This window comes from Gymnodraco acuticeps, unplaced genomic scaffold (genome assembly GCF_902827175.1).
Source record: "Gymnodraco acuticeps unplaced genomic scaffold, fGymAcu1.1, whole genome shotgun sequence".
NCBI lineage: Eukaryota > Metazoa > Chordata > Actinopteri > Perciformes > Bathydraconidae > Gymnodraco > Gymnodraco acuticeps.
Window position 1 is genome coordinate 833612 of NW_022989835.1, and position 72089 is coordinate 905700.

General features: G+C 41.1%; 2 protein-coding genes across 2 annotated transcripts in view; one reads left to right on the forward strand and one right to left on the reverse strand.

Moving 5' to 3' along the window:
• The first annotated feature begins 4605 nt into the window (after positions 1 to 4605).
• Positions 4606 to 27623, forward strand: LOC117558904. The gene is made up of 14 exons (XM_034235435.1): positions 4606 to 4711; positions 10983 to 11108; positions 12527 to 12682; positions 13509 to 13647; positions 14750 to 14919; positions 16012 to 16146; positions 19140 to 19325; positions 19475 to 20043; positions 20762 to 20904; positions 21001 to 21222; positions 21412 to 21651; positions 22537 to 22664; positions 22957 to 23289; positions 23405 to 27623. The coding sequence occupies exons 1-14, from the start codon at positions 4655 to 4657 to the stop codon at positions 27521 to 27523; spliced, it is 6723 nt and encodes a 2240-aa protein (XP_034091326.1). The 5' UTR covers positions 4606 to 4654; the 3' UTR covers positions 27524 to 27623.
• A 33696-nt stretch (positions 27624 to 61319) lies between these two features.
• Positions 61320 to 72089, reverse strand: part of LOC117558651 (desmoglein-2-like) — a 22280-nt gene continuing 11510 nt past the window's right edge. Inside the window, 10 exon segments of the mRNA XM_034234974.1 lie at positions 61320 to 63409; positions 63551 to 63910; positions 63912 to 63973; positions 64067 to 64309; positions 64546 to 64767; positions 65238 to 65380; positions 65488 to 65987; positions 66722 to 66907; positions 66998 to 67132; positions 72022 to 72089. The exon segment at positions 72022 to 72089 is cut by the window's right edge and continues 93 nt beyond it. Of these exon segments, the coding sequence (XP_034090865.1) occupies positions 62264 to 63409; positions 63551 to 63910; positions 63912 to 63973; positions 64067 to 64309; positions 64546 to 64767; positions 65238 to 65380; positions 65488 to 65987; positions 66722 to 66907; positions 66998 to 67132; positions 72022 to 72089 (3065 nt within the window). The 3' untranslated portion in view covers positions 61320 to 62263.

The following is a 72089-nucleotide window of genomic DNA, read 5'->3' on the forward strand; positions in this document are numbered from 1 at the left end:
CTCACTCCGTCCTTTCCTTTAAAATACGGGTCCAGCCCACACATATGCTCCATGGTGCTACAGGCATTGCCCTTACAACTACAATAAGCATGTAAATGTTAATCTACAGCTCCGGTGATCCACTAGCACCCGGAGTCTCCACCTGCAGACGCAGCCATCCTCATCAAGTACTGTAGCGTCACCTTGGATATGAGTCCAAAACAACTCACAGACACACAGGGCGCTGAAATGGGCGCCCTATGACCATCAGATCTAACGACGCTGGTGGCTGAAATTATATTTCGGCTGCATAGTTTACAGATAGCAACAGTCAGCTTGTTATATATATATATATATATGGCGCGTGTTGCATTGTGGGTAGCTCGTGACGTCACTGTGTGTGAAAGAATAGCCTGCATGTGTTCTACAACATACCGTGCAATGGCTTTATCGACTTTTCCCTGGCTAGCAGTCCCTTGGTTACAATCCAGCCGCTGTTGCTTACGTAGGTGGAGGTGGAGTGGCGTTGGATGAGTCTGGGTCTGTGCCGGTCTTAGCTACTAGCTTCGTCCCAGCATGTTGTTTTTGCAGATGTTTTAAGAGATTTGAAATACTGGTTTGGGAAGTAGATAGGATCTTTGACCCGCCAGGACACAACTTACATTTAACAGAAACTTTCTTTTCTTTGTGCTCGACAAAAGTGAAATAGTGAGAATATCTCCAAGTGGAGAAACTAGACTTGAGCTCCGCCGCCGCCATGATAGTCTTGTTAGTAAACAACACAAACACGCCCACAGCCCGTCTCCGCATGTGACACAGGAAGTATCTAAGTACATTTACTCAAGTACTGTACTTAAGTACAGTTCTCATCTCTGTTCGCCTGGCTGTTGACTATATAAAAAAACGAACGCAGTAACGGAGTAACGCACCATGTAGTAACGGTAACTGAGTTACTGAATTTAAAAAGTAATGCGTTACTACTAGTTACTGCCAAAAAAAAGATCGGTTTACATTTTAACAGTGTTACACTGTTAAAATGTAAACCGATCTTTTTCATATGGGTGTTTAGAGTTGTACCCCCTAGATCTAGTGTCTAGTCATTCTGCTTAAAGTGCACCAGATTGAAGCATTTTACTTTAAAATGTTCAAACATTTCTTCCCGGTATGCCTGAGAAGGCAGATATGCTTGTTTTTCTCAACAAGAACTGTTTTTAAATGGGGGGGGGGGGGAGAATGTTGCACTGTTGTAGCTTCAGCGGTTCTCAGGTTACAGTTACATAGCAGTGAATATAAACAGATTAATGAGAATATTACTGTAAACTAACCTGTGTAAAAGTTTCTCGAATAAATGTAATTTTTTTTGATGGAAGAAGCAATTTATAATTGTTTTATCCTGCCCCTCAAAGAATCGGAATTGAGAACCGTTAAGAACCGGAATCGAAAAGTAGAATCGGAATCAGAATCGTGGAAATTCAAACGATACCCAACCCTAGTAATGATACACTCTGCGGCCCGGCAGGAAACATGTGACTTATCAGTAACTTTAGACTTCGTAACACGTAAACGGGATTTTATTGTAGATTATAAATTTTACTGGTACCAACTATATAATATTTACCTTAAAATTATCTTTAAAACATTTTTTTTAAATTTGTAATGACAATCAAACATGTGGGAAGAGGGGGGGCGGCACCCCTAGCGCCACTATGGGCCGGCCGCCACTGCCTATTAGGCACAATCCACTTTTTCATGTATTTTATACATAAACATGTGTCCCCACTGTGTAAAGAAATTCTGAAGGTTTAAGGAAGAAAGATTCGCTCACTTTTTGTCCTGATCCATTTATATAAAAACATGTCTGAAAATAAGCTGATCAGATATTGGCCACTTATATCATAACGATTTTTTGGCTTGTGTAACCATTAGCCAATCACCAACCATCCTAGAGCACCATTGTGTTCTTTTTAACGAAATATCTCTCAGAGGGGAGTGGGGAGTGGGGAGTGGCTCCTTATTTTCATCTAAAGTAACAGACAGAGAATCAGCACTTTTGAAACAGGGCTGAAACAGAGGGGTTTATGGGTAATGCTGCAATGCATGATCTGTTTGGTATTACGAGCCAAACACTTCAGAGACATGTTTTGTATATATCTGAGACCTATAATATATTGATGAAAAACTATATAATAGGGGACCTTTAAGCTTTTCTGCCTCACCGCCTTTTATAATGCAATAGAGTCTTTTATTTGTTTTCAAAGCCCTAAATGGGCTGGCTCCTGCCTATATAGCCAAACTCCTCCATCGCTACACCCCAGGCAGAGCCTTAAGGTCGGCTGATCAGCTGCTGTTGATAGTGCCTACAGTACGACCAGACTTAAAACCCGAGGGCATCGAGCTTTTGCAGCGGCTGGCCCTAGGCTCTGGAATACTTTGCCCCTCCATGTGAGGTCGGCCCAGACCCTGGGGGTTTTTAAATCAACACTTAAAACTCACTTTTTCTCTCTGGCTTTTGTTTAATTATTTATTTATTCATTTAGTTCTTTATTTTAATATTTATAACATAACATAGGATTTCATAAAGTATTTAAAAAATAGTTTATACATTATTCGAATATAGGAATAGTAGATAGGATTACTTAAAATATAGTACCTTATATTTAATCTTTTTTCCCTTTAGACCCTTGCGGTTTATTCTTAAAAACCCTTACCCTTACCCACCCCCCATTTTCCCTCTGCTGGTCTATGGCCTTGTAGAGGGTAACGGGGTACAGAGTCGCTTAGATAAGCGGGGGAGTGCATCTGACGAAGAGATAGGTTGTTGTGCTCCCTATCTCTGTTTCTTATCCTATATCCAATAGAACTGCTCGGGTCTTGATAGATTGAGTGGGGAAGTTCATGAGATCTTTCTAGAGGGTTATCAAGAATAACTTGTATCCAATGACCTTTTCCCTCTCTGTCTATTCTCTTGTTCCGATTAACCCAGCCAAATCATTTTTCTTGTTTTGTATCTATATCTACGCCGGGATCCGGAGTCGAGGCTGATCCTCTTGCTGTAGTCCTGTGTCTTGGATCCTCTATCCTGAGTTCTGGAGTAAGTCGTGGACGTTCGGGTCGTGGCTGAAGCTGTCTCTGCGGTCCTGCCTTGGGTCTCGTCATGCTGCTTCCCTGATGGCTTCCACAGGATTGTAGCTGACATCCTCGTGGATTCATCTTCTTATTACAGACACATGCATTTCCTAACATTCGGTCTATATGCTGTAAAATGTATTATCTCTTCGATTTACACACGGCATCTATTGCACGTCTGTCCGTCCTGGGAGAGGGATCCCTCCTCTGTTGCTCTCCCTGAGGTTTCTCCCATTTTTCCCCCTTAAACTGTGGGTTTTCTCTGGAAGTTGTTCCTTGTACGATGTGAGGGTCTAAGGATAGAGGGTGTCGTTTTTCTCATACTGATATTCTGAACAATCTGTGCTGTTGTATTTGCTGTAAAGTGTCTCTACTGTAGGCTATTTTTTATTATATGTACAGCACTTTGGCTCGACCAAAAATCGTCTATAAATGTGCTATATAAATAAAACTTGATTTGATTTTGATTTGATTTCTTCACCTTTATGATAAAGTCTCACTACATATACAGGCATTGCTCGAAGTGGGCCTTACTCACCGGTAAGCCAGGGGAGCGGCAAGTTACTCTGGGGCCCCCAGGCAGAAGATACCTATCCCCTCCCCCCCCCCCTGATGTAGCCTAATGCTTAGTGTACTCTGGTTAATACTACTTACTCTACTCAGGAATGCATATTTTGATAATTTGTGAACAGTTGTAGGCCCCAGGCCTTCTCGAAATGAACAGATCTAAATCAAATATATGCACATGGTTCTATTGCCAGTTCTCAGAACCTCATCACAACCCTGGTTGTGCATTAAAATGTAAGGATTGTATATATATAAGTACTTTTACTTTCGCTTGTAGATGCTACACTCTTTGATTTAAGTTGTGAAGGGTTTCATCTCCACTTTTAGATATTTGTTTTACTATTTCAAATAAAGGGCACTACAATTAAACCTGGAGCAGACTGAGAAGGCTTGGCTTGTTATTTTATGTAATAATGGTTTACTGATACACATGCTAATATGTAAATAAATGAGTACTGGTCCTTTCCCCCCCCCCCCACCTTTATACAGGTTCCTTTAGTAGTGACCATATAGAAGGAAAACAGCACTGAAGTAATGTATGCATTTAACATTAACATTACAAAAAGGCAATTCAATTGGTAATGAATAGTAAGTTGCTCAAAACATGAAATAACATCGACATGGTGTTGGCTTTTGTGAAAAGAACATATCGTATTCTGAGGCCGTTATAACCTTACGGGGAGAACTTCTTCCTTCACTTCTGTAAAAACCTGGTCATGTAGAAAACAAGCTGACATTGCCTTGTGTCAAATGTTTTACCCTGAGGCTTAACTGTACATTTGCAAACTGTACATCAGTGAGCAGACACGCCTTAAAGAAAAATGCAATCATGTGACAGGTGCAGTTGTGATAGTCAACAGGGGGTGGGGGCTTGACAAAGGTGTGTCTCTGATAGAAGAGATGTAAGGCTCGTGGGTTCGTCTTCAGTGGGATTCCCGTGCACAAAAAGGGAAGCTGCTGTCGGCTCAACTTGGCTGCAGTCATGGCTCGTCTCTCCTTCTCAGAAGTGGGCCTGCTGCTCCTGTTAGTGCTGGCTTTGGTGAGTATTCAATCTACTCTGACTTTAACATAGACATACTGGGGCATGCTGCAGGGCATAATGCAACCTGTCATTATTTAAAATGCAATTACTAATGATTCCAAAGCCCACTTAGAAAAATATGATTCATGCTTACACTGTTATTGTTATTACTATATTAAGCAGCATGCTCGTGTACAATATGCCAGGTTTTGACAGACAAGCATTGATCATGATTTGACAGACAATAGTAAACGTAAAAAAGAATGATTTGTTTACCCTATTTTGGCATTTCATATGTGTGACGTCCTGAAGATGTTAAGTACATGGTGTTCCCAGCCCTCCATATAGTTGTGTCTAACACAATGTACACAAATGAATCAAAGAAAGCAAACCAAAAAAATATTTTTGTGTAGATAGAAATAAGAAAATATGTTGGCTTCAGTTCATGGGTGGTTTTAGGGGTAACACTGACCTTGGACCCCTCCTGAACCCCCCCGCAGCAAGAAAAATATATTACCATTTCGTGTTGTAGCAAAGACTGTGCTTTCAATTACTTACTTAGCAGAATTTTTAGTTTTTACTCATGTAATTTAATAAGGTATTACAAAATCCTGCAACTGAAACAAATACCTATCATGGCAGAGGGGTGGGGTTTGCGCTATGACGCTATACCAAGGGTGTCCAAACTTTATTCACTGAGGGCCACATATAGAAAAACATACGAAGGGCTGGGCCCCTCACTAGAGGTATATTGCCTGATAATTAAAGGTAGGGTAGGTAAGAATGGAGAAACCAGCTTGAGCGCGCTAGAATGTTAAAGTACACAACCGGAAAAAATCTGCCCCTTCCTTCAGACTTCCTTACAGAGCCCCTCCTCCAACACACACGAACACGCACATGACCAATGGCCCTCAGTTACTTTAGCCGGGCCGGCTCAGATGATTGGTCGTGCTTTTTACAGTGCCACGGCTTCCACAGATGAATATGTATTTATTGTCAAAGCATTTAATGTATTCATTGCTATTGGGATGTAAGAGCATTCCATGAAATATAACAAAAAGTGTTTCTGAAGTGAATTACCTAGCCTACCTTTAAGTTATAAGTTAGCAAAATCAACCACATGTAGGGGGGGGGGTAAGGGGAAATAGAAAGAGGATATTTCAAACGTGTTATACAAATAAGTTATTGGGCTTTTTTATCAACTAAGATTTGTGGTCAACTTTCATTTACTGAATTTATTTGAAAATTGGGCGTATTAACACTGACATAACAACAACAATGAATAATGTGTAATATATTTTTAAATATAAATATTTAAGAAGTACAATATAAGAGAAGCAGAATTTGCAGGTGTGGGCCATAATTCATTATACTTTTAGAATTTGCTGGACCATAGTTTGGACATCCCTACCTTATAATGTTGAAATCTTGAACACTGTCTTCTTCTCTATTTACCCGCATTTAATGTGCCACTGTCATAAATAAATGACCCCACCACTGTCCCCCCTCCCCAGTAAAATTGGTCCACTGCTTCAGTTGTGTTACGTATGCTTTGAATACCATTTGAATGAAAGCACTGTTCGTCAGTGCAAGTATCATCAGTATTACCTTAATGTCTATGTTTTGTTAAAGTTGAATTCATTCTAACTTTGATGGATGTCTTTGTCACTTTGTCTTGTAACATTCATTTCATTTCATTTCAAACCTTTATTTAACCAGATTGGTCCCATTGAGATCATAGATCTCTTTTTCAAGGGAGACCTGCAAACATGATGTCACTTGTTCGTTACTGCTTGGTTGCTAGGGACGCTGCTATCAATATTATTTCTGTTATGTTGTGTAACTGTTTAATGGTGTTATCTTTATTGCTACCCCCTTCCCCGTCAATTTATAGTGTTGGTCCACAGCGCAAACATATTAGTTTAACAAAATCAGCATCTAAAATTGTGGCATAGATACGTTATTTTCCCCTGTGCAATTCTCCAAACCAGTCTCACATCTCACAGCACATCGTCATAAACAAATACCGGAAACAGACCGAAAACCTTTTTTAAAAATAAAATACTTTATTCCGAGTGTGCTTGCTTTTCTCTTTAAAAGTAATCACATAACGGCATTGTAATACACGGTTCGGCTGCATTAAATATTACATATCTGCCGTAGTTCTCTATTTATAGAGCCCTGATGAGAAGACTTCTAGACAAACAGAAAGAACTGCCGCCAAAACTGAATGTGACGTGGATCATAAATATATCAGCAATTAAACAACATCTTACATTTATTTTCACACAATACGTCTCCTTGCAGTATCAACACTAATTCGGCTGACTTTTATATTTGATCCAATTGGTAGATAGGCTGTATTTACACCATAAAGGTGCACACCTGATATAAAGGGACACCTAGTGGTTAAAGCATGTTATTGAATTTCATTATTTTTATTATTAGATATTAATAGGATCCCTATAAAGTATATTCATTACTCGTTATTCTCTACTAATAGTTAATTAAAGACTGTATATAATGACTATTTGGCACATCCCTTTCAAGATTTCAAGATTTTCTAAGGTTTATTGACATATCATATTATACACAACTACGGTGTAGTTATGCAATGAATGAAAAACTTGGGTCGCAGGTTCCTCAACAGTGCATTACAAGACATCTATCAATATTTGTGTATACCTCCAGCAATGTTTACTATGTTGAAGCACTTATTTTAACTGATATTATATATATGTATTATACTCTTATAAGATGTATAGTATAAGAAATGTGCAGAATATGACAGTTTAATGGTGGAGGTACACACATATTGATAGATGTCTTGTAATGCACTGTTGAGGAACCTGCAACCCAAGTTTTTCATCTCCGACCTTGTCCAGTATTGAACAATCAATAAATAAAGAACACAGAATTATTAAATATAAAACACAGAATTTGTGTGATTATACTAAATGATTTACAAATAAACACCACTGCATATTTACAACTGTTACACATGCTGATGTAACGCAAATGTTTCCAACTTGGGATTAATAAAGTATATCTTATTTTAAGACGACCCGTTCAAATCCAGTTTTGGACAGTCTGGCTGCGTTTCACTTCGGTTAAATGGATTCCTTGCGTCCCTCACTTGCGTCGTTTCCCTGCGACTAGTCCCTCCCACCAGGGAAGCATGGAGAGACGCAAGGAAACCACGAGAAGCAGGGAAATGAGTTTTAAGAGCAATGGGACGTCCTTTCCTCCGGAGCGTGACGTGATGACGCCGCACAGCTGATCGTCTGACAGTATAGGCTTGTTTGAGACGTGTTGCGGCTCGCCTCGAAAGTAGACGAGAATAGCCGATCGCAGCTGGGGGAGGTCTCAAAAAGCTCGCCTGAAGTCGGACAGCTCGGAGTCGGCTTCTTCATCTTCTTCTTCTTCTTCTCTCGGTTTTCTGGGGGATTGCAAACAACTTTAAGGTGCATACTGCCGCCTCCGGAGTCAGCTTGACTCGGTTTGCATTTATAAAGAATGTGTTTAATCGTTAATGTCAGATATGTAATAAGTAAATACATTTGTTCCTGCTCAAGATTAGATTCAACTTTATGTTATTGCACAGATTACAGGTACTGAGACAACGAAATGCAGTTTAGCTTCTAACCAGGAGTGCAAGAAGCAGTAAAGTGAAAAGTAATGTACACAATCTACAGAATAAAATATAGAATGAATTGAATGATGAATAAACAGTGAAGGGTATGAATACACTACACAGCAGCCTGTGAGCAGTATGAACAGTATTAACAGTGTGTATGAATATGCTAAGATATATAAAGTATGAAAACGGTAAGCAGTGCAAGTATAGTATAAAATATATACACTGAACAAAAATATAAATGCAACACTTTTGTTTTTGCTCCCATTTTTCATGAGATGAACTCAAAGATCTAAAACATTTTCTATATACACAAAATAACCATTTCTCTCAAATATTGTTCACAAATCTGAAAAAATCTGTGATAGTGAACTCCTTTGCCGAGATAATCCATCCCACCTCACAGGTGTGGCATATCAAGATGCTGATTAGACAGCATGATTATTGCACAGGTGTGCCTTAGGCTGGCCACAATAAAAGGCCACTCTGAAATGTTCAGTTTTATCACACAGCACAATGCCACAGATGTCGCAAGTTTTGAGGGAGCGTGCAATTGGCATGCTGACAGCAGGAATGTCCACCAGAGCTGTTGCCCGTGAATTGAATGTTCATTTCTCTACCATAAGCCGTCTCCAAAGGCGTTTCAGAGAATTTGGCAGTACATCCAACCGGCCTCACAACCGCAGACCACGTGTAACCACACCAGCCCAGGACCTCCACATCCAGCATGTTCACCTCCAAGATCGTCTGAGACCAGCCACTCGGACAGCTGCTGCAACAATCGGTTTGCATAACCAAAGAATTTCTGCACAAACTGTCAGAAACCGTCTCAGGGAAGCTCATCTGCATGCTCGTCGTCCTCATCGGGGTCTCGACCTGACTCCGGTTCGTCGTCGTAACCGACTTGAGTGGGCAAATGCTCACATTCGATGGCGTCTGGCACGTTGGAGAGGTGTTCTCTTCACGGATGAATCCCGGTTTTCACTGTTCAGGGCAGATAGCAGACAGCGTGTGTGGCGTCGTGTGGGTGAGCGGTTTTCTGATGTCAATGTTGTGAATCGAGTGGCCCATGGTGGTGGTGGGGTTATGGTATGGGCAGGCGTATGGTATGGACGACGAACACAGGTGCATTTTATTGATGGCATTGTGAATGCACAGAGATACCGTGAGGAGATCCTGAGGCCCATTGTTGTGCCATTCATCCACGACCATCACCTCATGTTGCAGCATGATAATGCACGGCCCCATGTTGCAAGGATCTGTACACAATTCCTGGAGGCTGAAAACATCCCAGTTCTTGCATGGCCAGCATACTCACCGGACATGTCACCCATTGAGCATGTTTGGGATGCTCTGGATCGGCGTATACGACAGCGTGTTCCAGTTCCTGCCAATATCCAGCAACTTCGCACAGCCATTGAAGAGGAGTGGACCAACATTCCACAGGCCACAATCAACAACCCGATCAACTCTATGCGAAGGAGATGTGTTGCACTGCGTCAGGCAAATGGTGGTCACACCAGATACTGACTGGTTTTCGGACCCCCCCCAGACCCCCCCATGTCACCCATTGAGCATGTTTGGGATGCTCTGGATTGGCGTATACAGCAAGAATTATATATATTCGATTAAGAATAAGAGGATGCTTAGGTAAAGGGAGTCCATGGGAGCTTTGAACACAACTTAAAGCAACTTGAAATCTGGTGCTTTCTTTGTGGTATTGGTCTGTACACATACACAATCTCTAAATGATTTATAGCTTTTTTCTTGAGTAAAACAAATGTTTATGAACATTGCACTAAATGTTATGAACATTGCGCTAAATCAGCCTGCTAGTAACAAAGACAGGTATAGTTCTCTCAGTATCTCTTTCAGAGAGAATTGGTTGGACTGTAGCAAATACAATTTCTAAGCTGGTATAAATGTGGCATTCATTTTGTGTTGATTCAAAATTCTGATCTGCATCTATGCATGCTTAGACATTTTGTTTGGGGCTTGGCCACGGACTTTTGGTTATTCAACTCGTCTCTGTTTCTCTCTCATTTTTTTAACCTTTCTCTGAATTACAGCATATTATTTGCTTAATGTGCATTGAACCAGTTTATCGATAGGGTTGATGTCATTTGGTCTTAGGGAGGTGAACAGTTGTGTATTTTCAGCATAGCTATATCAATAATTGTGTGTTCTGATATTTTCCAGTGCGACATATAGAAAGTGAACTGAACACAGGTGCCACTGCCTCAAAACCATAATCATAGCTTATGCTTTTCCTGATTTCCTTTTCCCCACACATTCATGCTGTGGCTGATCAACTATATTTATCTGTGCTGTCACCACCTTTATTCTTAATAATTAGCTCCCAATAGTGGTTCATGTTTAAATTCAAGCTTCTTAAATGTAGTTGGTGCTATAGCGTTGAAATATATATATGTATTATCAGCTTTTTATTGGAGCTCTTGTCTTAATTCTAAAGAGGAAGGAAAGATCACTCATAAGACTAAAGTCTTTGGAAAAATGAAGGGATTGAAAACATATTGCCGTTGTTTCACACCTTGTTTTTGCTGTGTGAAGAGTTTGACAATGTTATTTCATATTTGCAGAAAATGAAACATTCAAAAGTAAATTCAATTGTTATGTGTGGTTTCCTTTCAGGTGCTCAGTGCCGAGTCAGGACCGAGAAGGCAAAAGACCCTGAGGAGGAAGAAGAGGGAGTGGATCCTTCCTCCTGCCAAGCTCATGGAAAACACTGACTACCGACACAAGAAATTCATTGCCAAGGTTTGATCCAAATATTATTTCCCACAATTTGCAGACACAGTCATTATAATTTGTCACTGGCAAAGTGCCCAGTTGGATGAGCTTCAATGTTCCAAAAAAAAATTAAAAAACTGGTTTTTGTCACGCCTTTGCCTGCAGTGAGCCAACCTGTTTCAACTGGTTTGAGTCCTCAGCTGTGCTGCTGGGTGATTTGGCCCTGGGCTGCAGTACAGGCTAAAGAGGTGACGTTTTAACAGAACGTTCCCAAGAAAATGCTGAGATAAGAAATAGGGAACATAGTGTACCAGTAACATCTGAGTGTATGTATTATTAGAGAAGCCACGCCTGCATTAGTAATTTATGAGTACAAATATGAGTGTACCCCAAGCAAACCTGTTATTAACGTTTATTTGTGCAGAGTGATACATATTTATTGCTATAAATTAGCGCTTGGCAACGATTACCATTTTTAATCGTGACTAATCGCATGATTTTCTTCAATTAATGCGCAAAATTCAATAATGAATTCAAAACCAGTGTATTGCGCACTTTTATTTTAAAAGCACTGCTACAGTATAACAAAAGTGCAATAACACTGTAAACAAATAATATGCTTTTTAACAGCAGTATTCCCTTTACACAGTAGCAGTTGAAATATTTCTTGTAAATCTCAACTTCAACATTAATTAATGTAATCAAATATAAATATAAAACCAAAGCTATGTGCCACTCATAGACTGGTGCCACTGCAAGGGCATTAACATTGTATCTAGTTAAAGAAAAACAAGTTACCCTCAGAGACCAGTGAGAAGAAAATTCAACTTTGCAGTGGTTACAAATAACTCTGGTTCTATCAACTCCGCTGTCTGGAAGAGATTTAAAATGTCCATGTTTCTGTCCTGCCACTTCTCTTCTGTTTCGGTTCATGTGAGCGCTGCAGCAGTCTTAGGCCCACCCCAAATGCTCTCATTGGTTGAGACGTGTAAAGACGCCCATCCTAAGCCAATACTGATCAACATCCCACCCTTCCTGTGACCCATGGTTTGTCTGTATGTGTATTCAGAGCCAGTGAGCAACATACTTTTAAAATAGTAATATTAATTAAAAAAATGTAATGATCAGCCCTAAGTAATTAATTTGTTAACTGTCAAAAACCAAAGTGGCTTAGGTTGAACGTCCTGCAACACTAATAGTGGACTGAACTTCAAGGTTTTGTTACAGTTTCAATCAACTCACTTTGTATTTTAGATTACATTACACTGGATATGGATGTTATCGTCCTGAATTAAATATTGCAAGATTCTTAATGGAACTCTGGTTTTAAAGCTTGGGTAGCCTTTGCAGACCATTTACATTCACAAAAACCTATACAACACACTACAGGAGAGGGAAACCTGAATAGCAAGTCCATGATTCCTCTGTCTGTGTTTTGTTGTCAGATTCACTCTGATAAAGACTTGGGAAAGCTGGTGGATTATTATCTCACTGGAGAAGGAGCTGACAAGGAACCCTTCAATCTCTTTGTAGTGGACCGAAATACAGGGTTTGTACGCATCACTGAATTACTGGACCGGGAGAAACGCCAATTCTACAATGTAAGTCTTTCTTTAAAGTTGTACTGTCCTGAAACCTGATGAAGACTGGTGGGAGAATAAAGCTCACGTTCCTTCAGTCACAGAGCTTTACTGAATGCCACTAGCCTACCCTTGTGCATACAGTATATTGTTTTGAACTTTTGTTTCAGATCAGATCAAAAGAGGTTTATTGTCATTATACTTGATATACTATAGATGAGATTTGGTAGGCTTCTCTCTATGCATTTAAAAATAAAAACTAATAAATGTAAGTAGGGATTATAACAGTGATTAAAAACCGTTATAGCAGCAAAGAGAATACAAATAAAGAAGGCACTAGTAACGCCCAAATATTTCAGATGATTGTCAACGTTTTGTGCAAGCAGATTTGTAATATTAACGAAGCTTCAAATAAATGTAGTAATTAACCTGTATGTAAAGTTTAAACAAGGAGGTTACCTGGCATACATTCCCAGAGACCTTAAGAAACGCATTTGTGACAACCAAGCGTCATAGGGACGAAATATGCTTCCACATAAAAGTTTAGTTTAATAGGTATGTATATTAAGAGACCAGGCTTGGCACATGCACAAAACAGCAGCGATAAGAAAGTGCAGATGTGACAGCTGTGACATCCACAGTCAGGCAATTTACTTTTTTAAACTTTTTTAATTTTACAATTTAAGTCAATTTACTTTCTTCTAAACAAACCTGCTAAAACATGCTGCGAGAAGACACAGGATGCTCCGAAAAAAATCTAGTGAAGCAACATTGAATTGAGGTTTAGATGTCTGTATTCTATCTTCAAAGATCAATAGTAAAGTGTTTCTTCATGTAACTCATGCAGCTAACAGGGATCGCAAGGTTCAAAGACGGGAAGAAAGCAGAGGATGATGTCCCACTGACAGTCACGGTTCTGGACCAGAATGACAACACTCCTTATTTTGAGCTGCAAATGGGCAACATCACAGAGGAAAGCAAACCAGGTAGTGTCACATTTTTGAACACATATCAGCTTGCTGCTGTAAGAGAATGATGGAAACAGTCAGAACTCAGAAATATGTTAAATCAGTAAAGCAACATTAAAAATAATAAAAGTCCTTTATTTAAAACGTATTTAAAATAATAAAGGATGACAAAATGCACTAAAAGTGTAGTACTTATTTTTCACAATAGCCCATACCTATAGTAACAAAACTCAACGGAAACGGGGAAACTAAAAAGTGATGCTGGGATCGAAAGCACTTGTTGATGATCGGGGATTATAAATTCTGCCGTAAATTGTATCGGCATATTTTAACATGTGATGTAATGGCATGATTCCTTCCGATAATATTGCAGATCTGCTGTAAACTAGCTAACGTAGCTAACCTAGCCATATATTATGAATATACTGACAAAGCACACAATTATGAAACAGGCTTACTCTGCCAACAGTGACAGTTGGACAACTTTATAATCCCCGAATGCCAACAAGCGCTCCGGTCCTAGCTGTGTGCATCACTTTTTAGGTTCCCCGTTTTCATTGTGTTTTGAGCGTCTTGCAGCATTTTTTTTTTCTTAAAGGTGGGGTAGGTAAATTTGAGAAACCGGCTCGAGATACACTTTTTGTTATATTCCATGGAATGCTCTTAACATCCCGATAGCAATGAATATTTTAAGTGCTTTGACAAAAAATCCATTAAAAAATATCATCTGTGGAAGCCGTAGTACTGTAAAAAGCACGACCAATCATCTGAGCCGGCCCGGCTTAAAATAACTGGATGGCCTACCTGCCTGTCAGCCTTCCATCTGTGCACAAATTTATCTCGTGCCCTCATTGGTCATGTGCGCGTTCATGTGTGTTGGAGGAGGGGCTCGGTAAGGAAGTGGCAGATTTTTTCCGGTTGTGTTTTTTCAAATTCTAGCGCACTAGAGCTGGTTTCTCCAAAATTACCTACCCCGCCTTTAAGCGTTTTTGTTTAAATGATATCATATTATAATATTTAATCTTTGATTAACTCAAAAGTTAAACAAAGGCAAACACTGTATGTGAATACTAGCTGTGAACAGATTATCTGAAATGTTATGGTTTGTGATGTGCTGCAGGAAGCGTTGTTATGCAGATCAAGGGGAATGATAATGATGAAGCTGGAACAATTAACAGTGAGATCAGCTACAGGATCGTGAGTCAGGAGCCCGCAGGCACCGGTCACATGTTCACTCTGGACAGAAAGACGGGCCAACTGTACGTCAAAGAGGAAAACCTGGACAGAGAGGTGAGGCTTCTGGTCATTGTATATCAAACACATCTCACATATGTTGCAGAACCTTTCAAAAGAATAATACTTAATACAGAGTGGCTGCAAGGTGGTGCAGCCTTCTTTCAATTGGAAGGTTGTGGGTTTGATCCCAGCCCTTGCACTCAACATGTCAATGTATCCTTGTATCCTATCCCAAGATATTTTACCCAAGTTGCTCCCAACGGCAAGGCCAATGTTGTGTGAATGTGTGAATGTTTGCTTACTACTCTGTATGAAAGATGACTTGAAGAATTCAAAGCGCTTAGAGGGGTCGTGAATAAAGTGAAACATAAATACAGTACATTTACCATTTACCATAAAAGAGTTTGCAGCCTTAATCTCCTCAGGCAGGTTGTTCCAAAGCCAGGAGCCCTTACAGCTAAGGCTCTATATGCTTTGCGTTTCAATCTGTACCTTGGAACAACCAGCAACGACGCATCTCAGGATCTCAGGTTGTGGGAGTGGACATAGGGCAATAAGAGGTCTGATAAATACCTCCGGCAGCTATGCCTCTCAGGGCTTCTGAAAGGAAGCCAGGATTCGTGTGATGTGGTAATTTGTTCTAACCTGAGTAAATTCAAAAGCAGAGTTTTGATTAAGCTGAAAACGGGAGAAGGATTTTTAAAATGTATGCCAGGGAGGAGAGAGCAATCAAATGTACTGCTAATTTGGCTGGAACAACTGTTTCAAACTTTTATGGAGTAAGAAATAGTCTAGGTTGAGGTTTTGGTCGAATATCAAGACTTTTGCAGTGCTGAGTGATGGACTGGGACAGAGAACCTATGTGATGACTATTAATCTTTTAGCTGCAGGAAATCCACTTGCAGATGTCTAGAAGGCATTTTAGCAAGTAGACTGTGTTTTGATAGTTTCAGGGCCCCAGGGTTTTTACATAATTTGAATTAAGGCGGGATGAAAATACTTTAGTTGGAACAAGATGTTCTTTGAAATTCAATCGAGGAACAATATACAGCAGCACTGTTTTGCCCTGAAGGTCTGACTCACCCTGCACAATATGATCACATGTCATCAGATAACAGAAGAATGTACCTGTTTTCCCTCCAACAGACTATTGACTTCTACAAACTGGTCGTAGAGGGGACTGATATGGGAGGGGGATCCAGTGGCCTAGTAGGGACAGGAACAGTGGAGGTCAAAGTCCTGGACATCAATGACAACATCCCCACCCTGGAAAAATCTGAGGTACACACACACACACACACACACACACACACACACACACACACACACACACACACACACATACACATACACATACACATACACACACACAGCAACCTATTCCATTACATCCTTACATTCTCAGGCACCTAGCTGCATTTTTTCAATGACCTTTTAAGGGTACATCCACAAACCAGGATACGGATGTAGTGTTGAACACATGGTTAACGCTGTACACGTATACAAAAAAAATTCAACAAAACGACTTCTGGATGTTTTGATTTATTTTGCTCAAAGTGTATTTACTCAAATACTGTACTTAAGTACAATTTGGAGATACTTGAGTATTTACATTGTATGCAACCTTGTACTTCTACTCCACTACTTTTATTTAATACCTTTAGTTACTTTGCAGATTTGGATTAATGATTTGAAACATAATCAACTCTTAAATAAGACCTTGGAATGTGCCCAGAGTAAATCCACAAGCTACCATTCAGTATACAAAGTCATTCAAACTAGCTGCACCTTTACCAGCTTTGAGAACACTTGAATGCATCAATAATTATAATCAAAACATATTGAATATATTATTCTGAAATGGACCAATCTGCAGAATGACTACTTTTACTTTTGGTACTTTAAGTATATTTTGATGCCAATACTTTTGTACTTTTCCTTGAGTAACATTTTGATTACAGGACTTTTACTTGTAACAAAGTATTCCTACACTCTGGTAGTTCTACTTTTACTCAAGTACAATATCTATACTTCTTCCACCTCTGCTCAAAATAAGTATATATGTTCAGTTTTGGATGCAAGGTAAAAAGCAGACTTTAATGGACTTTGGTTGGAAAGCAATTGGTTGGAAAGTGAGGAATGCAAACCTGCAGTCTTTCTGCAAGAGGTGATGCTACTTGTTGCAAAAATAAGTTTGATTTAGGAGTCTATACAACAGTGAGCCTACTTGATGTATTACCTCCTTTAAAAAATAAGTCTAAAATGTGGGCTCTGTATTAGTAGAAAGAGAACATTAATAAAGCACGGGACAGAGGATATGGGTACTAGTTTCTTTACTGTTACTCATGCTTAACCACAACAGCATCAACTCCCGGGCATACACTTATTCTCTTAACATTGTGCGGCAGGAGTTTATATATCAGAACACAACAACCAGCAAATGTTAGAGAGGCCCTGACTTTTATTTTGACTATATTGTTGGTCAGCTTGGGGAGGGTGTCTCTCTTGACTGTTTACAGCAGCTGCACTGGATTTTGAAAACCACAAGCTCTGAAGGTGTGTGCTTTAAGCTTTTGGGCAATGACTATCAGTCATAGACACCAAATGTTTACGGAACAAAATGGTCTTAAGCTAACCACTTAATGTTTGTCTCAAAGTGCATCATATCTTTAAAATGAAAACTTTTCTTTAATTATTCCTGTCATTTTTAAAACTGCGACACAAAGCCTATTGCAGAAAAATGTATATAGCAAGTGAGGTGTGAGAGGCAGAGAATAAAGAGGGAGAGAGAACAAAGGGAAGAGGATATAGAGATGAATGAAAAGAGAGATGGTGTCTGTCGTGTGAGATGTTACCTTTACTTTAACGATTTAACTAAGCATTGACAACGTTTATTTTCAGACAATTTGGGATCATTGTATCCTTTTTTGCATGTCCAGATTGTGATTGATAATTATTGTTGATTTTTAAATTGATAATTTAACTGAGTTGAATCTGAAGACTTAGGCGCATGGTGAAGCTCTTGGTGCAATCCTTGTTGGTCCAAACAGTCCGGAAGCCATCAATGGAAAAGTTATTATTAGTTTTAAATTCTAAATTATTAGTGCTGAGCAACAATTCAACTATTTAATCGCGTTTAATCGCATGATTACAAAAGTAGTGTATTGCAAACTTTTATTTTAAAAGTACTGCTATATTAAAAGTGCAATAACATTTGGTCTGCAAACACTTCAAACAAATAAGGTACTTTTTAACAGTAGTATTCCCTTTACACAGTAGCAGTTAAAACATTTCTTATAAATCTCAACTTCAACATTAATTAGTGTAAACAAATCAAATATAAAACCAAAGCTATTTGCCACTGCAAGGGCATTAACATGTTATCTAGTTTGTTATGAAAGTTACCCTCAGTGATCAGAAAATCCTACTTTGCAGTGGTTACAAATAATTCTGGTTCTATCAACTCCGCCGTCTGGAAGAGATGTAAAATGTCCATGTAAAAGTTCAGTACCTTTCTCCATGTTTCTGTCCCGCCAGCCCTAGTAAATATACAACTGAATGTGTAATACGCACATTTCCTCAAGGCTCCATGGGCTTTTATTCTTTAACATCTACAAGCTAATGTAGCTTGTAGATGCTAATGTAGCTTGTAGATGCTAATGTAGCTTGCAGATACTACATTAGCATCTACACGCTAATGTGACATTTTAACTGAAAAGTAACATCAAGAAGGCTAGTATCCCAGGGGTCAAGTCAAGGGTTAAATTACTTTTCTTATCTCAGCACTGAATCTTAACATCTGCCACATTATGAGAAGCAGCGTCAGTTTTTACGCAACAGATATCTGATACTTCATCCTCGGTGCTGTTTAATACAAAGTCTAGTCTAGTGCTGTCAAGTCCACTGCACTTAATTCAGTCCCCACACCTCCTTTTTTTATGTGGATGAATGTATCTCTTTCATTGTTAATTCGTGCTCCTCAAATGAAGACAAAAAAACAAAAGTATAGCGATGTAAAACATAGCTACTGGCCTCTGCAACTATGATGAGACACATGGTAACATGTAGTCATATGTGGAGAGCGATCATGAACTGGCCTCTTTCCCCAAACCCTATCGGTGGCCTTTTACTTCTGAAGAGTAGATGCTTTGATAATAACTGGAAACATCAAGCAAAAAACACCAGTTTTGTAAACAGAATAGACACATAGCTGACAGTAAGACTTTGACACATATTGTTGATCTAATGTTTCGAATCATATTTCCTGTTTGCAGTACGATGGGGAAGTGGAGGAAAATGTTGCCGATGTAGTTGTGATGAGAATCAAAGCTCTGGATAAAGACCTTCGACACTCAGACAACTGGCTGACTGTCTTCAAAATCACCAAAGGGAATGAAGATAACATGTTTTCAATTGAGACGGACAAGGAAACCAATGAGGGCGTCTTGAAGCTGATTAAGGTATTTATGTGACTTTAACACCATTGTACTTTATTTATCACACTAACTGTAACAAGTGTTGAGTGGTGCCCTAACATTTGCTTGCTGCTTCGTATCTGTTCTTGTCCTTTCACTAAATTGCTTTTTACTCTACAATCCGGACCAAACAGGCTGTGGATTATGAAGATGTCCAGAATCTTGAGCTTGGCCTGATCGTTACGAATGTAGCTCCTTTTGTGAAGGGTGGTCCTATATCAATGGATGTGGACGTCCAGATTGGAGAGGGTAATCCTATGGCTACTGGAGCGGGTGCTGGAGGTGGAGGTGGAGGCGGCGGTGGCGGAGGCGGAGCTGGAGGCGGCGGTGGCGGAGGCGGAGCTGGAGGCGGAGCTGGAGGCGGAGCTGGAGGCGGAGCTGGAGGCGGAGCTGGTCCTGGAGGTGGACCAGGACCAGGACCAGGACCAGGACCAGGACCTGGACCTGGACTTAAGCCAGATGTTGGGGTTGGACTGGGTGGCGGTATTAAGCCAGGTGTCAAACCAGGAACTAAGCCAAATGCACCGGCAAAGAGCTATCCCATTAAGATAGCAGTGAAAAACATTCCAGAGGATCCAGCATTCATTCCAACCATCAAGAATGTTCCTGTATCAGAAGATCCAAATGAAGCACCTAAAGATGGAGTGATCACAGTTTTTGCTGCTGTCGATCCAGACACAGGGCTACCAGCTGAAGATGTCAAGTAAGTCATCCTGCAGGAAACATTACTTTTACCACTCATTTACCATGTTCACCATCTTAGTTTAGCAATTTAGCATGCTAAAATGTGAGAATTAGCAGTATCCCAAAGTACAGATAGAGTTGATGGGAATTTGATTTGTTTTACAGTTATTTGCTTTAAAATCACCCAATTAACATTTTGACTTGGTGATGATGACCCAATAGTTTTCAAACCATACCACTCAAAACGAAGTCTATCAAACTAATGGTGGCGTTATATGATAAGTAAGGGGATGACCACATTAATGCTTAGTTCGGAACAAAGACTTGTATAAAAACGTGTTAAAATTAGCAGCAGCTTGCAATTCTTATGTTCTGCAGATTTCTGAAACATTAAACACGTGACAAGACAAGAAACTTCAGTTTTTCTGTAGCTGGATATAATTTATTCCATCAAGACAAATTGTTGAAGTGAATATCCTTTTCCTCTGCCATTTCTACCGTCTCATGAGGTTCTATTTGACTTGACCAGTTGACTTCCCTTTGTCCTTAGTTTAGCTAGTTGTCTCCTCGCTTTAGCTTCATACTTACACACATAATTCTCATCAATAAAGTGATTACGTGTTTTTCCCCAAATGTTGAAAGTATTACTTTAACCAAATTCTTCTTCTCCTTCTTTGGTTTACTGTATATTACTTATATTAATATTTTTGTTTATTTTCCTACTTATTTTTTCCTAGTTATGCCAAAGCCTTAGATCCAGAAAACTGGTTTACCATCGATGAAAAAACAGCTGAGATTAAACTCAACAGGGTACCAGACAGAGAGTCACCTTTTGTGGTGAATGGTACCTACATTGCCAAGATTCTGGCGATCACAGATGGTAATCCACTATTTACTACTCTACTTATATTAGAATATGCTGTTATGCACTCCAGTCTTTGTACTGTTGGATTTACTAAACTGTTGTCATCCTCAGACATGCCACCAAAGACCGCCACAGGAACAATAGCCATTCAAGTCCTTGACTCCAACGACCACTGTCCCACTCTGACCACCACCCACAGCACCCAATGCACTGATGAAACAACTGTCTATGTTACTGCATTTGATGAGGATGCTAATCCCAACGGAGCTCCATTCACATTCAGAGTCATACCTGATGGGACACGAGGCAGCTGGGACGTAGAAGTCATCAATAGTAAGAAAAAGTGGTTGGAGGCAGAAGAAAAAAACTGATAAATGATTTTCTTTCTTTTAGCATTATTTGTGATTTTTGTGGTTATATTCTTTTAGTATCACTAAACTGTAATATTACTTAGGTTACAAGCAAAAGTAATAAGGATTATACTGCGTTATTTGACAGTGCTTTTTCCTTTGTTGTCAACAGAGACGAGTGCCGCGCTTCACTCTCATGATCCGCTCTGGCCTGGCTTATATGAGGTTCAGGTGGAGGTGTTGGATGCACAAGGTCTGTCTTGCCCATCCAATGACATTTTTACCGTGGACGTTTGTACCTGTGTGGAGACAAAAGACTGCAAGATAAAGGCAGCCAAATTAGAAACTACTTCAACTGAGCTCTCTGCCCCAGCTATCAGCCTCCTGCTATCGGCAATGTGCTTATTGCTGTGTAAGTTGATCTTTAACAAATGCCTACAGTACACCTTATTAGGGATTGTTACGGATGGGTCGATGTTACGTTCCCTCCAAATCTAGGGGTACGAAGGGGAGTAACAAAACATAGAAATGACCAGGCACGAGAAAAAAGAGAGGAAACTTATCTCTGAAGCCACAAGCAGGTCTTTTAATGGACAAAAAGAACACAGGCTCACCAGCCAATTTGCGAAGTAAACTAATGTACCAATGTATACAGGAACACAACTCCTAATAATTGATAAAACACAGGCCTCACACAGACACAGACACAGACACAGACACAGAGACAGAGACAGAGACAGAGACAGAGACAGAGACATGCTGCACACATGCAGCCAGAGGAGAAGGAGAGAGGCCACTGCAGCCTTCCTCAGGTCCTTTTATGGAGGCCCTGATTGGGGATTGGGAGCACCTGGGGGAGAGGCTGCACCTGGAGACAATCAGGGGGAGAGAGAGACACACACACAAAAGCACACACACAAGCACCAACTGCGGCATGTAACAGTCAATAACACTATTTCATGTCTGATACCTGTACCATCAGTGCCTTCTTAATCAAAAAACAATCCAATATTTATATATAAGGGGGCATAAATTCATCAGTGGTGGTGTGATGTATTGGACTGAATAACATAATTTAATAAGTGCCCCAAATAAGTACGGCTTAAAAAATGATATTAGAGTTACTCCCCATTCACAACTCTCTGTTTTTAGATGTATTCTTAACACTCTTATATGAATGATATTGCTAATACTAAATACTCTGTGTCTCTTGAAATATTAAGATCTTGAAATAATTGTAAAAAAAAAAACTGAACTTGGCTTGACATTGAACTGAATGTTGTGCTTCTCTCTGCAGTTATTCCTCTTCTCATGCTGTTCTGTCAGTGTGGAGCAGAACTTTTTCCTGACAGTTTTCGTGACATGCCATGGGAGACCAAAGAACAACTCATATCTTACCACACTGAAGGCAGAGGCGAGGATAAGGTTGGCTTGCAATGTTGTTGTTTTTTATTGGGAAGAAAAGTATACATTAACTTCTTATTTTTAGTTTATCAATACAGAGTATCAGACAATATCCTAATATTATTGAAAATGATCGTCTATAGAGATCAAGAGGCAATGTTGGTGAAAGAAAGCAGTGTAGTGGGTCAATGGGATATAAGATCAGTAACTCCTGTTATCACAGGGACAAACAGGAAGGTTTAACCCTGTCTAATATTGCTAAACCTATATGCTTTTCTGAGATAACATTGTCATTCTCCTGTTCTTTTTTTAGGAAGTGCCACTCCATAGTATATCTGTATCTTTGGGTCCCCAAAAGACATTTGGGACAGCACAAGGATCAAATTCCAAAGGCACTATTACAAATACTATAGAAAATAACCAGACAACTACAATCCATGAGGGATTTTTGGAAAGGTTTCGGGACACCAGGCAAAGTTGGATGGAGGTCGACAACAACGCTCACAGATTAACAAGGGATTTTGGCTATGGTTATGGCAGTGCAACAATCAGCAGAAACACACTACAACACACAACAGCTCACACAACAGCTCTCTATGAGGATATAGCCTTACCTGACGCTTTCCTGAATGATTACTACTCACAGGTATGTTGTTAGCCTTGCATTCTGCTGTTTTTTTTCTTTTACAAGATTTCACCTTTAAAGAAATGTTCCGAAATGATTGACACCAGTGTCTGTGCTATTCCTTTACCTTAAACAGAAAGCGATGTGTGCTTTGCCTGCGAAGGACTGTTCTTTGGAGTATCATTTTGAGGGCCAGGGATCCTCTGCTGGATCTGTGGGCTGCTGCAGCCTCCTGGAAAATAACAACGACCTGCAATTCCTCGATGACCTTGGGCCAAAGTTCAAGACTCTGTCTGATATCTGCTCCCCTCCTAAACCAACACCCAAACCTTCCCTGACACACAAAATAGTAGGTGCTGTCCAAACCACAGTAAATAAGGTTGAACCTGTTATTATGCCCAAAGTTGAGCGAAGCGTTGAAACAGAGCATACTGATGTCAAGAAAGAGACAGTCATGTCATCTACTAACATCTCCAAATCATCCGTCAATACTGTAAGCACTGCCCATCAATCCATGACACTTCCTAACTCTAAGGTTACTAACATTAGTCATTCCACCACTCTGCCCCCTCAAGCTCATTATTCTGCCACTCTGTCCCCTCAAGCTCGTACAGTTTTCATACAGCCACAGCCAGTTTATTACGCCACCAACCCTGTACTACAGCCCATGCACTATGTAGTTCAACCACAGCTACAGAACACGGTTATGCTAACAGACGGGTCACATGGAGCTAATTTGCCAGGCTTGTATGTAGTCAGTGGGCCCCAAGGCTTTCCTCCTGGGCTAGTGATTCAGGGCATTGAGGGCCCAAAAAGCCCTGCCAGTCCAGTTAGCTCCACCTTCTTTTTACCTGGTAGTCCAGGTGTGTCTCCGGGCTCAGGCCCTGCAAAGGGTTGGAAAATGATAGGGCCAAATCCCGATGGTAAATACATGTTAGTTAAAGATAAGAGACCAGATGATGCAGGTGAGGTTGACCGAGGCTCGTCTCAGGGCAATTTGCCCAGAGGTGGAATCCTGGTAAAAGAGGCTGCTCCCCCTCAGGGGGTGTTAGACCTAGCAGCCCAGGGGAGTGTGTATGGCATTCTGCCAGGACACACTGTTGCAAAGAGGGGGGGTGCTGTTGCAGTAAATAGCAATTTGGGGCAAACATGGGTTGGGCAGCCAGGAATGGGAATGGCACATGTGTTGACAGTGAAACCAGAAGTCAGACAGGTTGGAATGTGGCAACCTGGAATGATTCAAGTTGGCATTCGGCAGGTCAGTACAAACCAGTACCAAGAAACTACGCAGTTGCAGCAAACAGCAGATACCAGTGGTATTCTAAAAGCATCAGGAATTAGTTCACCAAATGAAGACAAGACTACAACAGTTGTAAATACCATCATTTCAGCTGAAACCCATCCATCAAACGAAGAGGTGTTGATAGAAAATCAGTTGAAGGATTCAGTTCAGAACATGAATTATGAAATGGTTGAGGAAAAGCATGATGTCCCCTACATATCAATGCCTCTCGAGACATCACTTGATGATGAGGATCCTGGTAGGATGGTCCAAACTGCATTTGAAGACAAATTGGGTATCCAAGAATGTCCTACACAAACATCAGAAACAGCTCCAACAAACAAATGTACAGATATGGTAAGTCAAACCACAGAATCCAATGTCCCACAACAAAACTCAGTGGAATTAGAACAGCAGGAAAATCATGTTCCTGCTAAATGTTTTTCAGAGGAAAATATATCTCTGGTCAATCAAATGTCAACCACAGCAGTGTGCCAACCTGGATCAGATGTCATTGATTTAGTTAATACAGGCAGAGAGAGTATAGAGACATCAACAATTCCCCAAGGAGAGGGATCCACATCTACTTTAGAACACATCGACATTGTAGACGATCAAATACAAGATATCACAGAAGTAAATGTGGACAGTCAAGAGTCATTGAAAGGAGTCGTAAAAGAAGGAAAAGCTGTTCATCTCACCATAGTTGAAGGTCTAGAGGACAAAAGTCAGGAAGTTGGGTCAGAACCTCAATTCGGTGATGTGACAGAGGACCAAATGGACAGGGATTTGGAGGAAGATGTCAGTCCAGCAGAGAACGTAGTGTCAGACATAGAAACAAATCAGGTAATTGCCACCTCTAATAGTATCCAGGGAAAAGTGAATATGGAGGAAATGACTGCAGAAAGTGTAATCACAGTCAGTGATTCACATGAAGACGTAAAGGCTCAGGAAGAGCAACTGCTAGATTCTGATGTAGGACTCGATAGTATGCATGACAAATTGTCAGCAACTCTTCCAAACATGTTTTCAAAAGTGACTTTGAATGCATCTGAAGTTAAGTTGAACCTCGACCCAGAGTCAATGCCAGAACCACAGTTTGGTCAAAGTGAATGGATTATGATAGACAAAGGTAATGAAAAGACAGATAGCGCTGATGAAGCAATAACATCATCGCAAACTGTCAGCACTATTATCCTTGGTGATTCAAATCTGACATCAGCCACAGAAGAAATAACAAATCAAGTGCAAGAAGAGGTGTCTAATGTGTCAACCATGTCAACATTAGAGCAACACATGCATACAGCAAAAGACAATTGCTGTGGCCACCAAGAAGAAGAAAGTGATACAGATCAAGTTGATGCAGATGCAGACAGTATGGAGAGAAGTGATGGAGAGAAAGAGAGTATTATGGAGGAAGGAGTGCCAGAGCAGAGTTTTAGCACCTCTGATAACATAGATGAAGACACTGAAAGACAAGATGCTTTCAGTTCTCAAATGGAAGATAATTTAATCTCAGATGACTACATTATTGATGAAGAGAAAGGTGAAGATTCTGTTGAAGCAATGGTGTCACCGGTACAGCAAAATGTAAAATTCTCAGATGACCAAGGTGAAGGGAATGCAGAAGGAAATGCAACATGCATGAGTTCTCGAGTTGATCATAACTTAATCTCAGATATCATAAATGTTTCAGAGGAAGAGGAGGAGAGTTTTGAAGAAGGGGTGTTATCCATACACGAAAATGTTAGCATCACAGAACCCCAAGCTGAATTTATTGAAGGAGAAGCTGTATCAGGAAGAAGATCTTTGGAGGATCCTTTTATCTCAGAATACAACAATGTTGTGGAGGAAGAGCTTTCAATTGTACATCAAATGTCTTCCATCTCAGATGAAGACAGTGTAAAAGAAGATGCATCTAACACTGTTCAAGTAGAGGATATGCTAATCTCAGGTGACAGTGATGGAGAGGAAGAAGAGGAACCGGCCCCCTTCATACAACGAGACAGTAGTTTTTCTGATGACCAAGAAGAAGAGAATGGAAGAGAAGACGCACCAGACACAAGTATTTACGTAGAGGAGGAGAGCAGTAAGTTGAACCAGCAATTAGAAGACAACTCTCTGTCTTGTCACACTGAATGCTTATCTGAGGATAATTTTGATTTAGCAAGTCAAAATGTAGAGATTAATCCGTTGCCAGCATCGTCAAAGGTGGGTAAAACTCTAGAAATACCCTGTGAAGTTACTACACATCAAGTCAGGCAAGGCGTGGACTCTTCTCAGGTAGGAGACATAGCTTTGGATATTCCTGATAGAGAAGATACTGTTGGTCAGGCGTTAGAGAAGGATACTAATATGGAGAATTTGGATTCTCCTGTTATATCTTCTGAGGGAATGAGATCTTCCAGGGTTGCAACAGGACAGGTTTCTATGTCCAGTGAAGATAAAGGGGCCACAGTTAAAATGTTTGAATCTGGAGATATCGCTTTTGAAAAAGGCATGGCAGAGGTCACTTTTGATTTCGCGATTAAGGAGGGATTTGATGACAGTGCAACTGGTGCATCTGCTCAGGTAGCACCAACATCTTATTCAGAAATTAAAGTGGTAGAGAAGACCCTATCTTCAGTGTCAGAATCAGACCCAGACTCAGGAGAGACAGGAACTTTAAGTTCCATTGCAAAAAGTAAGGTAGATGAGGAGGCTGGTAACCTCGTTCAGAATGAAACTTTGCAAGTAACTGGAGAAGCAACAGGGGGAGGCCCATACACTGTGGGGAAAACTCTGATAGACGATGTGTCAAGAGCTTCTGATGACACGCATGGGGCTGAAGCAATTGGTGTTGAAGTGAGTCCTGTACAGTTTCAAACAGTCATGAGCCCAATTCCTCGTAACAAATCAAGAAAGAGCAAAGAGGATTCTAAGAAGAATCCTAAAAGTCCAAAAAGCCCCTCTGGAAAGTGTAAACAACAGTGAGTACTCTGAATTCAATGTTGCATTATCAACTATACAGAAACCCATACCGTTATATGTAGAGGTCTGTTTAAGGTCCAAATGGGTGAAGAAGAGGGAGGTGCAACAATATTTAGGATTTTCTGTCTGTAAGGGCAAAATGGCCAGGCAAATTCAAGGAACAACAAGAAACTTGTTGTTTAATACCAAAATATGAACCTGCTACGTTGTTGCAAAAGCAAGCTGTGTCATGTCGTGCCTCTTCAACGCACTACCCAGGTGCCCACCCCCTTACTTAAAGGGGACCTATCATGCAAAATGCACTTTTTGATGTCTTTTATACATAAATGTGTCCCGGGTCTGTCAGGGAACTCACGCAGCGTCAGAAAATAAAACCCTCTCTCTTTTCCTCCGTACCCAAATCTCTAAAAATGGGGCTACAACGGAGCTGATCCAGATTTGCGTCCGATATGACGTAATATCGGAAATGTAGGCTGGCTTTACACCTACGGCCCTATCAGAAACGTTGCTATCAGAAACAATGCCCGACTGTTTTGGACGCAATATGGTCGGTGTTTACTTTAGCATCGCTAACACTCAGAGCTAACCTGTACTGGAGAGCATGTGTGTGAAGAAGCAGGAAATAAAAAGGAACTCACCTTGTGGTATAACCGGCAAGAGAGAAAGCCTTTGAGCTCCATACTGTTTCAGAAATAATCCTTGATAATCCATGATATGGCGTTTCATCACGGCAGTTTTTAGTTTAGACAGTAGCTGCCGGGTCCCGCATGAGCTCAGACCCCTCCTTTTTTTTAAATCAATTTCTTTCTTTTTTTTTAAAGCTTTATACCCCTAATCAGCACTTTTGAAACAGGAAGTGAAATAGAGGGATATGAGGCATGGCTAGAATGGGTGATCTGTTTGGTATTTGAAGCAAAACACTTCATAGACATGTTTTTTATATATTTGTATATATCTGAGACCTATGCTATTGCCTAAAAATAGCATGATAGGTCCACTTTTTAATCAGAACAGAATTTTACCAGTTTGGTGAGTACGCTCTCAAATTACAGACAATTGCTAGAGTGTGTGTAAAAGGGAACTGCGGACAGAATCCGGACCTGAATTTTACATTCACACGCGAGTGATTGATGGATTGATACAATTCAACTGATGACAGGGATTGTCAAGTCAGGCCCGCACATCAGATATTTGCTTTTTGTTGCAGTGATTGGGCTGTGTGGGGCAGACAGGCAGAAAGTAAAGTGAGACACAAGTAAAGGCCAACACCTATGTCAAATTCTCACTCCGTGTGTAAGCTATTTTAGCCCAGACAACACAAGTGTATAGACGTGTTGCACTTTATAGTTTTCTAGAGTGAGGGGGTTAACCAACTCTCCCTAGCAGTTTTTAAGGAGTTACCCCTTTACCGAGCCTTCTAAAGCTCCAAATAGCACAAATAAGTTTATTTATGAACTTTAATTCCCAGAAGTTGTTCAACAAGATGCTAGTTGACTGCATTATTTGGGACAGGATACTACAAAGACAAGAGTGACATAGATCAAACTGCAGATGAGTTGAGTTGAGGTAAAATTGGGTTTTTACATAAAGTGATCCAACTTAACTTTCGGTTACAAGTAATTTGCTAAATGGATTGCATACATTAGTGCTGTCTGTAAGAACATACTTTGTTGTGTGGATGTTTTGTTTAAAGTTTAAACTAGCATAACATGGACATTTCTAATTTCAAGTAAAGTAAGTGACTAAAAACTGTACAGAAAGCTACTTGAGTCAATATATTTGGCTACTGTCCACTAACTATGACCATCCACAACCATCATTCTTAGATCCTATTTTATTATTGTATTACAGCATTGTTTTTTTTTTTAATGCAAGGCTCTCATTTGTGCATGCAGAGCTGAAATTCTCCTTTGCGAGGCTTCTCTTTGTATTAGAATAAAATGCCATACCTGTTTTTTTTGTGAGATAGTTTTCATTTTCAAATTGAATAAATCCCATATCTTCCATTTTGTATCTTTTATTATCTTTAGTTTTTTCTTCACTATATAACCATGTTTTTATTGAAGCCATCTCTTCTAACATTCTTTGAGCTGAATGTAAATGTGAACAAGTAGCAGAACCTGTTTAACTAGTTAAAACATAAGAAACCAAGCTGGATTTATAGCATATTTTTGTCTTTAGGAGTAAGTGTGTGAAAGGTTTTTGGTGATTTTATCTACTCCTATCCAATGTATCTTTTTTTTAATATAATTTGGGATTCTTGGATACTGTCATCATTGCCTTTACGTAAGTCAGTTTGATATTACTATATGGTGTAATGTATACAGTAAAACATTGGTGAAATGAGGGTTTTCTAAATATTCAGATTTTTGTGTAATAAAGACTTGTTTTCAGTTATTAATGAAGTCACTGCTTTCTTTCATGCATTAACAGAAATATAGCCCATAAGGTTGTTGGAAGATTATATCTCCAACAGCACTGCTCAGTGGCCAACTGTCACGATCTTGGTGTTATGTCACGGTTTTAGTTGTGTGTGTCTCGTAATGGGTTTTGTTTTGCTGTTCTTTTCTCACTAGAGGTTTCTCAATACTCAAATGTCCCCTCCTCGACTCCTCGGCCCTTTCTCATTTAATCAAATCCCCCTCCTCGACTCCTCGGTCCTCCGGTAGTGACCCGGAAATGAATTTCAGCGCGCCATGTTGAAGGACATCTCATTTCTCTAAATGCACTTCGAGGACCGAGCATCGAGGAGGCTCTCTGGAGGAGCTCTAACCGAGGATACACTGAGGGGTCCTCCACGGTCCTCCACGGCTCCTTCGTGGATGCATTTCCGGCAACAGAGATGTTTCAAAGAGTCGTGACGCACGGCAGGACTGACCTCAGCCAATCACAGCTCTGCATGCATCCCCTGGATATTATTTTATTAACTCCTTTCATCGCGACGCAATGTTCACAGAGAGAACAGCTGTGAGGTCCGTGCAGAAAGCAGAGCAGTGTGTATAATATATATCACTCAGTATAACAGGCCTACTCTCTTTATTTGCTGTAGTTTAGTAGATATCTACAAACAAAGAGTCCATATTTTTCTAAAACCATTTAGTGCTTCACATAATAAAATACACAACGGCTGTTAGCTGTAGGTGCGTGTGTGTGTGTGTGTGGTACAGTGTGTAGATGCAGCGGACAGACAGGTCTCAGTTGGTTTGGTGTCCTCTGCTTACTTGTAATACTTGTAAATAAAACTTTAGGCCCGTAATTTATTTTCCTCATTGTAGCGACCAGAGAGGAGGGGGGGGGGGGGGGGGATATATCGTGTCTCTGAGTGTTACGTTATTATGCGAGTGCTCTGTTTGATTCTGAAATTGTATATAGGCCTATATGTATATATACATATATATACGTGTGTGTGTGTGTCCGCATCTGTAGCCTGTTATTGTCTCATTATACCGCACTGTGAATGAATCAAAGTAAATATATAAGTCGTCATGAACACATCTGTCCATCAGACAGAGGGCTGCTGTGCCTCCTGTCATCATTAATGGACGTCTCTTTAAAATGACCGCTCAGAGGAGAGGAGTTCTCATTTCTCTAACCACCTGCTGCTTCCCTTCCTTTCTCCTCGGTTCCCCTCCTCGGCTCCTCGGCTCGCATCTCCTGTGGGCGGAACCAGTGGCGGCGCCAGAGATTTTCTCTAGGGGGTGCTGTGGGGTAGCTTGACGTTTCATAGAGACTGCGGTCAACTCAGCCGTCTCTCAAATTTGCTTGGTCAAATGAGCAGTTCTTCATTTCTGAGTGCGCGATTTATAGCGCCTTTACGGTAATCGCTGAGAAGCGGCACTAACGCAAGAGTAAAAATAATGCATGTTTTTTCTGCTTCATGCGATACAAATTATTTTTACCATGAGTTCTTAAAAAAACTAACACTGTTTGACTCAGTCCTAGTTTGACTGCTACCAACAATACAATGAAGTACTTTTACTGTCTTTTTTCTGGGTAATACTCTCAAATTCCCCTCCTGAGAACAAAATCATGCAACTTCTGCTATATTTGATGAGATAAAATGATTTTTATCGATGCATCCTTAATAAAAGTGATACTGTTGAACTCAGTACTACTTGGACTAGTAGCACAAGTACAATCAAGTACTTTTACTGTGTACTTTTGAGTAATCCCCTGTCAAACTCCCCTCCAGAGTACAATAATGCATGTTTTCTGCCCTCTTTGATGAGAGATAAAATGATTTTGTGCAATAAATTCTTAATGTAATTGGTACTGTTGGATTCAGTACTACTTGGACTACTACCAAAACTACAATCAAGTACTTTTACTGTGTACTTTTGAGTAATCCTTTGTCAAACTCCACCCCTGAGTACAATAATGCATGTTTTCTGCCATCTTTGATGAGAGATAAAATGATTTTGTGCAATAAGTTCTTAATGTAATTGGAACTGTTGGATTCAGTACTACTTGGACTACCACCAAAAGTACAATCAAGTACTTTTACTGTGTACTTTTTGAGTAATCCTTTGTCAAACTCCACCCCTGAGTACAATAATGCATGTTTTCTGCCATCTTTGATGAGAGATAAAATGATTTTGTGCAATAAGTTCTTAATGTAATTGGTACTGTTGGATTCATTACTACTTGGACTACTACCAAAACTACAATCAAGTATTTTTACTGTGTACTTTTTGAGTAATCCTTTATCAAACTCCACCCCTGAGTACAATAATGCATGTTTTCTGCCATCTTTGATGAGAGATTAAATGATTTTGTGCAATAAGTTCTTAATGTAATTGGTACTGTTGGATTCAGTACTACTTGGACTACTACCAAAACTACAATCAAGTATTTTTACTGTGTACTTTTTGAGTAATCCTTTGTCAAACTCCACCCCTGAGTACAATAATGTATGTTTTCTGCCATCTTTGATGAGAGATAAAATGATTTTGTGCAATAAGTTCTGAATGTAATTGGTACTGTTGGATTCAGTACTACTTGGACTACTACCAAAACTACAATCAAGTATTTTTACTGTGTACTTTTTGAGTAATCCTTTGTCAAACTCCCCTCCAGAGTACAATAATGCATGTTTTCTGCCATCTTTGATGAGAGATAAAAGGATTTTTTGCAATAAGTTCTTAATAAAATTGGTACAGTTGGATTCAGTACTACTTGGACTACTACCAAAAGTACAATCAAGTATTTTTACTGTGTACTTTTTGAGTCTTGTAATGCGCTGTTGAGGAACCTGCGACCCAAGTTGTGTATATGATCAATACACCTTAGAAAATCTTGAAATCTTGAAAGGGATGTGCAAAAGAGCCATTATACAGTTTTTAATTAACTATTAGTAGAGAATAACGAGTAATGAATATACTTTATAGAGATCTGCAGATAAATGTTTAGTCTTCTCAAGCACCAACTATCAAATATCTCTCCTGATTGTTGGCACTTGACAATCACCTTCCCTGAATTTCACTCAGGTGTAACTAAAGTCTGCTTTAAGGGTTGTTTATATTTCACATCATTAATCAGAATCTGCAAAGTAACTAAACTAAATGTAGTGGAGTAAAAATACCAGGTTAACCTCTGAATTGTAGTGGAGAATTACAAAGTAACAATGAGCTGTCATGTGGGTATATATTAATGCTGCACATTATGGATACAAGCGATTTTCACCCATTTAGTAATTACATGTTTTAAATGTGTACACACCAATGTGTTTCCTATCGCCTAAACCTCCAGGGCTGTACACAGTTTAATACTGGCAACTTCTAATTTTTGGAAAAACGTCTTTTAAAACTACAATTCCCAGTAGATACGTGCCATAGAGAACATGTTGCGAAACACAATAGCCAGCATGTGTATTTCTCGGGGGGCGTTCGAGTCCAGTTTTGAATAGTCTGCCGTGGTTTCGTTCCATTTCAAAGAGCTTGACGCTCGGCGTAACCTTGGCGCACTGCCACTCCAACATCACAGGGTTTGTCAACGGGACTGTAGTCCCAAACGATAGCTGGGGATTATGGGTAGTGTAGTATCTTTGGCCATCCTAAATCTCGAAATGTCCCGTCTGTTTCTGGTGACTTTATTTACGGCTAAAAAGCATGCTAAAATGCCCAAGATTATAGAATTAAACGAATAAATAAAAACAAGGATAATTGTGTGTTATTGTTGAGTAAATAACAGTGTGTTATTTAGAACATAATAACAAATTAGAAGGAAAAGATTAAAAAAATACAGATTTCAGTATTTTGAGGCTCTAAGCCCCATTTATTTTCCTCACAGACGACAAAAAAAGTCCGACATTATACGATTTAAAATAAAAACAAATAAATAAAAAGATAAAAGACTGGCATGCAATTTACGTTAGAATAAATAGAATGGTTTTGAATAATAGATGATAGTAAAATCTACGTCACTTTACAGCCCCGCCCACTTTTGGGGAAACCAACGCTGTCATTTGAACGGCGATCAAGCCTGAAGCCACAGAGCTCTTCTGTTACTGTCCTTTCTTCTTAGAGGAAGTACAGAAACGCGTAACTCTGGATTTGTTTTACTGTTTGAGGTGCAATAAATGACACAGCAGCTTTTTGTCATGTTAAAACTATTATTTTCTGCCTCGCTCATGAGAGTAATAGCTGGCGAAATTACAGCCTCGCCTACTGATTTTAATGTAACCATATATCGAGCCCGATTGTCGATTTCAAAGGTGTGCTCTAAAATGATATTTATAAATGACTATTATCATTATTATAAGCAAGACAATAAATGGCAAATATATGTAGAAAATAAACGTATTTAAGATACGTTCATAACGAACGTAACGTGGGAGAAAATACGTTTCTAGAAGATATGTAGAAAATAAACGTATTTTAAATAGGTTCATAACGAACGTAACGTGGGAGTAAATCAGTTTCTAGCTAAACGTAATTGAGAATGCAGTTTAGTTCTGTGGGAACGTAATTTTTAGGAGACATGGTTGCAAAAATTATACATGTGTTATACATCCAGAAATATCGAAATATCGTTTCCCACAGTGTGACATGTATACATAAAACAAAAAGGGCCTAGATAAACGTGGTATAAATTAAACAAAACAAAAAGGGCCTAGATAACCGGGGTATACCGTTTAAAATGTTAATATATTTAAAGTGTTCAAAGTGCAGTTTCAGTGCAAGTCAGTTGAAACGATCTTAAATTGGCGTGACGTTGAAGTCGTGCGACCCTGCTGCTGTACTGGCTTGTAGTTCGTTTATAGCATAACGTTAGCATTTCGCTTTTGGCGACTAGATTTATGATTCAAATTATAAAAGTAGGGTAGACATGTGGAGATTATCCGGCTGAACAAAACGTGATCCCTCTCTTAAATGTGTGTCAACCACAGACCTTATTTCGAGCTATTTTCCAAAATCCTATGGAGAATTTGCATTGGTTTTTCACGAAGGAACCGGAAGAAGTTTACTTCCGGGTTTTACCACGCGTCACTGCGGTTCTCTATACCTGTCAATTAGTGCTTCCATGGACCTCATCTGTAATGGAAGCTCGTCGAGGGTACGTATATTTGTATTTCAACAGAAAAGTAGTTATATACATAATTGTGTTCGAAAATAAAACACAAATGTTTATATGAATTGTTTATAGTTCTGATTTGACTTTATTTTAAGTCAAATCATAACTATTATATGTAGTTTAATCATTTTTATTTAGGTGGTCGCTCAGTTTTTCAAATGTACACCATTCAGCTCCTCCAGCACCCCTACTTCCTGCGGCACCCGACACACTGAACTCACATGTTGTTTAACAGATGACACGTTTGTAAACAAAAACCCTGCTGGGGGACTGGGTGATACATTATCTTTTAAAATTGTATGAACATGTCGAAATTTAAGAATCCCCATAGAAATTGTCAACGGACAAACTGTTTTCTCAAGATGTACATGTATTATTATTTTTTTTAAATAAGAAAAAAACAGTGTTCTTGTTTATTACAGGTTATAAAGTTATACTTTTATAAAATGTATGGACAACATTTTAAAAAGTGCTGGGGACATGTACCCAGCATCCCCAGCTTAAATGACACCTATGAATATATCCCTCTGTCCTTTCAGCGCAAATCGACATAGCATAGGCAACAAATCAGAAGTCAGGGAATCAAGCTAATTAATTAAAAAAGTCTAAACTGAGTGAAAGTCTAACTATAAATAATAGATTTTAACTTATGTCTTTTCAGAGTCTTGGTTTTCTCAACGTTTGGGAAGGCAAGTGTTTCTTATTTGTCACACAATTGTAATTGCATTAAAAAATGCAATGATTTCTCAAATGTCATATTTTTTTACAAAGAAATGACGGAACTTTGACATTTCAATTTCAGACAAGAAAAATAACAATAACAAAAGAAGTCCTTTTGGCTGTCACTGACAAGCTTCGAGCCACAACCAAAACAAAAGACAACGATGAAGGTGACGAGAAAGACACTTTCTGGGGCGAGGTGTGTCAGGAGCTTGGAATATCCGATTCCAAGACCAATAGGACACGGCTTCATCATGCCTATAATCATCATAAAAAGGTACATTTTTTATAAATATTGCACTAATATTGATTCTTATTTCTGCTTTGCTTTTATCTTCATCATCAGTCTGCCTGTGTGAACAACTTTAATTTGGATGTGCTATAATATTTTATATTATTTGATTAATAATTACATCTTTGGATTTCATTTGCTCCTTGTCATGTGCAGATGAGACACAAGACACAGATGGTGACCGCAGCACCTGCCAGCCCATCGACAGACAGTGACCACACGGCCTGCCCCATCGACAGTGACCACAGTTCCACTGACATTGACCGCACAGTGCCTGCTACCCCATCGTCGGTTAGACAGGCATTCACAGAGACGAGTGAACCAGAAGACGTTTCAGAGGTAAATATCGCATATTAGCACGTAGTTAGTGTTAGTGTGTTATGAAACATGCACACTACTGTGTGGAGTGAAATTAAGAGTCATTCCAACTTTGGTCACTTTCGCTAATATGTTTTCATTGTGTTTTACAGTGTAATTCATCAGGGACATATGACTCCTCATCACACTCAAAAGATGGGCAACTCTTACACTCATTTAAATTGCCTTCAAATCCTTCATTTTTTTTGTCACTAAAAGTGACTGGAAGAAACTGAGGATGAGACAACATAAGCGTCGATTCAAATCTTTAAACTGGACTTCAGTCATGGCCACTGGCATCCGGAGTGTCCACCCACACTGTTGCTTTGTCTTCAAATCTCACAGTGTGCGAACAGTTGGGTCAAAAAGGAAAGGGTCACTTTTTTCATGTGTTGGCTACTGTCGATTTGATGACTGTCCTGTGGAGGTCGAAGTTGACATTGAGGATGAGTCATCCCTTAAGGCAGTTGTGACCTTCAGAGGTGAAAAAGCATGGCACAACTGTGAAGAACTCAAACATCGGCCTGTGCGTGCAGATGAAAGGGATGCACTTGCTAATGCCCTCACCAGCAAACTTCCCAGAAGTGTGTACCTTGATAAGCTCAATAAACTGGATGACACTGTGTTGGCTTCTGGAAACAGATACCAGGTACCATCAACTGGTGTGATGAAAACATTGTCCTGGCAGGCAAGAAAGAAGCTGAGAAAACACAGCAATGAAATGATCAGCCTCAGAAAAATGATGGAGGAAGAGCTTGAGACTGAGGAAGCAGTCATTAAAAAAATTATAGCACACCCCAAAGGAGTCATGCTATGGTTCAACAAAACAATTGACCTCTTCCATGACAGGTGCAGGGAAGACATTGTATATGTGGATGCGACAGGGAGCATTGTTAAAAAGGCAAAAGGGAAAACCTCACCTTTTTATGTGTATGAGATGGTGGTCCGAAATCCGTTCAAAGGATCCTCCCCTGTCCCTGTGGCCACCTACATCACAAACGACCACACAATAGCCTCCATATCCTTTTTCCTTGGGTCATTTCTGACTGATGTAATAAGACTCCATGGAAGGGGAGCCAAAAAAAGACCTGTCATGCTGATCTGTGATGGCTCTACAGTCCTCATGGAGTCCATGGCCTATAATTTCTGTGGAGTCAGCCTCCAGGAACTTCTCTCCATGTACTACAGCATCGTATCTGGACAGGCAAAGCATGATTGTACTTTTAGTAGTAGTCCAAGTAGTACTAAATCCAACAGTACCAATTTCATTAAGAACTTATTGCACAAAATCCTTTTATCTCTCATCAAAGATGGCAGAAAACATGCATTATTGTACTCAGGGGTGGAGTTTGACAAAGGATTACTCAAAAAGTACACAGTAAAAGTACTTGATTGTACTTGTGCTACTAGTCCAAGTAGTACTGAATCCAACAGTATCAATTTCATTAAGAACTTATTGCACAAAATCATTTTATCTCTCATCAAAGATGGCAGAAAACATGCATTATTGTACTCTGGAGGGGAGTTTGACAGGGGATTACTCAAAAAGTACACAGTAAAAGTACTTGATTGTACTTTTAGTAGTAGTCCAAGTAGTACTGAATCCAACAGTACCAATTTCATTAAGAACTTATTGCACAAAATCATTTCATCTCTCATCAAAATGGCAGCAAACATGCATTATTGTACTCTGGAGGGGAGTTTGACAGGGGATTACTCAAAAAGTACACAGTAAAAATACTTGATTGTACTTGTGCTACTAGTCCAAGTAGTAATGAATCCAACAGTACCAATTTCATTAAGAACTTATTGCACAAAATCATTTTATCTCTCATCAAAAATGGCAGAAAACATGCATTATTGTACTCTGGAGGGGAGTTTGACAGGGGATTACTCAAAAAGTACACAGTAAAAGTACTTGATTGTACTTTTAGTAGTAGTCCAAGTAGTACTGAATCCAACAGTACCAATTTCATTAAGAACTTATTGCACAAAATCATTTTATCTGTCATCAAAGATGGCAGAAAACATGCATTATTGTACTCTGGAGGGGAGTTTGACAGGGGATTACTCAAAAAGTACACAGTAAAAGTACTTGATTGTACTTTTAGTAGTAGTCCAAGTAGTACTGAATCCAACACTACCAATTTCATTAAGAACTTATTGCACAAAATTATTTCATCTCTCATCAAAGATGGCAGAAAACATGCATTATTGTACTCTGGAGGGGAGTTTGACAAAGGATTACTCAAAAAGTACACAGTAAAAGTACTTGATTGTACTTTTAGTAGTAGTCCAAGTAGTACTGAATCCAACAGTACCAATATCATTAAGAACTTATTGCACAAAATCATTTTATCTCTCATCAAAGATGGCAGAAAACATGCATTATTGTACTCTGGAGGGGAGTTTGACAGGGGATTACTCAAAAAGTACACAGTAAAAGTACTTGATTGTACTTTTAGTAGTAGTCCAAGTAATACTGAATCCAACAGTACCAATTTCATTAAGAACTTATTGCACAAAATCATTTTATCTCTCATCAAAGATGGCAGAAAACATGCATTATTGTACTCTGGAGGGGAGTTTGACAGGGGATTACTCAAAAAGTACACAGTAAAAGTACTTGATTGTACTTTTAGTAGTAGTCCAAGTAGTACTGAATCCAACAGTACCAATATCATTAAAACTTATTGCACAAAATCATTTTATCTCTCATCAAAGATGGCAGAAAACATGCATTATTGTACTCTGGAGGGGAGTTTGACAGGGTATTACTCAAAAAGTACACAGTAAAAGTACTTGATTGTACTTTTAGTAGTAGTCCAAGTAGTACTGAATCCAACAGTACCAATTTCATTAAGAACTTATTGCACAAAATAATTTCATCTCTCATCAAAGATAGCAGAAAACATGCATTATTGTACTCAGGGGTGGAGTTTGACAAAGGATTACTCTAAAAGTACACAGTAAAAATACTTGATTGTACTTGTGCTACTAGTCCAAGTAGTACTGAATTCAACAGTACCAATTTTATTAAGAACTTATTGCACAAAATCCTTTTATCTCTCATCAAAGATGGCAGAAAACATGCATTATTGTACTCAGGGGTGGAGTTTGACAAAGGATTACTCTAAAAGTACACAGTAAAAATACTTGATTGTACTTGTGCTACTAGTCCAAGTAGTACTGAATTCAACAGTACCAATTTTATTAAGAACTTATTGCACAAAATCCTTTTATCTCTCATCAAAGATGGCAGAAAACATGCATTATTGTACTCAGGGGTGGAGTTTGACAAAGGATTACTCAAAAAGTACACAGTAAAAATACTTGATTGTACTTGTGCTACTAGTCCAAGTAGTACTGAATCCAACAGTATCAATTTCACTAAGAACTTATTGCACAAAATCATTTTATCTCTCATCAAAGATGGCAGAAAACATGCATTATTGTACTCTGGAGGGGAGTTTGACAGGGGATTACTCAAAAAGTACACAGTAAAAGTACTTGATTGTACTTTTAGTAGTAGTCCAAGTAGTACTGAATCCAACAGTACCAATTTCATTAAGAACTTATTGCACAAAATCATTTCATCTCTCATCAAAGATGGCAGAAAACATGCATTATTGTACTCAGGAGGGGAGTTTGACAGGGGATTACTCAAAAAGTACACATTAAAAGTACTTGATTGTACTTTTAGTAGTAGTCCAAGTAGTACTGAATCCAACAGTACCAATTTCATTAAGAACTTATTGCACAAAATCATTTTATCTCTCATCAAAGATGGCAGAAAACATGCATTATTGTACTCTGGAGGGGAGTTTGACAGGGTATTACTCAAAAAGTACACAGTAAAAGTACTTGATTGTACTTTTAGTAGTAGTCCAAGTAGTACTGAATCCAACAGTACCAATTTCATTAAGAACTTATTGCACAAAATCATTTCATCTCTCATCAAAGATGGCAGAAAACATGCATTATTGTACTCAGGGGTGGAGTTTGACAAAGGATTACTCTAAAAGTACACAGTAAAAATACTTGATTGTACTTGTGCTACTAGTCCAAGTGGTACTGAATCCAACAGTACCAATTTCACTAAGAACTTATTGCAAAAAATCATTTTATCTCTCATCAAAGATAGCAGAATACATTCTTTTGTGTACTCAGGACAGGAGTTTAAACAAGTATTACTTAAAATATACACAGTAAAAGTGCTTGATTGTACTCGTGGTAGTAGTCCAAGTAGTAGAGAATTCAGCATAACGGATTTTATTAAGAACTCATTGCAAAAAATGATTGTATCTCTCATCAAAGAGGGCAGAAAACATGCATTATTGTACTCTGGAGGGGAGTTTGACAGAGTGTTACTCAAAAAGTACACAGTAAAAGTACTTGATTGTATTTGTGGTAGTAGTCTAACATGTACTGAGTCCAACAGTACCAATTTTATTAAGAACTTATGGCTAAAAATAATTTGATCCCTCATCAAATATCATTGATTGATTGATCAAATATAGCATAAACACTTTTACTATCGTCAGCGCCACTTCTCGGCGATTACCGTAAAGACGCTATTAATCGCGCACTCAAAAATGAAGCTGCTCATTTGACCAAGCAAATGCGAGAGACGGCTGAGTTGACCGCAGTGTTTGACTGCCACTGAGATAACTAGACTAAAGTTAACTATCTAAACACTGAGAGAGTCCTTTACTTCACCTGAGTTGAGGTTACCTGAGACTCTCCGTCTGACAGGAGAGAGTTCTCCCTCCACCTTGTTGTTGAAAAAGCTCCTTATATGCATTAGCTTGGCTAGCTAGCACCAGATGCTAACCACAACGATCTCCGGTAGATACCCACTGGTGCGCGAGGCGAGCTCTCTCGCTCGCTCGCGCACGCACGCACACAAAATGGCTCGTGCCACACACACACAAAATGGCTCGTGACACACACACACACACACACACACACACACACACACACACACACACACACACACACACACACACACACACACACACACACACACACACACACACACACACACACACACACACACACACACACACACACACACACACACACACACACACACACCACTGGCGGCACATATCAGACCCGGGCCGGGGGGCGGGGCCACATGACCGGGCCCTTTCAACCCAATAAAGCTTGACAAAAATATCGGGAGTCCGGGGTGGTAATCTGACGCTCGTGCGTAAAAAGTCGCTCAGTCAGTAAGATTACAATTTAAAACAATGTTTGAAAGAAAAGTAACTAAAGAAAAGGTGTAATATTTAAGATTTCGTTTCTACAAAGGGTATAGAAACGAAATATAAATATATATCAGAGATAATAATGATATAAGATGACATAAAGTCCAACAAACCACAAGGACAACGAAAACATAGCCTAATAAAATGATTTTCTGACACACCATTCACCATGGACAGCCAGCAGCCACCATGAGAGCAGAGCAGTGTAAAATTGGCACGGCGGCCCATACGTTCACGTACAAGTAGGCTACTGTACAAATTAAATTTGAAGTGTACTCACCACTACTTGAAGGGTACTCGGCGAGCCTTGCGCTCCGCGAACTCCTCCACAATCCGCTGTATGTCCAATTTCTTGGCTCGGTCACTTTCGATGGACAGCAAGGCCAGTCCACTCAGTCTCTCCTGTCCCATCGTGCTCCTCAAATAGTTTTTGATGAGTTTTAATTTGGAGAAAGAGCGCTCGGCGGTTGCCACGGTGACAGGAAGAGTCAGAAATAAGATGAAGGCTGTGCAAACCTCACTGAATGTAGATGTTATTGCTGGGTTGTAAACAATGAGCATTTTTACCAGATCCGCGACAGATTTTAGTTTTTGTATTTTGTCCCTGAAACAGGTTCTGAAAGAAAGCAGCTGGCCAGGGAAGCTGGCGGCGATGTCCCGACTGTAGTGCTCTCTAAGCCGCTGGGCAGCTTGGTGTAAATCCTCATCCTTTGCTTGCAGTAGTGTGTTGGGGTGAATTGCCTCAAACATGTTCACAGTTGCATTTAAGCTGGTGAATCTTTGGGACAGTTGCTGGATGATTATATCGAGACATGCATTGAAAACGGTCACCCGAAAGTTGCTCTCTGAGTGAGGCGGCTGTCTTCAGAAAGTTCATCAAAGTGTCTCTTAACTTTCCTGGCCCTGGTTGTTTCAAACTGTGTTTGACTTCCCCATTTAGTAGCCAGGGCAAGAGTGGCGGACTTCGCCTCATCAAATTGTCCCCGATACTCCACCAAAACACTGATGGAATTTTGCAGTAGAGTAGATGCTTTGAGAATATCCGCGTCTTTTGCTTGCAGTAACTGTGAAGCACAATATGCTTTCCAAAATCTTGGTCTGCATGTTGACCAAAAATAGAAAGCGAAATTTGCTTATGGCATTCTTGAGTGCACTTGCTTCATTGCGCTCATCCTTTTTGTCACTGGTAAGGGATATTTTGACGAGGGCTTTTATAATGTCTCCATATCTGTGCCTTAACGCAACAAGCGCATCATGGCGAGATGACCAGCGAGTGGGACATAAGCGTTTTAATGTGATCTGCTCTCTGGCGTCATTAACTCACTGAGCAATGCCCATCGTTTGATACTGTGACCAAAAAAGTTGTAGAAGCGTCTACAGTGTCATAGAACTGCTTCACTCCAGGGACATTTTTAACAGAGTCGTTGAGTGCTATGTTGAGATTATGAGCAGCGCAATGAACATAGTGAGCAAGGGGCTCCTTCTCGGCTATTCTTGCTTGCACGCCTGAATACACACCACTCATATTAGCCGCCCCATCATAGCCCTGTCCGCGACATTTAGACAGATCTAATCCGTTTTTCTCTATAGAACCAAGGATTTTGTTTTCAAGCTCTGAAGCTGATGAACCTTCAGTCACTTCAAAACCCCAAAAGACTTAATTGATCTGTATATCTGTTGCAATATCCATGTCGTTCTTAACAACAGTGATGTAACGGTAAACCTGACTCAACTGGTCTATCTTTGACACATCTTGCGTTGTGTCCATGATGACGGAATAAAATGGGGCTTCGTTTATTTCATCAATGATGTCAGCTTTCACATGTTGAGATAATATGTAAATAATCTCATCTTGAATCTGGTGACTGAGGTATTTCACTGACCCTTCTGGTCGGTTGATTAGCTCTTTCAAAACAGGGTCGTAGCGAGCCAATAATTATATTATTGACAAAAAGTTGCCAGCTTTTCCCTGACCTAGAACCTCTCGATGGCCCCTGAATGCCAAGTTGCTTGAAGCTAGAGTGAGAGTTACATTAACAATGCGCTCCACGACCTGTCTCCAAAATTGGGCGGCATTACGCACATTTCTCTCCATGTCAGCGTCTATTGTGCCGTTGGTTTTCCACTGCTCATATACTACGCATGCACCAAGGTGTATTTGAGTGGATTCATGCCTCTCAATTTTAGTAGAAAGATGTTTCCAGTCTTTTATTCCGTTTACCCATGCATTGTTGTAGAACAGTGCCTTTCGGTTGGCAAAAAGCCAGCAAGGCTCACAGTAGCAGCAGTCACATTTTGGGGAATAGCACATCCAGCTGCGTGGAGATGTCATCCCAACTTTAGTGGTGGAGGTGTAATAGCTTTCTGAAAAGCAACGGTTATCCTTGTCTTTGGGAAATGGACCTTTGGGTTTGCATGGGCCCATTTTAAGGATATATCTTTTGATATTGGCGTCCTCAATGTTTTCAAAATAGTTTGCCCGATCAGTCGGAAAACGCTCCAGAGGATAATTGCAGGACACATCATGATCCGTGGTCTGAGTTTCACCCGTAGGCGTAGCGTGAGGAGGAGACCTGTTGCTGCTTTCATTCCCAGTGTCCGGTACTTCTTCACCTTGCGGCGCAGCAGGTAAGGAGCCGGAGGGGGAGGGGTGCGGCTGGTCAAGCGTCAGGCCTGGCTCTCCTCTAGACGAGCAGCTAGCAGCTGCTGAGTCGTCCCTATTATCATCATCACTACAGCCGAGAGACAGAAAAGGAAATAAGCTAGGCGGCCGAGCTACACGAAGTAACAACAACCATATGATATCAACATTTACCACAAACTCACATTTTCTTGTTGACAGTGTGTGTCCGTGATTGTAGCCTACCTGTAAATCTGGCTAACCCCCACTAACGTTGTTGGCGGGCTGGGGCTCGGGGATGAAACACGGCTGGCAGTGGCAACAACTTCAGGTTCATCTCCCGCAGGAGGAGGAGTAGGGCGAAAGAAATATCCATCTAGCTTGGACAATTTGACCTTTTGGTCCTCCTTTTTATCTTTTTCTTTGCGTTTTGTAGCTCCACTTTTGTGTTTATAACTGCTCATGCTTAGGCAGTGCTCTGTTGAATGACAAGTGATTGATGATGACGTTCATTTACGTATTATGTTGATGGACGGCTGTTGATGACGATTTTACCCAAAATACATTTGGAGACAATAGAAGGGTATCACTTGCAATTTTTCATGTTTTAATGTTAAATATGAGTGTGAAAATAGCAGCACAAGTTCAACTCATATTATAGGCTACAATGCTTTATACCTAATATGACCACGAACGTCAGTGCACTCAGTGGCGCGAGGCAGCAGGGCCCGCCGGCGAATATCTCGGGGGCGGAGCCTGCTGCCTCGGCGACGGGCCCCCATTGGGTCCCGACCGTCCCGGGCCCGGGGAGCCCTGCCCCTACAGCCCCCCCTGAAGCCCCGCCCCTGACACACACACACACACACACACACACACACACACACACACACACACACACACACACACACACACACACACACACACACACACACACACACACACACACACACACACACACACACACACACACACACACACACACACACACACACACACACACACAGAGCAGGGCTTGAATGAAACACAGAGACCCAGAAGTAAGCTACTTGTACTCACGAGGCCTATTATGTGCAGAATCCCTCTCGCTTTCAGTTGGTTTTGATTGAGTGTCCACACGTGGTCGTTTAAGGACTAAAAAACTATCAATTTTTCACTTTGCTGTTAGCAAATCATTTGGCGCTCTAGCTAACAGAAAGTCAATCAAGTGTCACAAAGTAATTTAGCCTATGGGTAGGTCAAAAATCGAATGGGTGCTGACCAGAGCCATATAATAGAAGAGTTACGACAACGGAAGTCCAAAAACGGTTATCGTCACGTGGTTCATGTAGAAGAGGATCGTTCCCCGGAAGTTCATGGCGGGCAATGTGAATGCATTGATAACAGGAGATAGAACTACGATTTTTGGTAATTATTAGTGAATAAAGTTTTTGATTTGCAATATTTATACAACAAATCGATATGTATATGTATTTACATCAATATGTTTTAAAAAATTAAATAGAATTTGCTAATATTAAGTGATAATATTAGGATTAGTGTGAACAACTAGTTTACATGTTAGGCTAACAGTGCCTTGGTTAAAGAGCCTGTTGCTGTTTATTTATAGCTTTGAATTCTTTAAAACCAATATTATCTTCTTAAACTTGTATGGTAGTCAGGAGCATCACTTTCTAATGTTTATATATTGATATATTTAGAGGGAGGGGATCTAAAGTAATGCTTTCAAATTCAGATTAGATTAATGTCTACCATTTTCTTAAAGTCATGGTAGTTTCAGTAACCATGGTAATTGAGGACACAAGTTATCTAAATGACTAATGTCATCTTTATGGCTTTCAGAAAGGACAGGAGACCGACAGGTGACTATCAAAGGACTAGCAGCAGCAGCATGATGATGATGATGTTAAATGTGTTGTTTTAGGAACATCCATTGCAAATACATGGAATTCAATAAACATTGAATAGCATATCATGCAGTTTGTCTGTGCCTTTTCCTCCTTGTTGTCCTGGTTTGCTGTGCTGCCTCCTAGTCGCCACCATGGTTTGCTGTGCTGCCTGGGGATGCTCCAATCGCTCAGAGAAAGGAGTACGAATGTATAGCTTCTCCACTGACACAGAGCGGAGGAAGCAGGAGCAATTTCACGACCAACAGCAAAAAAATATGTGATTTATATACAAACACTGCATTTGCACTTTTTCACAAAACAAAAACCACACCATTGGGAAAGCTTAATGTTTTGTTTAATACAAAAAACAGAGAAAGGCTTGAAAAACACTGAGAGTTGAGACTCAGGCTCCATTGAATCCCCCTCTGGTTCTTGTGCTGAAAGAGGGATAAACAGACAGGAGAAAGGGTTATACACACCTATATAGCACACCTATTGGATGGGAAATTGCCTTGGGGTGATAAGGTGTGGTCTTTGTTCCCAACTGAAGTTATGGAACTTTATTATTTGTGAGTTTAACAAAGTATGACAAATGGCATCAGTAACATATGTGATATGAATTTCTATAAAGTTGTCTCACATTCTTGGTCATATTGTATATACAGTATGTAATGAGTATAACATGTCCAGTAAGTATAAAGTGTTTCCTAATACTGTGTATTCAACCACTATGGAATATGTATGTGGGCAGACAAAACTGAGTTGTTCTGTGTGTGAAGTAATCTCAAGTCACTCCGCAGGCACATTTTGAAGCAGACCAGTTTGTCAAGACAAAAAAGGGCAAGACTAGGCTGAGAGCAGAGGCTATACCCACCATCTTTGTGCATCGCCCTGTGGTCAAAAAGAGAAGGGCCCCTGCACCACGATTCACCCCGGGACCTGTATCTACAAAGCCCATAGCTCATGATCACAGCGATAGTGTGAAAGGTGACACAGGTATAATAAGTATGAACTCTTAGTAACAAAAGTAATATTTCTTATTTTTAAGTGGTATAATATTTTAAATGTTCGAACATTTACAGTGCCATGTCTTCTACTTACATTAGTCTCAAAGATTGAGGGAAGAAGGGAAGGGATCACTGCCCTGCACCTGCCAGAGGAGCGCAAACAACAAAAACAAGCAAGGTGTCCCGTCATGTACCTGGAAGTTTGGGTTGGCAAAATGGAGTAAGAGAGGGACTTGAAAAACCTTGGTGGCTGTCTACTCATGTTGTTACAGTTGTCTTAGTTACAGCTCTCAAGTTTTTTTTTGTGCCATTTCCACATCTTTAGAAAATATGAAAAAATTGAAGTGAAATCAACCTCATCTCTGGAGAACAAACTTCGATTTCTCTGTCTTGTGAGTTTGCAGTCTTGCAGTTTTGCTCCTCCACCTGTAACATCACTGCCCCTCCACCTGCCATACAGTAGGTTACTAACAAGATTACTTATATAATATAGTGATATAATACATGTTTAATATGCTTACTTATAAAACAGTAGTATTAAACTTAACTTGTGTGTTCACTCTCACTTAAGTTCCTCTCCCTTTGCCATCAATCCAAAATCAGCTGAGCTGCAACATTATACACACAGGTAATAATCAACATAATCACAAGGACACAATATGGCTCTGCTAAAAACTCTCACTCTTACACGCACCAAAGTTATATTTATCTAATATTTAACTCCCTCCACCCCCGCATACAATCCCGTTTAGACGCCCCTCTTCTCTAATTCAACAACGTTGGACCAAATAGACATTAAGAGAACGGAATTTACAATTAAAAGGCTGTTCAACGTGTGTTGCTAACTTGCTTCGGTATCCTAGCTTGATCTGTTATCTGTAAACGTTCCCTAAACCTACTAATTTAGGGATAATCCACTGACATCCTTTAATACACATGTTCAATTGAATCAGATGTACTGATAATATCCGCAATATAAATCTTTAAACTTCTTCTTACCTTTAAAAGTCCGTCACGAACGGTCTATTATGCTGCAACTCCACAGCTCTGCTCGCCTTGACGCTAACTTCCGGGGAACGATTGAGAGGCTCCACGATCCGCCATTGCTGTAAAAAAGTGGTCCATTGGAGTGAACGGAGATGTCATAACTCTTCTATTATATGGCTCTGGTGAAAACCATACAGTAACAAATAAGTGATTAAATGCTACAGTATTCAGCAAACACAACTGCAGAGCTGCAAACATTGCAAACAGTTGTCTTTGTGTATTTTGTGAATGAAGCGCCATTGTAGTGGACATTTTATTGTATCTGATGTTTGTTTGAGGCCTCGAATAAACATCACCAGAAAGACAACTCTGTCTGATTCACCATTTATTTGTTTTGATCACTTTGACTTGTACTCTACAGTATTGGGGCTTTTGGATTTCCATAACAATTGGCGCTGCGAGCAGGGTCTGCTAATTTGATTGGGAACACCTCCGGACGCTGGTGGTGGCCGGCTCCAGGATCCTCGGATCTTCCTCTACCCCGACAGAAACCGTATGGGACGAGAAGACCAGCGCCGGGGGTGGAACCGATTGACTTCACGAGATCAAACGGACTTAAAAAGGCTTTCCAAATACTGGGTGAGATGTACAATGTCTAAATTGTTTAAAGTTAAAACGTAATTAAAACTCCATGACGTTTATGAAAGGGGCTGCTCGAAGAGGGTTTTATCCCGTCCTAGATCGTGGGTTTACGATTAGTTTTTGCGTGATTTGTACTGGGGAACAAATATCACAGAGGGTTTATCCCGTCCTAGATCGTGGGTTTACGATTAGTTTTTGCGTGGTTTGTACTGGGGAACAAATATCACAGAGGGTTTATCCCGTCCTAGATCGTGGGTTTACGATTAGTTTTTGCGTGGTTTGTACTGGGGAACAAATATCACAGAGGGTTTATCCCGTCCTAGATCGTGGGTTTACGATTAGTTTTTGCGTGGTTTGTACTGGGGAACAAATATCACAGATTTTGTCATGGGAGCAAGGCAAAGTAGGGGGCTTGTACAACCTCCTGGGGGGCCGATTGTAGACGTCATGAGAGTAAGAAATGGTGAAAACAGTCTGTCTAAATTAGATATATGGACGGAAATGTTCGGATTTCCAAAGGGAGGTTTTTTTAGAGTAAATTAAAAATCAAGAAACTAAAGAATAAATGTATTCTTCAAGAAAGAAGTAGAAATACAAATAAAGTTAAAGTAAAAGACTTATATAGAAAACTGGACACTCACAGAAAGTGTTTATAATAAATACTGGGAGGATTAAGCAGAATGCCGTGAAAGAAGGCAGTTGGCATTGGGCATTAAAGAAAATATTAAGGTTGAAGATGAATATGAAGAAAAGAAGGAAAATAAATTATTTCCAAAACCATGTAAACCCCAGACATCTCTGTGTTCTTCCATTGCAGGCCTGAATGACCTCTCCTCGACTGGGTATCCTTAACCTCCCCCGGGGTACAACCCTGGCAATCCGGCTGGGCCACCTCAACCACCTCCACCGCCACTACAAGTCCCAGCCATGCAGTCAACTCCAAGCTCGCCACCCCCATCAGCCCCAAGTAGATGGGGACAACAGCGGGATAAACAAACCCAAGCCCAAGCAGGTGTTTGGGCAACACACCTCAGTAATGCCTTTCTCAACGGACTCACAGACACAGCGCAAGCTACGCAGAATGCTGGTCGGTCACAATACCGAGGGAGAGGCAGAAGAGGTTTTCCGAGGCAGAAGACGAGAAGCAAGACCTTCATTTGACGAAAGATGTTTCAAGTGTGGCAGTGTTGAACATTGGATTATGGGACTGCTCACAGAACACTGGCGAGTGGAGGCAGAGAGGGGGACAGCAAGGACGGGGCCATTCACAATCAGACTGACCTACACCAGATGGGGAGGAGGGGACCCGATCGAGCGAGATGGAAATTCAGCCAGCATCATCGAACCAGGGAAGTGAATACACACACACACATCTTACTATTGAAAATTGGAAAATGTAGAAGACATGCCTGTGGTTAAAGAGGGTACATATTTGAAATATGACAGTGAAACAGCATTTGAGAAATGTCCCACACTAACTTTAGCTATCATGGGTGTTGATGTTCTATAGTAAAAAGGGCAGATTTGCCTGATTGCAAATTTAGTGGTAGATGTATGCACTCAATAGGAGCGGCTGGGGTAACAGTAAAGGAGAAGTTTTTGTATCACTTCAGAGTGGAGATAACGGTGATGATAGTCAATCCATTTCCCACATCGGTAAAAAAAACAGTTTATTTTATCCTCCGTCTGCCTAATACATTTACTGGGCAGAGATCTGAAACTCCGGTTCGGCTTAGGCCTCATTTATTCCACAAATGAGGGGTTTAAAGTCCGGCAGCCATCTCCTACGATGGTTCAAAAACTTTTGATGATAAAGAACTGTGTGAATGTGTATTAAATGGCTGCTGACATATCCTGATTCTCAGGCGTTGTTGCGTTTGACTGATCAATGTGTTTTTCCACCTGCTGTGTTCATGGAGGCTTCTCATTTGCATTATACGTGCTAACGTTGTTAATGTTGTTAATCTGTGTAAATGTGGTTCCCGGGAATGATGAGAGTTTTCTGTTAGAATGTGTGAATGAGGAGCTCATGCTTAAAACTATGCTTGGAGTTTGCTGCGTAGCGCTGGTTCCTGTTGCACACCCACACAACACAAACTGTGTCAAATCCCAGGGGCGGTCCACACATTTCACTAGCCAGGGGGGCCCACTGATAGATAGAGGGATTTGGATCCAATCGTTAAAGATTTGGAGTCAGTCACTGATTGGACACCTACACACACAGAATATGTTATGTACTATATGTCAGGTGACATGTATAAGATGAAAATGTGCACAAACGTAGCCGTTCTGCGCACATTGCTGTTGGTTGAGGATGGTGAGGTAATTCTCATATCTCTGAGCTTCCTGCCGCGCTTTCAGATGTGCCATACTCACTCTGGGCAGCTCACAGATATGACGTATGTTATTGAAACGTGAAGCTGTTGATGGACTCAGTGTTTACCTCTCTGTTTAAACAAGGGGTCATTATTCCGTGTAACGATTCCGGTACGTACTCCAGTGTTTCCTGTCAAAAAGATCAGAGACAAAACCTCCTGACGAGTGGAGATTTGTCCAGGATTTACAGCTGTAAATGCTATGCAGCTATGCACGCTCGTCCCAAGTCCTTATCTGATTCTTTCCTAAGTTCCAGCCTCTGCAGCATTTTTTTACTGTAATAAGATCTCTCAAATGCATTTTTCAGTGTTCCTGTACACAAAGACAGTCAATTTTGTTCACATTTGAATATAAGGGTAAACCTTACAGATTCACACGTTTGTGTCAAGGCTACTGTGTACAACCAGGCATTGTGTACAAGGTTGGTCTCTCTCCAAGTTTCTAAAGGCATCGCTCTCATACAAGGCCAGTTTGATGACCTCATGATTTGCGCACCCACAGCAGTGTTCATAACACACGGCTGTTGTTATGCTTGTTGTGATGTTACATTAGTCCGTTCTCTGCTTGTAATTATGCCGTTACAAGTTTCAAAGTTGTATTTATCATCTGAATTTGCCGAAACAAGTTTGGTATTCTGAAGCCAATACTTTGTTTATTCTAAAACAGATGAAAACAAACTGTCTTTTATACAAAATGGAAATATTATACAAGTAAAACTACATGTTACTTTAATCCCATGTAATTGTAGAATGAACACAGTCTTCCTTTGTATAAGTCAGGTGTTTTGAGTAGTCAAAATTACCTACAAATCATTGTACACATTGGTAAATATTATTTTCCACTTGTTACCATTGTGAGGTTATTTTGTATGCAGCGCTGCGTGATTTTGTAGCTAGAAATTCAGACTAAAGTACTCAGATATTGTACTTGAATAAAAGTAGAAGTACCAGAGTGATACAGTAAAAGTCCTGCATTCAAAATGTTCCTCAAGTAAAAGTAGAAAAGTATTCTTATCAAAATATAGTGAAAGTAGCGACAGTAAAAGTATTCATTGTGCAGATTGGTCCATTTCAGAATAATATATATGATATGTTTGATAATGATTGATCATGAAAGTGTTCTCAAAGCTGGTAAAGGTGCAGCTAGTTTGAATGGCTTTGTATACTGCAGGGTAGCTTGTGGATTTACTCCAGGTGGAACTAAAATCTGATTATATCACTTGATTATATTTCACATCGTTCATCCACATCTGTGAAGTAACTAAAGGTATTAAATAATTAAGTGAAGGAAAAGTACACCAGGTACCTCTGACTTATGTTTACTGCCAACCTAAAAGTACTTAAAAAAATAGTAATCAATGATGTTTTGAGAAGTTATTTGGCTGATTGTTTTTATATCAGCTCAGCCAGGTTATATGGGGAGCCCAGTCTACGTACACTCTAAAAACAAATGCTTGGCTTAACAAAGAGAATCAAGGCAATAGGTTGCATCGATGGGTATTGAGTTAAGACAACTTCTAATGACATTTTGTTAGAGCAACAAAGTTATTTGAGTTAGGGGAAAAGGCGTTTCCTCTACAATCAGGTGTTTTCAATTACCACTTACTTAATCATTGGTAGCATAAACACAAGTTTTTAAGTTGATTACTCCAAACGTTCCAACTTGTTTTACCGTATGATTTAAATGTAATCTTAAGTTGTGTATACTTAATTACCACATGTTGTACATGGACAGATGTTTTTAAGTTGACAGCCATTTGTAAATTAAGTTGCTCCAAATAATATTGTATTCAATCGGGTTTTCCTTTTAGTTTATTCATGTTTTTGCCTTTAAAGAAATAAATTAATTGATTCCACAACAAAAATATTAGGCAATTCACTTTTTATTTTTGAACTGCAGTTGTTTATTTCAACACATGATGTTTCAATCAGGAGAGTTTGAATTTCAAGTTGTATTTGAATGACAAAAGATGACGCTCACCTTAAAATGTCCTTTGTATATTTCTATTTGTCTTAACTGTGGGAACTTGTCCAGGCATCTTAAATGGGAGTGGACTTGAAATCCTTAACTCAAGGTGTAGAACAATTAAGTTATCAAGCCAATTGCATTACAATACCTCAACTTGAATTTAGGGTGAAGTCAATTAACGCAGAAATCAGAGTTCAAATGACACAATTAAGTTGCAACTTAAACTGTTTATCTAAAATCAATTAACTCACATTTTTTATCTTGCAACCAGTGCATTTAATTAAGTGGAGGTGAAAGGTCGCTTGAATTGGGTTTTTAGATGTACAGATCACTCATTTTGATATTAATATCAAACTTAGTTTTATTTTCTTTAATTTTTCATCCTCGTGTAAAATGCTATCACGAAACACACATTTGGTTGTTTATAGCATAAAGAACATCTGAGTTAATGTGAGGTAGGGAAATACTCATTTGAGTATGTGCATATAAATATGTAATTTACAACAGCTATAAGATGCTTGAAAAGTGCTTGAATTTGATTTTGGAAAAGGTGTAAGAACCCTCTTATTGACCTCTGCCTGAAGACGGTGACGAACATGACTGTGTGCACACCTAGACCGGACTTAAAAGACGTTCCTCTGACCAAGGCTGACCTCATTTTGTATGTTGATGGGTCTGCCTCTCGCGACCAAGGGGGCACTAATCGGGTGGGTTTTTTTTTTTTTCCTGTTGTTTCAGATTCTGCTGTATTCCGTTCCGGACCAATCCCATGTCTCAGCACAAGCAGCAGAGCTCATCGCACTAACTGAAGCCTGCACATTTGCAGAAGGCAAAACCGTGACTATTTACACTGACTCACGCTATGCTTTTGGGGTAGTGCACGATTTTGTGGCTATTTGGAAGTGTAGACAATTTCTGCAAGCAGTACAGACCCAGTTTCCCTAAGAAATTGGGTCTGCTAATTTATCTGCTGACTCAGCCGCAAAGGAAGAGTCTGATTCCTCTCGCACCTCACGCACCTTACACTCATTTGTTAGAATGCCTGTCTCCTCCTTCACTGACAACATGTCGTCACTTCAGCAGCTAGCTACACCAGTTGAGAAGGCTCGGTGGAAGGCTGTTGGGGCTGTTTTTGACACATGGGTTGGACAATGTGTAAAAGGGGGGATGTTAGAGGCTATAAATCAGATGTTAGAGGCTATAAATCAGGAGTGGTTCTGAAGGGGGGTGAAGGGGGGTAATTTGCATTAAGCAAAATTCATTTGAGCACCTAATGCTGGATTTCATTGAGCTTAGCCCATCAGAGAACATCTTAAATTAGAACAACGGTTCACATTTTGCTAAAGAGAGAACGGCACAATCAAAAACAAACTAGCAAAATGCTGTGCAGACACAGGTCTGTTATGGACACAAGCTCTGTCCATTGTGCTGATGTACATGAGGATGTGGGAACGAACATGGAGCCAACTCAGCCATTTGAAATCCTTTTTGGGGCTCCTCCACAGATTGGACTCAAGGCTCCAGGATGTCCTCTTCCCTCCACAACTTTGTGTGAGGATGCTATGTTGCTATGTTGTATGTTAACCTGTCATCCACTTTAGCGACTGCCACTTGTCCACTTAACCATCTCCAACCCGGCGACTTCGTGCTGGTCAAGGATTTCCGGAGAAAGAGCTGGAAATCCAATCGTTGGCCCCTACCTGCGTCTGGTCAACCAGACAGCGGTCAAGGTCGCCGAGAGAGAGCTACGTGGGTCCACGCCAGCCACTGCAAGGTCGTAGTCACAGGAAAGGAGAAACGGTAGAAGCAGAAGACAACAAGTGACGTGTCCTAGTCACCAACAAAAGTAGATGACAACAAGTGATGTGTCCTAGTCACCAACAAAAGTAGATGACAACAAGTGATGTGTCCTAGTCACCAACAAAAGTAGATGACAACAAGTGATGTGTCCTAATCACCAACAGAAGTAGATGACAACAAGTGATGTGTCCTAATCACCAACTTGCACCACACTTGCACTACATACACCAAAACACACTACACACAAGGTATCACGAGCGAGTGCCAGCTGAGCGGTTCCATATGCCCTCTGGTTCCTCGTTTGTGTTACCGGTGTGCGGAGTCTGACTGTCCGTGTCACAACATCGACCGAGGGAATACACACACACACCCCATGGAGCATTCCCACCTCGTGATGACGGCTCGCCTGGGAAAACGACAACGCAACCGTGAGCAATACAACTGGAGAGCCTGGACAATCATAAAATGGTTCCTCTGCATATTTGCCATGATAGTTGTGTTAGGACTAGTCCTATATTTTATGTATCCATGGTCAGCACACAGCCTGTCAGCCGAAATCGAGGTATCTAAGAGGTACATGGGGAAAGCAGGGCGAACCACATGGGCAGAGGGGCTGGTCAAGACAGGGATTGGTAACATTACTCTAAGGGATGGGGAAGATAGCACAGTGCAGTTACAGTGTTTACAATATCTCGTATTGCATATTCAGTGTCCCTGGAAGAATCCTTTCTAACGTAGCATTCCCTGATGTTAACCATATTTCCCTCCAACTGGCCTGGCCCAGTGATGCTGGGTTTAGCTCGCCACAAGATTACGTTTGGTTGTGCGGCGACAAGCTCTATCAAGTTCTGGCTCCCCTCTGGATAGGTACATGCACTCTAGTGGATTTGAATCCAGCAGTCACTGTCCTCATGTCCTTAATGTACACGACACATCATTACCCAGAGTTCCAACACCCCGACCACCACAAGGTAAAAAGAGAGCTGACGTCCACTGGAGCTAAATTCTTTGGTGGCTTGTTTCCATGGTGGGGTACAGTAAACAATGCCCATAACATAGATACCTTACACGTTCGGCTAGAGAACCTCACTTACGAGACGACGCAAGGCTTCCAGGTCATGCCCCATTCATAATAGCCTCTAGAATATGCTCATGCAGCACCAATTTGCTCTTGACCTGTGTCATATTATATGTCTGTTTGATTATCCCAATACTGAAGAAGTGCGTTTCCAGCATGGTATCCTCAGCTTTCGTTCAGTGTACTGCTATTCCATTACAAGACAATCCTTTGCGCCACAGTGAGATAGACCAGCTCTTATCAGAAGAGTCTGATTCCGACACTACAATATAATCAATATAATCATGTGAATCGAGTGTACTCTCCTCTTATGCTTACATTATATTGGAGTCTGTCCTCCACACAAACAGCCAGTTTTCTATGATATATTTGTGATGTGTTTACTTAAACCAGCGATGGAGTGTATTCATTGATGTGTTATATCAGTCTATCCTGTCATTTGTTTTTATTGATCAAGTATGATCAAAAGTGGGGAATGTAGTGAACATTTTATTGTATCTGATGTTTGTTTGAGGCCTCGAATAAACATCACCAGAAAGACAACTCTGTCTGATTCACCATTTATTTGTTTTGATCACTTTGACTTGTACTCTACAGTATTGGGGCTTTTGGATTTCCATAACACCATCTCATGGTTAAATCCTGTAATTGAACAAATGGGGAAATTGGGCAACGCCCTCTAGTAATTTGGCAACACCCCCAGCCACTGGCATCCGCTGGGCTTTTGACTGGGACACACCCATCTGAGTCTGATCTGGAGTGCTCCATCTGTAACAAAAGGATTCTCTGGGTCCTGTTGAGACCGCAATATTCTACGGGGCATGTCGGCGACTTCACTGTCGCTAAGTTCCGTAATGACCCCTGTCAGGGTTATACTCTTTATTTTGTTTTTTCGGGGCCTGCATGGGTCTTGGCCCTCTCTCACGGGTGACGATCTACCCCCTTCACTGCCAGGGTACCCTGTGTCCCTTTCTCCCCTTGTGGCTCCCTTATCGTCGTCATCACTTGACGCCCCCTTCCCACAGGAAGGGGGACATCCGGTCTGTGTCTTTCGACCATGGAACGGAGAATCATTGCTACCGTTCTCTTTATATCTTAAAGGGGAAAGCTGTCTTTCCCCTGGCCTTTCTCCTCTTTGGTTATCACCCCCCTTCGCTGTGCCTTCTATTTATTTCCCTGCTCCCTTTTCCTTGCGCCCGTCCTTGTAGGGACTGCCATTCTGTCCAATCCCAACTGTCTACTTGCTCTTGTCTTTTCTGCCACAGTAATTGTTCATATGCCATTTGTTTTTTGTTCTCTTTCTCCCAGTCATCTTGCTGTTGTATAATGAGCTGGACTTCCTCTTCTGTAAGTACGTTTTGATTGATCTCCACTGGGTTTATGGGAGAAAGCAATTTCGGAGGCATAATCCCTCCCTTTTGTCCTCCCCCTCTCTCGGAGCCCGAGCTGTCTGGGTCTATGCGGAGTTGTTTTATCTGTTCTTTAAGTTGTTCCCTATCCCCCCTATACTGTTGTTCTAACTCCCTTTCCTCAGGGTTGTGCGTTCTTGGTCTTCTAGGAGTGGACTTTTTTCTGAGAGGGGTCAGAGAAACCTTTCCCTGCATGTTGTACTGGCCTCCCCTTATTTCCACCCCGTCCTGGCTACCGTCTGAGTCTTCACCATTTGTCCCTACCATTTATAGATTGGACATGGGAGGTGCGTTCGGGGCTGGTGAGGCGTAGGGTGGAGGGTCGAATAGACTGGGGTAGATAAGCGGGGAAAGGATAGGGACATATGGGTTTGGGGTAGGTCCGGGCTGGGACTTTTCCTCTTTATTTTTGGTTGTAGGTGTGGTCTGGACCGCCACCGTGGCTGGGGTAATTCTAGTACCCGAGGGAGGTTTTACTAGGGCACAAGTTACCGCGAGAGTACTCTCCGGAGGATCTGCTATGGTTACTCCGTTCATAGCTAGAGCCGCATTATGGCAGATCCTCCTTAGTTTATCTACTGAATCCTTTTCTTTGTTTAGTTTGGCCAAGCCAAACAACCCAGGTTTCTGTTTAATTAAGTCCTCTAACTTTTTTTACCAATTGTCTCTCATATGTGTTTAGAGCCAATGCGAGATTCCCAAATGTCTCGTCTCTGCCCACCCTATCTTCGTTTAGCATTTTATTATGTAGGAAGTGGAGGTCGGCGGCGACCTTCTTACTGTCGCTCGGCTTAACCCCGCTAAGGAGCAATCTCTCTGCCTGACACCATTGCTGTCGGAGACTCCCCGGCATGGGGGCCCCTAACTCTCGTTCCTCTCGTTCAAATTCTCTGTGTGTGTGTGTGTGTGTGTGTTTCTCCCTTATATATTCTACCTAAGGTTATTTGTGTTCACCTTTTATACTATATATTCACAGAAAATGATTCCCCGTACAGTCTATCCAGCTTTTATAGTGCAATGTATATTTCAACAGATGGAGAGACTTCCAAAAGCACTTCGACACCCCCTTTCGGCGATATGGCTTTTGCATGGAGTCGAAACCCAAGTCTACAGAATCTCTTTATCGTCACGTTTAGCCTTCTAGATTAACCCCACAACAAGAGTCTGTGAGAGCCGGTCGTTTCAAAACTGTATTTTTTTTCTCCTCTAGTGATCACCCACATATAACACAACTGCAGCTCCTCTTTGAGACTGGTTTGTGCTAATCAAAACTTAGTTCCTATGGAGTCTTTAGAAAACCATGAACTTTTTCTACTTTTAACGAGTTAGCCGTATGGTCCTGAAAGACCTGCGGGGACTTTCACCTTCTTCTTACACCCCTCGTTCTTTTATTCTTTACAAAATATTTTATGTATTGTATTTTTTACCGTTAAGACTATGACACTGGGAATGTCCCTGACAACTCTAAAATTTAGATTATATAGCCAATCACAGATTTTGATAGTAACAGGTATCTGCTAACTTGTTAGTTGTAGGGCGCCCTGATTTTAGTTGTCAAAGATATTCGAGGTGTCTTCCCTGGACCGTTCGTCCGCTGGCTGCCGGTGTTCCGTCTATGAGTCCCTACTCATCACGTCTGGGTCACCAGCTTGTTGGAGCACCACCCAGTGGCGTGGTTGAAGGTTCGACTCTGCTCCGCGCCGATCGTTGATGAGTAGTCTTTTCAAGGAAAGGACTCGAACACCGAGGTATGAGATAAGCAATGAGCTGATTTAATGGTAAAAGCAACAGTACAAAATACAGAGTACTCCGGGCTCAGTTCTACCACCGTGTGATATACGTATCAGGACGGTCAGTCAGAAAAGGGGCCCGAGTGTAAGAATTCAACAGCATATTTTACGAAAACGTGGGGAGGAGTTGTGTAGGTTGCTCCTCCCTAGCTATTTGTTATTGGCGATTTCACTTCTGGGCGAGCCCTAGACAGTGAGTTGGTAGTTCTCCATTGGCCGGTTTCACTCCTGGGCGAACCCTAGGCAATGAGTCAGCAGCCGTTTACTCAGTCTGGTTCGCCCCATCTCCTTACATTAGCTAACACACGATATCACATGTTCTGCCTCTGAATGCTATACTTGTATGTTCCAGATATGGAAAGTTTGCTTATCTCATGACATCCTTTAGGAGTGGTCAACTAACAAAGGTTAACTGTTTTTATAACCTAAGGCCTTCTTTGAACTTCCTCCAACCTCGATGTCAGCTCACTTAAAATTAATACATCTATTGATAATTCAGAACGACCATTGTCTCTCTAACTGTGTGTGACCCAACTCCGTAACACACATCCTATGGAATATCATGTGACATTAAATGAATATACCAGAAATACGTTGTATTAAACTTTCTGCTATAACACTATAGCTGGAAACTGTGAACACAGGTTACTTTACTCGCCGCCGCGTGACAGGGCGGCTGCAAATAACGGCCTGCGCGCACATTCAGGTAGGCTCGCCCTGATTGGCCGGCTACGTTTATGCAAATTCAGTGTGTGAACGCTTGTGTATCATTGATGAAGAGTAGTACCCATACGGTCCAGTAGAGGGCTCCGCCTGTGCTTATAGAACTAGGGTTACAATACGTAACCCACTGTTCTCTTAGCCTTTTAAAATAACACATCTGTACATGTCTATCTGATATTCAGTGCTGCAGTAAGAAGAGCAACTTTTAAACATTAACGCATGTAACATGTCAAAGTAGAGGCACAAAATAAAATTATGAAACCTGAAAATGAGCATAATAGGGACCTTTTAAGGAAGTCATTGTTTAGCACATTCACGTAATTTAATGGAATTTATCATGCTGTAAGCAACATTTTAACTGGATATAGTTACTAGGGAATTCCAGTAATATTGAGTTACATGACAAGATGCAAAACATAATGTATGACAGTATGATCATAGATTGTTCAAATGCAAATCATATACATATTTGAAATACAACTATACAGACAACAGTACTTAACTGGAACGGTGTGTTTCAGTTAGACTGTGAAACTGGGTGTGGCCCCTAGGCCCCTAAGCCTATCACGTACAATGTGTTGGAGCACTAGCCTTTAGAAGCACGAGTGTAACATTGTGATGTTACTATGTAAGAAGTGAACAAAGGAGTCCAATGGAGGTGTTTCAGGCAAGGGGGGAGTGTGTGGGAGAGTAACTCCCTCTGAAGGGAACACAGGGATTTGAGCCTTTGCAGTCTTTTTTTTTTAAATGCACAAAAACGTACATAACTACACGACTACTGGAAAGGGAAAATCCCATGAAAATCCCCAAAAACATAGTACGGCCCCTTTTAAATTAATGCTTATAGTCCAGATTTACTGTGAAAACACAAAGAATTAAGTCCTGCAACTATTAAATATACAGAAAATAATTTAAATGTCTCTTGTTTTCCTCCATAAAACAGTGGCGTTATGTAAGAAAACTGGAATCTAAAGGGTTAAACATCTGAAAATAAATAATCTTTATTAGATTTGTATAGCTTTAATCAGGAACAAGGTTTAATGGCTTCAAGGTTCGCAGTGTAAGTTGGCTGGAAAATATGAAAATCTTTCCGGAGTGATTTTCTTCTCTTAGGGCGCTTATTCTCCCCTTAGCATGCTCTGTCCTGACCTTAAGTTGGCCTACTGTCAATCACTGTGGCATTTTACCAAGGTTATTACTGCCAATACAAAAAGGAAATACTTATATATAGCATAACACATTATATCAGCCTCTCGTTCTGCAGACAGATTAGAACATAAAGCGCTTGTTGTCCTCAAGTGAATTGTAGAAACGTTTATTGAGGTTAGTGGTAGATATACGGGGACAGACATTTACATTGACATTTTTGTATCCCAACACATCTGTTTCTATTCAACTGAATCAACCCTAATTTTTACCATTTAAAAAAATTGTATAACGTTACATTCGTAAACATAGCAAAATATGCAATTATAGATTTTAGAATGACATTAATAACACATAACATCATGGACAGGGAGCCTTTAAAAAACCTTGTACCCAGCATTTTACCATTAACCATTCATTCAAGAGCAAATATAAAAACATTTGTAAAAGTAGATGAAACATGTTTAGATCAGGTCCCATTACAGAAAAACCAAAGTGCAAGTTAGTGGAAACAAATGAACAGAACAAACAATTATGTTTTGTTTCTCACAAACATTAATTTTGTAATACACACAAGATTATCTAGAAATCAGCTTTGAATTTAAATAGAGCACCTCAAAGATTATATGTTTAGAATACCTTAACTTTTGACTGTAATGCAGTCTACCTTGAAACTATATTTGTTTTACTGAGGTGGAATGTGCAGGTGGCCATTGAGCTCAATGTATTAAAAATATCGACTATCTCCTAATTACTAAATGTAATTGTGTCCATTCTGCATGCCACATAACTTCTGCCGCAAACCCTATACTTTCTGACGCTAACCCTATACCCTATCAGTGCAGAATAAGTTCACAAAAATACTTGATGATCAAACGCGCAGACCACTGCGCCACCCGTCCCTATACGGATACGCTTTAGGGAAATAGAAGCAGCTATACGAACATGCATCTACATGTAGTTTAATTTCTTGTCAAACTGCTCACGCACACCCTCCACAAATAAACATAAATTGACATACAGAGTGTCTCTTGTTAAAATATCTGAGGCTGCCTTGCCGGAAGTTTGAACTCTATTTTACAGTTTCCATTCCTATATTATAACTCAGTGAATTTCTCCTGCACCAACACCTTGCGGTAGGTGGGGGTTTTGCTCTCTGTGGTGCTAGAGGAAGTCACCACGTTGCTCTGAGAGCCAGCAGATGTTTTGCACTTGCTATAAAGGACCTTTTTAGAGCCAGAGACGCCATTATTTTGAGACAGACCTCCTGCCTCCTGGACCAGATGCCCTCCCTTGCTTTGCCCTCCGACCACCAGGACCTTCTGAGATCCTGAAAGCCCCCCTGACTGCAGAGTGCCCCCCTGCATGAGGAGGGTCTGACTGCCATGATGCCCTTTCATTGTCCCTGTAGGGACTTTTCCCTCCACCACCATCATGGTCTGGGAGCCAAAAAGGTTGCCAGTGTGGATGAGGTTGCCACCACTTCCATGGATACCGTTCCCATCCAACAGCACCATGCGTTGGCCCCCGGCTTGCCCGCTGGACATCATTGTCTGTCCCTGAACAACCATGCCTTGGGCATGTCCAGTCTGGGTGCCGTTGAGCAGTACCATGCCCTGCAGGTTAGAGGTTGGTGCATCCGCCAGCATCACAGTGTTCTGAACCTGTGGCTGGACTATGTACTGCATCTGCTGCAGCACAGGGTTGGCGGTGGTGTAGTAGACGGGCTGCGGCTGCGGCTGTAGCAAAATCATCTGGCCTTGATTCATCATCCCTTCATTTACTGTGGTCCTCCCCGTGTTCACTGTGGTCATCCCTTCATTTACTGTGGTCCTCCCTGTTTTCACTGTGGTCATCCCTTCCATTGCTCTGGCCCTGCCATCCTTCACCACCTGAGAACGTTCAGATTTTTCCCTGACCACAGTCTGAGGGGCGGGCGGCTGCACCTGGGACGGAGGAGGCATCTGTTGGGTCATCACACTTGATGCTGAGGTGTGAGTGTGGATGGAGGGACTAGGCTGAGGAATGAAGGCTGGTTTGACCTCAGTTTGGATCTTCTTGCCTCCGCACACCTCAGCCAGGGTCTTGAACTTCATGCCGAGGTCATCGAGGAACTGCAGGTCGTTCTCGGACTCCAGGAGGCTGCAGCAGCCCACTGATCCAGCTAGGGAGCCCTGACCCTCGTAGTCATAAACTAAAAGGCCATCCTTCCCTCCAAGGTTTTCGTTTTCGCTTCTCACCTTCTGTTTAAAAAGAATAAAGAAATGATAAATAAGGTTACCTTTATTTGTGAATAGGTTCCCCAGTAGACTGCGAAATATTTGGTTTTAGGAAAGACATTTGCAGTGGTAGTAGAAGTAACAAATATTTCATTGATTTCTCACCTGACCGTAGTACTGTCCCAGAAAGTAGTCTGGCAGAGCCATGCCATCATACATTCCTCCCCCTCCTCCTGATTCTCTGCTCTCAAACTCTGAATAGTAGCCTCTGCTGCTGGGCTGATTCCCCCATGTTTCTTCTCTCTGGGCTCCTGTGAAACCTTCTCCATAAAGAGCTCCGTTCATCCCATCCATTGAAGAGACAGATTTGTGGAAACCCATACCTGCCATGGGCGCCACTGCAAAAGTGTTTTTAGCCATGACCATATTTGCATCCTGTTGTACGGGCAAATTCAGTAGCGGCACCTCCGTGTTCTCGCCTTGGCCCTCAGTGCGGTAGTTAATGAGGTGAGATTTGGTGTCGAAAAGGCATCTCAGTAAAGCCTGCGGCGTCCCCACATTTGCAGAAGAGCAGCAACAGAAGTAAGACTGAAAAAATACAACAGTTTTAGTCCAACTATAAGGTTTGTAGTGTGAACAGAGCCAATAACCTTCATCCCATGAGCATCTCATCATACTCACATAGTAGCAACAGCAGACCCAGGAACAGCAGTCCGATGCCTGCAGGTCCTAACTCTATGTCTCTTTTGCTCTGACCATTTTTGCCTTGTTCTCCACACATCTCCCCATCCTCACAGGTGCACACTTGGATCGTCACTTTCTGTGGTTCTGGACAGGCCTGCCCTTGCTGGTCCTTCACCACAAAAGTCACCTCGTATAAACCGGGCCACAGGGACTCCTTGGCCCTCAGAATGGCTGCAGTGTCTGCAGGCATGAGACGAACAGATGATGAGTGTGGCAAGTCAATATGTTTTCTCTAATATTTTGGATAAAACTCTAAATTCAAATGTGTTTTTGAAATGACATTAATATGTGGTAAACACTGACTCATGTTGACACAGAGCCTGTTCTAACTATCTTCATACTTCAGTGTGCATATCTATTTGGATGTTTTCAGGTCTATTTACATCACGTTTAAATCTTCACCGTATTCTCCTCACCATTGTAGTGCTCCACCTGCCATTTGCCCTTAGTGACCTCTGGGATGATTTCAAAGACAAAAGGAGCTCCATTGGGGAACAAATCGTCATCTTTAGCCTCCACAATAACGGCATCATGAGGGGTACATACAGTCTGGAAGTCACTGGTTAGCATGGGGCAGTGGTCGTTGAAATCCTCCACCTGGATGGCTACTGTGCCAGTGGCTGTTTTAGAAGGCATGTCTGTGTTGGAGAAATAACCAGAAATAAAAACAAATCATTCATTATTTCCTTTGTTTCCTTCTTTATTATACATACACAAGTTCAGAGACAAATGCATCAGTCCTTCTTCTGCTAGTGGGCAACGAAGGTCTCAATTGCTTATCGCCCAATTCATAAACATGCAGTGGCTGGATCGTTTTTAATGAACCTGTTTAAATTATATTTAAGCTTAAACTTAGGCATAATTATGGTATTGGCCACTTTGAGTGACAGTCGGGTGCTGTCATAGGTCGCTAACCAACGGCTGTTGTCCCCCTGGGGCCCACCTTAGCTTCTACAATGCTTCACTTTGAAACATTTCAGTTTAAGTCATGACCAGAGTTAGACTTTAAGCTTGATGTGTCATACTTTCCCACAGATCATGTTCACTTAGAATACTAGCATTACATAAAAACATCTGATGCTGGGGATAGATACAAAGTAGGTGGTACCTTCTGTAATGCAGAGTACTTGAGCAAAATACGTCCCGTTGATCAGGTATGAAGACTCTCTATCTGGCATCTTGTTCAGTTTGATCTCAGCTGTCTTTGGGTCAATTGTGAGCCAGTTGTCAGGATCTGAGCCTTTAACATACCTACATCAGAGGAACACTGTGTTAGGTATTATCATTGAGTGTAGACAATCAAGCTGATGTTGTACTTGCAGATTTTTTCATTTGTATGTGTGTGTTTATGCACTGACCTGACATTCTCAGCTGCTTTCCCAGTGTCTCCATCTATTGCGGTGTAGCTGCCAATTACTTCATTAATGCTGACAGAGCCTCCCTCTGAGATGGGAATAGCTTTTACTTTGGGGTCAAAACTTGGCCCCTCTGGCTGGTTCTTCACATTGATTTTGATGGGATAGGTGTTATATGTGGTTCCTGATCCACCACCTGAAGCACTTGTAGCACCTGAAGCACTTGTAGCACCGGAACCGCTTGAACCACCGAAACCGATTGAACCACCGGAACCACCGGAACCACCGGAACCACCGGAACCACCGGAACCACCGGAACCACCGGAACCACCGGAACCGCTTGAACCACCGGAACCACCGGAACCGCTTGAACCACCGGAACTACCAGAACCACCTGAACCACCGGATGCCCCGGATGCCCCTCCAGATCCACCATAAGGTGCAGCCTTGTTCCTTACAGCCAGTCCAAGTTCAAGGTTTTCCACATCCTCATAATTCACAGCCTGTCAGATGGCACACATACAATGAACAGAGATTCGTATTAGCAACTATAAAAAGGGGCCCTAATTATGCAAATGTCCAGGTTCATGTTTGTATCTAGTGCCTGCGAGGCTCCACTAGCACCCCCCCCCACCCATCCCCGTCGAGGCGAAAAGAGAGGGCCTCATCATATAACTTTGCGTGGGGCCTGATGTTGGCCAGGGACGGCCCTGCCTATAACACACCACTGGAAAGGGAAAACCCCAAAACATAAAAGACATATATTTTGTGTAAAGCTAGGACTGAGTGAAAGGAAGGACAACTACATGTTAGCTGTTCGTGTGTAAATAAGTCTAGCTATGGTACTCACAAATTAAACGGCTTAGCTGAAGGAAGCCTGTGTGTTCCTGATCACATCCAACAGTATCAGATACAGTGTGGCCAAGGTGGAACTCACCGAATCACTCATAAGTTTACGTTGTATTATTCTGTGTATCTTCAATGAAGCATAAATTATTATTAAATGTTAAATTATACAAACATAGCTGTTTCTGGACACTTCACGTTTGTATATATATTGCTCAGATGGCAGCCTTAGATGACACTGACTAATAGCCACCCTAAATGCTGACCTAAATGCCAATTCACAGTTTCACTTGTTTGTTTCTGAGTTAGTACCCAATTTGGTACCCCCATTCATGTCTACATCTAAAACTTTCATTATGGGCAAGCTTCTGTGTTGCTCACTCAGCAGTACCTTGTCGAGCATTAGGATGCCCTCGTTGGTTGCGGGGTCTGTTTTAATGCTGAAGTATCCGGCTTCATTGCCCTTGACGATGTCAAACACGGCTTCCCAGCTATCTGTGGCCCTCATGTCCATGTCCTCTGCTTTGATCCTCATCACCTCCACTCCCTCCGTGTTCTCCTCAATGCTGGCTTCATACTGCAAGTAAAACACATTATGAGATGCAGAATGTGTTTATTTGTTGATGCAGTTCATGTTGATATAGAAGAGTGTGAGTAAGAAATCTACCTCAGATTTTTCCAAAGTGGGAAGGTTGTCATTCACATCTTTGACATCAATGACAACAGTGCTGGTTGCAATGTTTCCGCCTGATGCACCATTTAAGTCTTGACCTTGGACCGTCAGAATGTACTGATCAGCTCTCTAAAATAAGAAAAACAGTCAAATTACTTACAGGCACCTAATCATATTGCTGTTGTAGAGGAAACTTCTGTGTAGCTATGCAGTGGGAGTCACCGACTCAGGAAGGAGACACGGGAAGAGCAGTAGCTTTGATGTCAAACACATGATGGTTTATTTGGAGTTAACGGCCGGAGGATTCACATCACAAGTCCAAGAGTCAGAGGTTCTGACTTCACGGTAGAGTTGCCACGTCAATTCTGGAGAGCCTCTCTCTTGCCAGCCCATCTAACTGGTTTCGCAGAGAGTAAACAACATATTTGAGGAGATAGCCTAAACAGTGTGGGAACACAGAGCTACTTGCCTCGGACACTTATGACCTCGAAGATTTTACCTTGGAGTCCACAAATACAGAGAAGGAAGTGTCCCAGTGTACCCACAACACAGACCATCTGTATCCCAGTATTGACCGGTCACAGAATGGGAACAATAACATTATTGGCTAAGCCGCCTGTGTCCTTAAAGAAGGTAAACAGACATCGAGGTTTGTCCTGTATGTTACTAATTGGCGTCTTATGATAATTATTTCCACAACAGCTGTGAGATGGGACCAATATAAAAGGTGTGCATTTTAAAGGGGGATCAATTAATTATAACTCAGTTTGCTCAGAGACGCAATGCTATGACTTCCTGCAACTGCCAACAGTTATAGAATTAACAGCCGCTTAACTTGGTAATGTCATTCAGAGTTAGAGTGGGGACCTTATCATAAATCTACCATGAACAACTTTAAAGTGCTCTGCCTGGGTGTTATATTCAATATTATATATCCACCAGAGACACTAATGACAGAAGATTTAAGAGCAGTGGCTGCAACAATCAATTTTGTACTTAGAGAAAAAATCATGTTAAGGTGTTGCCCTGGTGGTCTACGATAGATAGATCACCGAGAAGATATATCTCATTGAAACCCCAATAGGTTTTTTTTTAATTGTTTAATTAACTGGGGAATGTTTTAAATCCAAAATAGATAAATTGTGTTGCCTATGTGAAGACATAAGCATGCTGTAAAATCTCTAACATGCTCTGTTTTATTCAAGTTGTAAACTCTGTTGTGTCAATGCAAAAGTACATATTTTGCAAGATATGAGGTAATTACTCTGCACAAGTAAAGGTTCTTTAATCATCTAAATGGCTTTAGACAGCGCTACACAATATGTGGCTGCAGCAGGATTTTCCATCCACGACGTTTCCATCAACAACGTTCCAAAGTTTTCTTTGATGGCTATCGGACAGTTTGGGCCGACAAGGATTGCATCGAGAGCTTCACCATTTCTTAACCATGAGCCTGAGTCTTCGGAGGGTCTCTCTGCTGCAGCAGATGTTCCTGTTCCTCAGACGCTGTGTCTATGCCAGCGTTTCTCAAAGTGTTGGGTGTGCCCCAAGATGTGATAGGTGGGTCGCGAATGAACGCGATGAACGGGAGATTATTATTATAATTTTTCTTTTTTTTAAATACATTTTTTGGACCTCAGGCCGGAATCGAACCTGGGTCCTCGCGGGCGGTAGTGGACTGTTACAGCCGGAGACTCGCAACGGTGGTGGACTTTGACAGCGCCGCTGCGCCGGAGCCTCCGGAGCCTCGCAACGGCGGGTGTTTGCGGTGGCGGAAGCGGTACCCGGCCCACCTATGCCAGAGCCAGCGGCCCACCGAAGGCAGCAGCCCACCGAAAGCAGCAGCCCAACAACGGCAGCGGCCCACCGGGAAAGTCCCGAATCTCCCGATGGCCAATGCGAGCCTGCTCACTCACACACACAACTGAAACCAAAATAATTTGTTCATATGTACAAATCTCTCATACACACATGTGAAACGCTCTCACTCACACACACCCACCATACTTGCCAACCCTCCTGATTTTTGCGGGAGACTCCGGCGATCCACTAGCACCCCCCCCCGCAATGGTTTTGAAATGCTCCCGATTTATGAGGTCTCAAGGTTGGCAAGTATGACACACACACACACACAACACACACGCACACACACACACACACACACACACACACACACACACACACACACACACACACACACACACACACACACACACACACACACACACACACACACACACACACACACACACACACACAACACACACACACACACACACACACACACACACACACACACACACACACACACACACACACACACACACACACACACACACACACACACACACACACACACGCAACAGCATTGCAGTCGGAAAGAAAAGCAATGTGGAGCGTTTAACCGTGACACTCAGTGGCGTCGCCAGGCCTGGGCATTCGGGGCTTTGCAGACCAATCAGAGAGTTGCATGGAAATTGACGTGTGCTTGTGTCATTCAAGCTCGGCTCTGTGTGTGTGTGACGATAGCACATTTAGTGAGAGAGAGGGGGAAAGGGGGACCGATGCCAGCAGGGACCGTGTTGTTAGCATCTGGTTAGCTAGCTGCACTAACGGACATAAGGAGCTGTTTGTTCCACAACAAGCTGGAGGAGAGTCCTCTCCTGTCAGACTGAGAGACTCAGATAGTTAACTTTAGTCTAAGTTATCTCAGTGGGTCTCAAACGGTTTGGTCACAAATTATTCAAAAGATTATTTCCGCGGCACACCTTCATATGATCATTATAGTTATAAAAAAAATAAGAGAATAAAGGAAAAACAGGTATGAAATACTATATGGCAGTAAAACAAGAATATTTGTAAAATATCCATAAAGAAAAAGAAAATCCGTTTCATATGGGTGCTGAGAGATGTATCCATAGATCTCTTAATGTTGCTCTCAAAGTGCACCAGATTGATGCTTTTAACTTCAATATTTAAAAAAAAATCTTCCCGGGGGAGCATCCACCCGGACCCCCCTAGAGGAGGTTAGGTCCGCCCCCCCACTCATAAAAAAATAGCACTTTACCCCTGCCTATATGCCGTGAGCTGATTATCGAGCCTTCATTGTAACAGTCACGGGTGTACTATGTGTGCGTGTGGGGAGTGTTGCAGTAGAACATTCCACTGCGGCCGCCGCCACTGTGGGCTAAGCCCCGAATGTTTTCAGGTCCAGGCGACGCCCCTGGTGACACTTTTCGAAATCCCGTTTATGTCCCCCCACTTTACAAATAGGCCTATCTTTATTTTTATTTTTTAACGCAAGCCGTCATCGCCACGGAGGAGCACACAGCCTCTGTGAGCGAGCGAGACAGAGAGAGAGAGCAAGAGAGCTAGAGAGAGCACACCTTTATCTTTTTAATATAGCCTAGTTGTAAAAAATAAAGTAAGAAATCATTCCAATGTGTACTATATAGGACAGTAACAACAACAAAAAACAGTTTAAAAGGGGAGTGATTAGTAAAATATGCATAAATAAATAAAAAGAATACTATAGATAACATAAGATAAAAATAAACAAGTTTAAATGATTTGTTATTGGCTGTGATCACATTCTAAAGATGTTCTCTTTCATCTGAGTGTTGAGAGCTGTATCCATAAATTCATTTTGTGCTCAAATTGCACCAGATTGATGCATTTAACTTCAACATTTAAAAAAACAAATAGTAAAAGTAGCTCACGACTTGTTTTATTTTTTTAAAGTAGCTTTCATCCTAAAAAAGGTTGGAGACCCCTGTTATAGAACGATACATTTGACCATTTTAAGCTTGGCCTACCATTTTATTGGAGCGATGAGGAACAGGTGGGGCTTGAAAAAGCCCACCTGTTCAGAAAATGAATGACAGAAAAAGTTTGAGAACCACTGGTCTATGCTGTGCCCCAGTGGCTGAAATGACTTTTATTGCACATTTTAACTTACATTTATGTTTGTGTAAATTAATAAGATATGCATGCCAGAAAAAATATATACAACACTTATCTGTGGATTCATCACCTTTCACATTACACAGAGACTTTTGATACACTGTTTAGTCAAATGCTCAGTTCAGCAGCCGACATTATGTATAAGTCAACCTACTTTGTTGCTAAAAATAAACATTAAAAAAAGCTTCAACAACTAGATTGGAAAGGGGCTTGGGGGGCAACTCCACATGATTGCTCTCAAATCATCAACACCTTCATGATTGATTTTGCATGGTGATTGGATTAGCTGACATTGGTCATCTGATGTCCGTGTTGCCCTTGAGCAAGGCACCGGACATCCCCCTTCCCCCCTCACTCCCATTGCTCCCCGGGCTCTGTACAATAGCTGCCCACTGCTCCTAGTACTAGACTCCTGGTACTAGGATGGGTTAAATGCAGAGGCCAAATCTCACTGTGTGTGCTGTGTGACCCAGAGGTCGCGTTAACCGAATATTTTCCGTCTATGACAGATTTTTTTTAACAATGACGGACAAATCTGAAAGCAGTCCGTCATTTTGACAGATTAGAACAAACTCAGAACAGCGCCAAAGTTTCCCCGCAGCGAGGCTCCGGTGTTATGCCGTGTTATGCATGCCCTCCAAAAAGGAAATGATACCGTTTCCAAACCTAACTGTGCCGTACAAATCATTGAAATGTCTGTGAGTTGTGGCTTTACGCTGTGCACGCTCCCGCGAGGTGCAGCAGCCATGCATAACACGGCGCATGTGAACTTTCCCCCCCCGTTGACAGTTCACAAGCATGCTCCCCCCCCCCCCCCGTCGGCCTTTACACAACTCTGACGGGGGGGGGGCCCGTCAGAGTTGTGTAAAGGCCGACGGGTAATTCTGGATTTTTGACGGAAGTTTTACGATCCTGTCCGTCAAAATGACGGGCAGCAAAAAAGTCTAGCGCAACCTCTGGTGTGACCATTAAAGAGGGTGATTCCTTCTGATTATGATGGAGTTCGAATTGAAGTTCACTGCAATTGACATAATTGGATGCAATTCGTACTGTACCTCTCTGTCCAGGGCTGGGTTTTTGACAAAGACAGTCCCATCTTGAGAAATGCCGAACATCTCATCAG

Excerpts from the sequence above, each read along its gene's own strand:
- LOC117558904 (XM_034235435.1), top strand. The coding sequence starts at position 4,655 with ATGGCTCGTCTCTCCTTCTCAGAAGTGGGCCTGCTGCTCCTGTTAGTG. Across the intron at positions 11,109-12,526 it reads ACAAGAAATTCATTGCCAAG|ATTCACTCTGATAAAGACTT; the intron begins GTTTGATCCAAA and ends TTTTGTTGTCAG. Across the intron at positions 20,905-21,000 it reads GATTCTGGCGATCACAGATG|ACATGCCACCAAAGACCGCC; the intron begins GTAATCCACTAT and ends TGTCATCCTCAG.